A 72,089-nucleotide genomic window follows, 5' to 3' on the forward strand; every position below is an offset into this window, starting at 1 on the left:
TTCACAATCAAAGTGGTCCCAGACGTCCTTCGCGTGTTCAAATTCTTCCTCCTTTATACCAGTCTCCGTCAACGTGCTGTAAAAGTCTCTCTTCCTCGGTAATCTTGTTTCCTTCAGCCGCTCCCAACTATCCGTGTACTCGTAAGGGTACACCCCCTCCGAGTCACGAGCGGCATATCTCCGGTGACAAACTGTTTAGCTGTCTCACGGAAGTTGTCATGTTCGGGTGTAACCAAATTTTCGGCCAGGGACGACAAACTCGACGCCATAAACCTGAACGTGTCGATAAACCGAACAGTGAAGGTACTACTTTTATGTTTCGAAAAAGATATATATTTCTCCTCACTGTTCGGTATAACGTTGATAGTCTGAGTATCATAACCAAGTTCAGTGACTATGAAGTGCGAGTCGTAGTTTGTGAGATTATGAAAAAAGACAGGGACAAATTTAGGTTGTTGCAACTCTAAGTTACACCTAGAGCACAAGGTCTGCCTAAATTTGCCCGTCAAATGATCATGATCCCTAACCTTATCGCCCCCGGCTAAACTACATTTGTATAAGTTACACACAGTACACTCTTGGTGTGTTTTTTCTTCGCCCTCGGTCATAATAATCGTTATATTCGTCTTCATCAGATTTTCAATTTTCTGGGTCACCTCAACTATTGACTCCACAAAATGTCTCGCCACGTCCGTCCTGTTTTCATCACCTCTGTATATTACCGGCCCCGCCGGTATCTCGTACTCTTCCAAAAGTGTTGCCGGTACATTGTCGCTCGCCTTCACCAAAAACCCGTAGCTCATCGCCTCGTGCCTCTGTATAACTCCTTTTTTCTCCTCCGTCTTCACCAGCAATGACTCAAAATCGGCGTATATGACAAACGGGTGCCTAACCGTTTATTTCCACGCCTTGAATTCAACGTTATCACCCTCCTTCGGCATCTCCGGTAAAATTGGTTTGTGTCCCCCGCATATCAGCTTGTGCTGCTCTAACGCTTCCTACCCACTCAACTTGAACTAACAATTTTGTTTGTCAAAACTCGTGAAACACCTTTTGCAGAAAACAACGCGTCCATCATGTCCGGTTTTCTGTGCACGAACGAGCCGTGAAAAATTAGAAATATATGTGTAGTGCGAGTTATCACCGTCCGTCACCATCAACAAGTCGAAATGATTGGATTTTTCTTCGTCAACAACACGTAGCGGGTACACCTCGTACGTGGGGAATTTCTTGGGTGGATGAAATTTTTTATTGATACCGTACACGTTAATAGAAACGTTTGTGTTATTTTTTTCAAATTTGGATATATCGGACAGAGGTGTCGGGAATAAAATACCTTCAAAATTATACTTGTCCTCTTGCTTTTTATAATTTTCACCAATACGAAATGCTCCCATCACATGCCTCGCTAAAATCGCCCACTTGAAGCATTCCTGATCCGTATTCTGTGGGTTGATGGTACCCCGCTTCCTATCGATGAACGCCGGCAACTCAATATACGACGATCCATCCATCGGTATATATTTATATATAGCAACCAATAACCCGTCTATCGACTCTAATGTAAATCCACTTCCTCTTCCCATATATTCGTCCTTCTCTTTCATCAACTTGATATACGCCCTCTCTGCAATCGTTCTGATGTCACTATCTGGGAAAATTTCTACCGCCACTGTTTTAAACGCCCTGTTCTCCGATGAGTTTGGCATGTTGGGTCGGTTGTATGTTGTCTCGAGTTTCAAATTGAATTTAATTGCATGTTTCTGTATGTATGTTTTCAGCAAATTTACTAGCTCAGGCATAAGTGGACGGAAAAAATCTGAATAAATTTTTATATTGGTGATATTTTTGGCATAGTACCAGACGATTTTGCGGTTCGCGGACGATAAAATTTCAACAAACCCGGGGGACTGAACCATATTCAACCTAACCTTTTTAGCGTTCGCAGCTGAGGTGGTGTTAACAGACGAAACACGCTTACCGTTAATGGAAACGATGTAAGAATCTTTAAAAATAAAAAAACCTAATATTAATATCTAATAAAATAAATTTAATAGCGAATCTATTAGAAATCTAATTAACGACTAATTTCAGCTATTTAACATGTATTTAACATGTATCGAATAATAAATCTAATTTAACGGTATGTATTTTAAAAAATTTAATTAACTTGTGGTCAATAAATATTTCACATCAGCATATCTTTAAAAATTCAACTTCTTCGTATAAACAATTCAAGACGTTTAAAATCAACGGGTCTTTTAAAAATCTAATTGATTCCGAAAAATAAAATAAAACTAACCTGTATTCTCAAATTCGTCCATGGCTTGCATACACATAACGTCGTCATCGGACACCGTATTTGAACCACCAGCCGGAACATCAGGGACAAATATTTGCGGTGCTATCTGGATTTGTGGAGTGGTAGGAGGCGCGAACTGTATCACGCTTGGTCGTGCTGGTTGAACGGGATTAGCGATCGGTGCAGCAGGCATTGGTCTCAAATGGAGTGGAATGTTGACGATACCTTAGGAAAATAATATAAATTAATATTGTATAAGATAGAAATAAAACTTTATATTATTAGTACATACCATGAGCGTTCTTAAGATGCTTGTTGAGGCTGGTCTTGTATGAGAATGTTGATTGGCTAACACATGCACGGGAAACGTACACCTGTGTGAGTTTTTTGGTGTACAGTCAAATTGTGTTTCGCGGAGAAAACCGACGGACACTGTACGCATTTAAACATGTTTAAAATTCTTGAAATGAAAACTAGTGAAACGAATAGTGTTTAAAAAAAAACATAGACAAATAAACTCACTGATAAAAATTAAACACTTTTTGGTTTGGAAAAGATTTTATATCTCGATCGTCTTGTACGGTTTTTAATGAATGTCGTCATCTCATCCAAATTTTTAGCTGGCGACTCCATCTGTGTACATTTTTCGCGTAGATATGTCACAAACTCCTCGGACTGGTAATGAATTAATGGTACGGTGTATACTTCTTTTGGTATAATACTTTCTATAATGCTCCGCTCCAGATATTGTAGTCGAATAAGGTCCTCCCGGTTCAATAACACTCTGCAACCGATTTGAGTTTTATCTTCAATCACCAACACATTTTCACCGGTATATACCATGGATGATAGTTTCATTATTTCATCTTCGAAAAATATAACGCGACTATGTTTCTGCGGTGTATCCAGTATAAAGGACAGTATATGTCCCATATAAGAATATATTTTTTTTAAAAAGTCTGTAGTAATCTGAACGTATCGCGATGAAGTTAATATATTTACAACGACCTGGTAGTTTTCATCTGATAGAATACCAACTTGTACAAATTTTCGGACCGCAAAGTCGAGTGTGTAGCTTGTGGATTCAATGAGGTCGGCTGGTGGCGATGGCGGCTCATAAGTAAAGGCCTTCTTCTTGTATAACGCTGCGTTTTCTTCAATTGAACCAGCCATGTTTTTTAAAATCGTTTTAAAATAATAAACACTTGAAAATTTAAAATCGTTTTAAAATCATAAACACTTAGAAAATTTTTAAATACTGTTGAGTAAGGACTGTGAATACATGGAGAGAACGAAATGCATTTCAGTTAAAGGTATGGGTGTCTGAAACAGACTGACTCTGTCTTGGCGGACAACGGAGCGAGTGTCCAGAAATCTCAGCATTTTCGGGGTCGCAAAATATTAATTGGGTATCTCTAATGTGACTTGTTATAGAATGTCTTGATGCATATAGAACACTTAAAACATACACCCGCGTGCCTCTTCTGGTGAACGGTCAAATTACGTTTCACGGTGAAGACTGATGAACATTCATTGCATTTAAACATAATGATATAGTTTAAGGAATAATTGATAACAAATATAATATGTTAAAAAAAGTAAACACAGAAAAACACGTAGTGATAATTGTAAAATAGTAGACAATTTATTGTAAACGGTAAAATAATTGCGTGGAGACTTCGAAAACACGTAGCGAACAACGCATGCGTACAATTATAGATGTCTAGAACAGACTGATTCTATATCATTGACCGTTCAATTATGTTTTAGGATTTTTTAAAGGTATGATAGTATTTCGTGGGAAAGTACAAATATCTTTATGTATATCAGTAATTAATATGTTAATCAAAAATATTAATTTTATCTTATTGTTATTAACTAATAGGTATGATAGTATTTTGTGGGAAGATTCTGATATCATTGTAAGTTATTCAATAATAGGTATATATTAATTTGTTGTTGTACCTATAGCTATTAATGTATACAATAATATGATAATGATAACTTGATAACTGATCAGATGTAAACACGTAGTGGTTAAATATATAGATCGGGGAGAGGGTAAATGTATATCGCATACATACGCGACCGGTGGCGGACCAGTAGGGTTTTGGTGAGGTGATGAAGGGTAAATATACGTCACACACGTAGTGGATCAGGCGGCGCGCGGCGGGGTCAGCAATGTTCAATGGCTCAATAATGTTCAATGGCTCAGCAATGTTCGAATCGGTGGAGGCTGGGTGAGTAAGACTCATGAGGTGGGGAGGGGTAAAATATACGTCACACACGTACGCGATCGGGCGGCGGGTTCAGCAATGTTCAATGGCTCAAGGGCTCATACTTCTGAACTGTCTATTTTATACTACTGGTTGGTTTTGGATTAAGCAGTCATTTTTAAAAGCTGATTTGACCGAGAAATAGTACTTTTGTACTAACCTAACTTGACTTTTTTTTATAAGAACCGATATCTAACTCGTTTTTGTCAATTTTGGCAAAAGTACGTTTTGGATTTCCACCCCTCAATTATGATTAGTAATGTGTCTTTATTACGCTTCTCTACCGGTACGAGAAAAAAACTACCCGTTTCACGTTCAACTCTACTAAATACCCACTGACCTTCAACTCGATAGTCGATGTCCTCTGTGGTATTTTCGCCTTCCTAATTTGGATTCGTCAATTTCAACAATTAATCCCGTTCCACCTAAATACGAAGTATTTTTTAAGAATAATGCACTAAAAATTGTCTAATATTGTGAAAATAAAATTTTAAATTTTTGCGTGTGGTATGGGCAGTTTCTATTCGTGTGTTGCGGCACTCGTCGCTACGCTCCTCGGCGCCGTCGGATGGTGTTCTAAAAACAATTCAATATCCGTAGGTATTATAATGTTTTTAAATTTTTTGAAACTCGATTTGATAGCTGCAGAACTCCCTGTTTCATTTCCATAACCGAATATTGGGTTTATTAAACCTAACCACAGAGGTACTAGTTACATACATTTCATAATGTATAGTATTAGTTCAGGTAAATATAACGGGGTAATATTATTTCCGGTTTGTAAAAACGATTTATTTTTATTAAAAATTCTTTCAACCCATTTTTGAAATGAAATATTTAAGTCGCCCAAAGCTTCATTCAAACTTTCCCGGGACTCTGCTAAAATAATGTTTTCATCTATTTCGGAACTCCATATATTTTCCAATATTGTTTCGTTGTCCATTAAACCAGTTGAACTTATATGGATAATTCTTAGTTTGTATTTTTCACACGGGGTTTGTCCTCCACTCAACACTTTAGTTCCATCTGTTTCATTTGTTAGTACAATAAATCTATAGGCGATCGCCATACCACATTCATATTGGCTTTGAAATAAGTAATGCATTCAACATTAGCTAGATTCTAAAGACTGACAATTAAAAATATTTGATTAAATGGCTTATAATTTTATAATTTTTTTGTGGAGCGGGGTAAAAATATAAAAACGACTTTTCAAAATTAAATACGCATAAAGTTTGTAGTCTATTGAGATACTTTATGAAACTTTAAATCAGTAATTTAATAAACATTTTTTACATAAACCAAACATTATTTTTTAAAGTATATATTTGTTTTAATAGTAGTATGTATTTGTATTCCCCTTAAGCCATTTTTCCCCTGTAATACGAAAAAAAACTGTTTTTCAAAAACCATAATGTATATTCTGAGCACTTTTGAGCAGGGAGATTTTAAAAGTTTAAGGGGAAATTTCCTGCTTAACACCTATTTTTTCCCCAGTATATCATACATGTTGGTTACACTGTATTTTTAAAAAAAATTTATAAGTTGTTTATTTAATCCACTTTAGTTCAGTTAGTAATAAACCTTTGTTTGATCAAATTCTGTTATTTTTTTTACAAAATTTTTTTAGTAAGTAAATATTTTCAGTTTAAAAAATGAATTTTCAAAAATTTAGCAACAACTTTTGCTCACTAAAATATTAAATCTGTATATCTGTAAATAAGAAAAGGTTAATATTGCTTAATGTATTAAATAGATAAAAAAATAAACCTGGTATTGAAGAATGTAATAACGAGGGTGTGGTCGTATAATGAACTTCAAACTACTTGAAACCGGGAGAGAACACGGATATAAGGAAGCCTTTGGATATAGCATTTTCAGCCTACTTCAACGAGTCTACAGCGAGTTCATGTTTTTATACAAATAGTTTTCTATTTTTATTAAATTGAAATACTTTTCAAAAAAAATAAAATAATGTCGGTCGATTCATTTAGAGTGATAATGAAGAATCCTTTGCTGTAAGCGATGTAATATAAAAAAATATATCTATATATTTTTATATTGTAATAGAATCAAATATTAAGTCATAGTTGGTAAAGATAAATATAACGTTAGTATTACTATTTTAAATGTTAAAATTATTAAACATTTAATTAAAACTGTTTATTAACTAAAAAACATTAACTAATCGCTTATTATGGTTATAGGTGGATATGATAGAAACGCAAGACAGAAAAACAGGAATAAAACCGGGTAGTCAAAAGAGGGCCTACGAGAAGAAAACCAATGTAAAAAAATCAAAAAAAGTGAGTGATTTTACATAATCCATCAGGTGAACAAAACTATAATTAAATTATTCTTTTAAAGAATGTTTCTTATCGAGAATAAATTAGAAAAAATGATGAAAGATCAGAAAATTGGAATGGAAATTACAAATTAAAACTTTGATTACAATATATTATGTCTTGTTTTTTTTATTTAAATAAATATCAAATAATACATTTATAGGTTAAAATAAAAAAATAATATAAAAATTATTATTAACAGTTAATATATAACTATATAAGCAGTATTAATAAATAATGATATATTTTTTTCGATAGCAAAATATTTCGAAAAATTCATAATTCATTTATATTTTTATATTCATATTTTTTTTTTATTACAATATTTTTAAATCTTATTTTTAAAATGAAATTGTAATAGCTCGTACATGAATGAAATATAATCACTTTGTATATTGCTATAGCTGAAATCATAATTTTGAATATATTGGTTTGTAAACTCGTTTCGTTGACAAGACAATGGTAACTCGTTTACGTCGACAGCCTTGTTTAACGCGTTAGCTGTATCGAATGTTTTTTGGTATGATTCCAATTTTTTCTGTTTTTCAACTATATACAAGTCTATACAATGTTGTAATTGTTTTAAACGATGAAGATCACCATGAGATAATGTTATGTGATGTAGTTATCATTAGAATATAAAATAATAGTTGATTGGTTTACGTTAACAGAGTAGAAAAAGTTGTCTGCAATTCTAACGCGTTTACATTGAGTACCTATGTAAATTATTAATAATTGTATTAAAATTGTTTTTACACATTAATGTGCTCCACTGTTATAGATCTAGCGTTACAACTTTTTTAGTTAATTTACATTCTAATAATATAATAATTGAAATCTGTTTATCAACTAGGAGTCCAACCGTCACACTTTTCTTGCTAGAAGGACGGATATCGAACACTGATTTTGATACAACGAGTGATGGATTCATATTATATAACGATGAGTTCTACCAATGATAAACATTTTTTAAACAACAGTAATTTTCTTTAATATTAAAAAAAAAAAATTTAGTAAACAGCTATCGTTTTGAAGTATGAACATGATCAGTAGGAAGCTTAGCTTAAACTAGTAATTTTTATTTACTTCTACATATTGTATACTAAACCTGTGGGGGGGGATAGGAAGCCTGGTATGGTATGGCTTCGACTTCCTCGGTGATTTTCTGTTTAAGGTCTTCTACGGTATGTGAGTGATATCTGAAAACCTTATCCTTAAAAAAAATTATTAAAAAAATAATAAAATCATAAGCCATTTAATCAAATATTTTTAATTTTCAGTTTTTAGAATCTAGCTAATGTTGAATGCAATACTTATTTCAAAGCCAATATGGATAGCGGTATGGCGATCGCCTATAGATTTGATTTTATACGTCATATAGCAGTAACAAAAAATGGTTTACTTACCTACGACCTACGTTTTATACTTAAAACAATACCCTAATGTACATTTATAAATGGAATTTTTTTTTTTTTTTGGTTCACTATTTTTCCATAAAAAAATCTCTAAACATAAAACACTTAAAACAAATTGTATGCTATATGACATTTTAATATATTATTATATTGATATTAAGATTCATTGTATATTAAGTTGATTTTTTTTTTTTTTGTTATTCAACTTAACCTGCCGATACAAATTGAATTATACAATTTTTAGGAAATTAAATCTAGAATTTAAAATATTTCCAATTTTCTGTTTTAAGTCACTACAATTCAATACAAGCTTAATTACAAGCAATAACAAAATTGGCAAGGGGTGGGGTGGGGGTACCGCTTTGCTGTACATTAGGTATTGAATGGGCCTCTATGGGACGTGTTAAATTTGAATTCAATTTTAAATTAATGTCTGTTAGCTTATATATCATAACTACATTTCATGATTTTTTAATATTTTTATTTAAGTAATTAATTTTCCTTTTAGTGTTACGAACTTACGGTAGATTGATTTAATTTTTTACGAAATCATTGCATTGATTATATTATTACTGTAGAGCGTGGATTTTTATGCACTAAAAAGTATCAATATATGCCATATAATATGCAGTTAAAATCGTAAAAGTATGCAACAAATATGTAAATCGCGAAAAATATGCAATAAATATGCAAAACAATTGTAATTATTTGTATGACAATTTTTACAATATTAATAGAAATATTAATATTGGTACTTATTTTTAAATAATTTAAAAATGTGTTATAAATTAAAAATAAATATATATTTGCTTATATACTATTTATTATTAAAATTAATAAACATATTATGCGTTTCTAATTTTTCTTCAATGAAGCTGTGACGTTTTCTGTTAATATATTTTTAAATATAGATGTCGAACCCAAGTGGTTGGGGCATATTTGAAGCAACTATATGTAGTTGAATAGTAATAAACAATAATATTAGCTTACATTTTTTCTTTTATTTCATCAATTATTTAAATATTGTATGTAATGTAATATTTTAAATTTCTTTATAGGTAATTACTTTATTGCTATCACTAAAAATTAATAACTATAATTACTTCTAAGAATAAATACAAGAATACATTTAATTTAGTTATAAAAATATTATTATGAGCATTATATTATTAGGTCCCAGAAAAAACAAGCATTTTCCTTCCTATTTTTACAAACTGTCTATATATATAACTGAACATTTATTTAAATCGTTCTTTGTCTAGTTATTTATATAGATAATAAGTTAATAATTGGATTGAAACTTATAAAATACAGATTTAAAAAATTGTTAGCAATTAATTTTTCCTAATATATTTCCTATCATTTTTTACTTTATGAAATTCTTAAGAAGTTTCTTCTTCTTTCCTATGGACTTCTCATTTTAATATTAATTAATTTGAATAGTTTTAAAACGTGTATAAATTGAAATATATTTGGATAAGCACAGTAAAACATGGATAATTGAAGTGTGAATGAAACTGGACTCACATGCATTTGTAGTTCTTATTGTACTAGACTTAAATTCAGACTATAATTTTGGAGGATACTTTATGTCAGGATAAATATATTTCTTAATAAATATTCCGTGAGCATTTGTAATTGTTCGTTGGTTAAATACTTAATAAATCGTTTCATGCATATATAGTTTGTCATTATTGCCAAAATGGCAGCGCCGAAAAGTCCCAATAATTTAAATTAATAATTTTTTGGGAGATTTAAATTATTAGATCTCAAAGTTGTTAAAAAAGAATTTAAACAGATTATTTAAATTCAACACATATTGAAGGTAAAATAAAAAATTGTGAAAATACTAAACTGAATGTAAAAAGTATCTCTATATGTATTAAACACTCTCAATCTGAAACGTCCACGATGTAATGCTCAATTATAAAGACTACTTATAACCAAACTAAAATTTAAAACCATACATCTATTTGATCGTTTGTAGAAAATATGAGGTTAAATTTAGAAATTATGAATTGAAAAGATCATAAAGAAAAATTGGTCAGTCACTTAAAAAAGCAAAAATTATTTAAAATAATCATGTCTTTACTCAAATGAGGGAAAGAGAATTAAGTATTGAAAACGTTTTAAAAGCGATAGGGATAATATTATGTGATGCTTAAAATATTAAATTAATAATATTGAAATTGTTTCATTTAAAAACGAAATAAATTAAAAATCTTTTGAATAATATGTATGATTTTTTTAATATTGAGTTTATATTTAATATTTGAGTTAAAACATTTTATTAATATTGTGTATTATATATCATAATAATACGTAGCCCGACGTAGGCAGATTTTTCGTTTTGGATAATATTTAATATTCCTTTTAATTTTTGGTTAATATTTTCTTGTATATTACAGATTTATATATTTGTGTTATAGATACTCAAAAATTTCACGTTTGATAAAATATTCACCATGTATATTTTTTATAATAAAAAATAAATAAACACAATACGTTTTAATGGTTTTTTGTATATAGGTATATATAATATTTTTAACTTGCAATAATTTTATATCTCCCCGTGAAAATGTACACAAAACACAAAGTTATTAAATAATCTTACAATAATAAAACAAAAACTTATTTTATAAACACAAGGTATGAATAATAATAATAATAATAATAATAATAATAATAAATTGTTATTGTACAAGATAATTTTGTATGTACGTAATTGAGCGATATATATGACATACTCGGGAAAACGAGCGTTGAATAATATATAGGTACACAAATCTTTTGTAAATTGTAATCATATTGTACTTCAAACGACGAGAAACGAAACCCGAAAACCTCGACCGCAAGAGCGGTTAATCAATAAAATTATTTATATATTATATTTTTTAACAATAATAAAATCATTATATCATAATGTTTACGTTTGGAGCGCATGTTTGTTGTCCCCCGGCTCATCAAATATATAGGGTAACCTACTAATTTTTCTTTATGAAAGTGTAAATATCATGTTTGCACTTCTTAAGTTGATTATGGTGAAGACAAACTGCACAACGTTTACGATAATAAATTATAGAATATTTTAAAACCAAATAAAATTATAAGTTCCTCCGGATAATAACTATAATAATATTAACTATATACACGAGTCAACGAACGAAAAAAAACACATAAAATAATAATAGCCAATGACAAAAAAATAAAAATAATAATAATAATATGAGCATTTTTCCACAAAAACAAAAATAATAATCATAATATTCTATTATATATTAATAATAAAAACGTTAATTTTTTGACAACAAATTGTCGTTCTATGTACAAGAAGACAGTATTACACGTCACATATTTCTCGTATAGATACGTCCGGATAATTACATAATAATAATAATAATAATAATAATAATAATAGAGATAATTATTATCATTGTCGAAGTCGAAATATGTCGACGCGGAGAAGAAATAACCCGTTGGCACAAACAACCATCATCGCATTTTTATACAATATTTAATATACGCGATTTTGATCGTTTTCGTCACTCAACTTGTCGACCACGTGCACTCGCGTATTTTACAGTTGTAGTAGTCGGTTGACAGAGAGAGAGAGAGAGAGAGTTCAGTATTTATATAATATATATAATAATAATAATAATAATAATATAAAATTAATAATAATAATGACAGACAGATCGAGTCACCGCCAGTCATATCCATTATATATCATCATTGATGTATGTACATTGCGATAGATCTCGTATTATCTAGAGCGGCATTGGTAGCAGAATGACTACATGGGCGTCACCCAAGCGATGGGTTTTCGGTTTTCTCGTCCGGTGGTCGTCCGTGCAGCGCCGTCCCCGTTGTCTCCCGAACTACTGGAGTTATTCGTCGTCGGCAACGTAACCGGCGTTGGCCTTGGCGGCGGTCCCGTTACCGTTGGACAACACTGTGGTGCTCATGGGCGCGGGTGGGATTGTCTTCTTCGGTTTCTTCTTTTCGTCCTGGCTGTAGTGCGCTGTACCTTCGAGGGACATGGTCTCTTGACGGTGCGAGTTGCGCACCAGACACCCGAGTGCCAACAGCAGTAGCACGGCTCCCGAGGCGAACAACGCGTACTGCAGTGCAGCCTTAGCCACTGGCGGCGTTTGCGTGGCCAGCTTGAGCAGTTGGATCACGTTGTCGGGCAGTTCGTCGATGCCCTGAATTGAAAATAGACAAACACATATTATTATATCTGACAGGCAAGGAACTAAATAAAAACAGTTAATATATATTTAATATAGTATCTCGTCAATATTGTTATTATTAACTATAAAAAAAATCACACACAAATGCGAGTGTTTTTGATTAACCTATTCAGTACTCATAATAATTAATCAGTAGCGATTTTAAAGGAGGTCAAAGAGACTCTCTTCAATATTTTAGCGCCTGTATGAGGGTTTTAGAGTGAATGTAAGTTCTTTTATGAAGCATACTAGGTAAAAATTACTAATACGTGTGTCAAGTTTCTTCGCAAAAAAAAATACACTATGAAAATATCTACACAAAAAAGAAATCTAAAATATGTGAGTTTTTACACAAATAAATAATACAATAAAAGATAAAAACTTAAGATATGTTTCAAAAATATTTAGCATATTATAGCCACGAGATCATTATAATTTTAATATTATAATATCGAAAATACATATGTTTGCTGGATTTAATATTTATTTTGAGTAAAATAACGTATGTCTTCTTAATTATTTATTCCCAATTATACATTTTGTATTTGATTGATAGGAATAATATAGAATACAATATATATATTTTTTGGTGGAATGTGTGTATTATATTATGTAAAAGTCAAGTTTATCTAGTTTATTTTTTTTTTTTATTATAATGAAATTTAGTTTTATGAAAAATGTTTCCATGTAAAAACTCATAAAACATACTTAAGTTTATTTTCTCAGGTCTGATTCATTTCTTTCAACTTTATTGGGTACCGAAGTGTCATATACTCATATTTTTTTGTGTAAAAATCGTTTAAAAAATCTTTCAAGCAACAGTTATAGTTAAGAAACTAAATTTCTGCACTATACAAAAGACAATATTTATTCTTACGTAATATTTTCACTTTTTTAATATTGTTAATTATAACAAAAATAGTTATTACTTGATTTTTCAAACCTAAATAACTTTATTTTGTCTTAATTATAAATAATAATAAAAACGCTAGCACACAGAAAATATTGTGTTTTGTATCATAAAAAATTTGATTTCTTAACTTATTATAACTTTGAGTATAGCCCGAGTGGTTCTTTTTCACGAGAAGCTGTTTGTTATGTATCTTATCTTATAATTACGCAACAACTAAGTATGTAGGTACTGCTGACAATTGATTACTTTTAACGTATAAGATATTTACTTTTAGTTACTGAATAAGTATTAACATACACTTAATATTTTGATTTATTCTAATATATTATCATTGCCTATATCAAAATACTGTGAGTTGACAAATTTTTGGGATGACTGTACTGATGTAATATTGTATGGACATTTTAATACTTTGGCAAAAATAGTGACCGATACTCTAAATACTCTATACATGTATCTTAATCCACAACACATACCTCTTCGAACCACATAATCGGGAACACGATGTCGGGAAATGTGGCAACTTGTTTGATGTCTACTACTTGGCTCACGGCCAGATTAATTTGCACACGGGCTCTGGCACGCATAGCCACTCCCATTTCCTGTACAAACGAATATTGCAAATTATTACTGTTGGTGGCTTAAATCATACGAGTATCATAATATAATATAATGGACTTACAGGTTGTACATCTATGTAAAACTCGTGGCGTTCAGCGTCTGGCTCGTCCATACCAAGGACGGCTTCTCTGAGTCGTGGATCACCCATGTAAAAGTGAGGGAAAGACAGCAACACCGGAGAGTCTGCAAACAAATATAGCGTTTATATGAGCGCGGTTAACTTATAGAGATTTGCATGCGCATGCGTAGATAGAGTGACTCACCGTATTGACACAGGCTTACGTTGAACGTGCCGTGAGGTGCGCACTGTGGAAAATTCATTTTTGTCGACACCGTGGGCATTGCTGTGGTTGTACTACTGGTACCAGAAGTACTGTTGCCACTGGGACTGTTCAGTGAAGGGCAGTAGCAACTATTCTCCGGCTCGTGGTCTGGGTCAGCGAACGCTCGGTGGTCGGGACCGAATCGGTACGCTTTCACTCCTCCCTTAGCTTCAACTTGCTTTTTGAACCTGTACGCAAGAAAAATCAAGATGTTTCATTAACATCTTACCTACCCTAATATACTAAAGTTGTATTAATTAACACCGGTACGCGCTTTAAGTGACCACCTAATTTGGAGAAAAAGCTAATATTTCTTAATATGTGTAGAAACATTGTGATTACTATGAGTTTCATAAATCACTAATACGTGATAATTATTATCTTAGTTTGAATCATCCGAAGTTGGCATGACTGATAGAATTACAATAATATATATTATATTAGTGGTATGGCACTCACACTAGGGGCAGTTTCCGGCACATGTCCTTATCGAAGACGTGTAGAACTGTGTCTGGTTGAATCCTGGGAGGGAAAAGGGAACCGTCGCTTCCACCGGACATACGGTTGCACGAATCGGTGGTCCAGTGTGGCAGATGTGTGCGTCCGTTGAACTTGTCTAAGGCGGCAAAGAGCCGGATATCCGTGGCCCCAGTGAACACAGTCATATTATCACGTGAAGTTCCGTTTTTCTGTTTTCAGAGAGAGGTAACAGTGAAAGTCAAACAGGAGAACCCAGCATGACATGCAAAGAAAAATAACACGTTTTGATTAGTTCAATGTAAGGGTATAGCACACAAACAAATTGTATTATGAATAACAATGCAGTGATGGCAGTGAGTGCGTACAATATATATATTTCAAAACGACAAACAAAAACAGACAAATGGTGAATAGTGCGCAGCGGTTGCAAAAAAGAAAAATGTAAAACCAACAGTGCAGTGTGGACTGCAATGAGTCTTTGTCGGCTGGCGGGTGGGCGGCGTAAAACCAACGGTGGACTGAAAACGACAAAAGGTCACGCGTGTCTGCAGGTTGGTGGTCAAACTGCCAGCACGTGACACGGCTGCGGTGCACGTGGTTTTGATAAAATGTTTTGGTCCTGACCGGCCGTCCCATTAGTGACATCCTAGTAATCTTGGTTGGATGCACCGCCTGGTACCCGCGCTCTGGCTGTAGGTTGAAGTCCTTAGAAATCGGAACCCTCTGGATGGCGGTTGACCACTTGCTCCCACCAAGTATAATGCTGGTACCGGCTGACAGGATTCCGTCTAGCAGTGGACCGTCTGCGGATAGCAGTCGGTCCAGGCGCAGATATCCCAACAGTTCGGGCAATGTCCTCACGTCATATTGGTCAACGATGTACTGGAGCTATGTGGTATACACACGACGTAGTGTAATGTACATTTTTATCAACAATACGAATTCCAAGGGCGGAGAAGTGATAACGGGAAAATATGTGCTCGAGTAAAATACATTTCAGTAATGGGAGCACTCGGAATCAAAAAATTATAATAATATCATGTTAATTGGTACAATGAAATAAAACATATAAACTTGCTGTTACATTTCTAAAAAAAGGAATTGGGTTACTTATGTCAAATTTATTTTAATCTACTTTACAATACTACACAACACTGTATGTATATCGCATATATTATTAAAATAATCAAATAAAGTAAAAATTGCGCTTGCTATAATTTCGAATTATTCTTTTCTGTAGTCCCGTTACAAACATAGTATTTTTTTTTAACAAAGAACAATAGTTTTTTTTTTCAGTTTCATAAAATATTTTACTCAACGAGTACACGTATTTAAACCGTATATGCTAGGTAGGGGGGGAGAGTAATGACTAATTAATACATAATTTTAAATCATATAACTCTATATAATAATTTCCAAGAAAAAATTTACAGGTATAATATTTTAATATTTGATAACTCGATTGGAACCGTAAATATTTCACGGGGATATATTTAGGCAATTTGAATACATTATTTTAAATGCATCTTAACCAATGATGTGCTTTTAACAACATTTGGAACACCCATCTCACTTTAATACTGCTTTTTTGATTTTTGTATACTGTTATATGTTGAACAATCGTAACTTACTAAGATTACGGTTTAAATCAATAGAATAAATTTAAAATGGTTACGGGGAGGAAAATTTATATTTTAAAATCAAATTATTGTAGATACTGACCCCATACAGTAGACCAAACTCTTCGTACGGCAACTTCTGTTCCTTGGGCACCACATCCTTGGCCAGTTTCAACAGCGGGTCTTCGTAACCCCACAGCAGTTGACCGACGCTCACCTCGACGAACGGTTTTACCTTCAAGATATCCATAATACTGGCCATGGCCAGTCTCAAGAATCGGGCAGCGTGTTTACTCTGTGACGTGGCTGACTGTAATAATAATATACCGTTTATAATATTTCTAACTCATTTTACGAATCAAGTCTTTAAGGAATCAGTAAAACTGTGCAAATATATAATTTAGGTATATAACTCACCAACATCGGAATATTCGGTACTACAACTACATCGTCTTCGGAACCTACGCTCTGTTCGGGGTCAAACCTGTAAACCTTTTGCTGGTTGTACGTGAGCGTGCCGTTGTCATGGAATGTCAGGTTAACTTTTTCCCATGTTTCCCTGCAAGGGTAGATATCAGTTAAAGGTTAGTTGTTAGTATGAAATGAAACAAAAATATTGAACGAATATACAACCATACTACAAAGACTATGTCCGCACAGTATAATATATATTATTTTTTATGATATTATACTATTTATACTTACACGTAGACGAATGGACCCAATTCATCCAAGACCGGCTTCTCCCGTACCTCACCTGGTGCGACCACATTCAAAAACTCGTCAGCATTAGTGACATTGTATATGTACACTTTTAACAAAGGTCGTACAGGCGGTTTACGCCACATCTCGAACGTCTGAGAACCGGGCCGCAGGGTGATTTGCTATAAACGACACGTGTTCGATATGAGTCATAAAAGTTATATTTTTCAAAGAATTATGTAGTAAAAAGTTATTTATAGTGACGTGTCTCTTCTTAAAAATTATAATGTATACACCTTAAGTACTTTATGACTCGTACGAATTAGATAACTTTATAGTATTGGAGGTATAAAAATTCTAGGTTTTAGCTGTAGTTCATACAAATACGATTTTTTTAATAAATAGGATATTTTATATAGAGTTACCTATCAATTTCAATTCATCTAAAATTGTGATATTAATTGTTAATTAAGTTTATGGCTGGTAAGAGTACTAAAATTTAAATATACCTAACCTCAATGCCCTATAATTCAAATAGTTTATGATTTAAACCGATAGTTCCAATTTTCGGACTCTTATTACATTTTCAAATAATCTAAATTAGTATGGTTGCACATTTTATAAAATAATAACCTAATCAACGGTTATCTATGTAAACAATATGCAACATTTATTAATCTTAAGTGTATTTGTTGGGTTGCACACAACACTTAATAGATTACTAAAATTTAATTTATCAACTATTATGGGCCATTTAAATCATATTCAAGTAACCATTAGATTACTATTTATTCATTAAATGTTTAGTGATTATTTATGCAACTCGGCAATAGAATATTGAATATATATTTATTAAATATATTAAAACCTAATTAATAATCTATACTCTATATGCTACACATCTTACACATCTTAAATTGACGGAGATTATATTTTTGGTGCAATATGTATTAATAATTACTAAGATACTCACGTCATCGATAACCAGTTCCACTGCTGCCGTGAAAAACGCCACCACTAGTAAGCCGCCGACTAATAGGGCTACGGCTATGGCAAGTACGACCCCTAAAAATATAAACAATTATTAATTTATAAAATAACATTGGTTTTCTAAGGGAGTTTATATATATATATATATATATTATCTACAAAAGTTAGGAAAGTATAAAACACGGTATATACAAATTAAAGAGGCGCTGCAAAATTTGTTTTGGTTTTATTGATAGCTATTACACAAAAATAATAATATTCCTTTCGTGAACCAGTCCACACACACACACATATGTATATTATAGGTATGTATAAGTAAGCTTAACAACATGCGCCGGGAACGCGGAACGAAAGTGGATTCTAACCGTTAAGGTAGTTTATATAAGTTGTAATGAAGAAACCAGCCACGGAGTCCTTGCCGTGGCACGTAGATGTCACGAGCGCGGAAGCGGAAGTGTCGGCGGCCAGGTTACTTGTCTGCCAACCATTCATATACGAATTGAGGGATTGTACAATAACGCAAGAAGACATAGGTATATTGTTTGTTATTATACATACGCAAAGCGTGTGCTTTTTTACAGTGCTCAGCATTGAATCACCGTCGACGGAAATATGGATTTCAGATGATTTCCTATGATGACCTTTCCCACAATAATCGGCCGAGCTGAGTCATTTCCGCCGTCCCCGAATTATCACTATCACGCGGTATAACTACGTAGTCATCCTCATCCGAGTGCTGACAGTTCTGGTTTGGCGGGAAAATATGACGCGAAACCCGAAATTATTATAGTTAACATATAACGAATTATTATTATAATTAGTTTATAGCGTATTATTATCCACATTTTATAAACATCGGCGGTGATGCTTAAATTATAATAATATATTATATTCAACGACCGCATATTCGTACCTATGGTGCTATATGATTATAATGATTTTTTTTTTCAGAAAAACATTATTACCATCACGATAACGGCCTTATAATAATAACAATTTTTTTTCATCACGATAACACAATAAAATTCTGCGTATCTACCGTAAGTCGATTGAAAATGAAAGTTACTTTTTTATTAATTCCAAATGTAATGATTTTTCTAGTATTAATATTATGATGAACAGATAGAACAGACACAGACGAATATCAAAAAAAATATAACAATTATAGGTAATATATGTACCTTAGTATGAATCCGTACATTTACGCTCACAATTCGTTTATTAGGTTTACTTTAAAATAAAAAATAAGGTTCAACAATTGCCGAGAACATGCATACTTTGTACATTGATAATGTACAAAAAGTTTATTTTTTACTAGAATTTCCTTACTATTGTACCCTCATAACAAGTTAACTGCCTTGAATATCATATTTTAATCTTGGGTTTGATGTAACATGATGATAAGTATTATTTTTGATACACAAGGTTAATTTTAAATGTTAATTTAAATAATAGTAAGGCAGTCAACTTGTTTGTAATTCTATAGTTTCTGATCGATGTGAGCTCTAAGGTTAAATTGTATAGATCTTAAAACCGCAGAGTACACATAAATGTTACAAATTTTTTTAATCAAATTTAATAATCAAAAACTATTTATAAATATTATTGTGAACATCGCAATTGCATCTTGAGTGGCTAAAGGGACGGATAAATAAGTTTATTAAGTTGTCATAAGTATAAGCCGAAAAAGCAATTAAATCTAGCTGTCAAAACATGTTTCCGTCGATGGTGACTTATAATAGAATAGTAATTTATTTTATTTTTATAGAGGTAATCTTAATTTATGTTTTGCTAGAAGCTTTTTATCACATATAAAAATATGTACATATTGTTTTAATTTGTAATTAAAAATGGTGATAATTTTATTTAAAACATAAACTAAAAGAACATAAACAGAATAACTTGCAAACAAAAACAACCTTAGCCGAAACAAAAATAACAGATTAAATTCTATTCTTTCCGACAAATTAAACAATTTTAATCAGATAATCTATTTTAATAAAATAAACTACCACCGTGTAGATTTCTTTGAAAAATGACGTATCAACATGTACAATAACAATATTATAGGTACTCGTATTTCAGTGTACTTCGAAATTGCCTATGTGAAATCCCTTAAAAATCGTTGCACTGTTTCGTCCGTAATAGATCCACTTTAATGTTGTTCGCGGTCGGTTTTGCGAGCCATGCAAGGACGATGCGCCGAGTTTTATTTTGGCGTATAAAATTAGGGAAATTAGCAGTTCGTTAAAAATTGAACTCGATTTGGACATGACGTGTTGTAGTACTACACGCATAATATAATAAATGTGTATGACAAATATTATTTCATATTATAAGTATACTTTCTGATTATAACGGGCGTGAAGCAAACCAGTTGTAATATATTAAAACTGTACTGCCGATAATGATATATCTACGTACTATATTATGGAAATAGAAAAGTGTCTATCACAACGTTAGCCAAGTCGTCTATATACATAGAGGTATAAACGCCATTCGTATTCAACGTTTGTATAGGTACAAACCACGCGTACCTATAACCAAACCGTACAGACAAATTACTCGCAGGTCCGTACACGCGCGAATAAGGAGTTATCTAGCTACTCGCTAACCACGTGAGCGAGGGGGTCCTCCCTGCGATTCGTCGAGTTCAATCCGAATACTGTTTGCGCTAACGAGCATGATATGTGACATAACGCATTCGAGTTGAAAAAATATATGCACTTCACCATTACGACCATCTCGCGATGAATAATAAATACGTCCACTTAATATTATAATATTAATATGCTACGTATTTTGGACGTGCAGTACTCGTCCTCGGACCTGATTGTATTACCCGACTATATATGCACACACACAGTCGGGGCAGTCGTCGTGCGTTTATACGGTCGTAAATAGTCGTGTAAACCGCACCGACCTGTCGTGTAATTATTGATATTAATTTATGATGATGATGATAATATAATATGCGATATCTGCCGAGGACATCGCGGACGTCTGCGGTCGCCGCGCATACCTATAATACCTGCAGTATATGTTATACCATTCGTTCGCCTGACGTCCTTCTCCGCGAAAACTAGTATATCAGTGCCTAGTTATATTATTGTTATTATATTATTGCGAGTGCCAGAACGACGGCGATGACATTCCGGTTTTCTTTTTTTCCCCGTACCGCGTAATATGTATCATTATTCATTTTTTATATAATGTCATTATATTATTATTATAATGTACATAAGCGGTAGAAATACGCTTTCCAATATGGTCATAATTTTTTTCACTTGTTCGGTGAGCAGTGTTCACCTCCAAAAAATAAAAAAAAATATAACTCTGCCGAAAAACAAACAAACAAAACGACGATTTTCCACCGGTTTTTTTCACACTTCCGTCGCTTTACCGGCGTAAAAGGCCATCACATAACACCGTCGCGTGACAGTCAGAGGTCGACAGCGTTTTTATTATCGTCGAAATTTTTTTCCACCCGCCACGTTTCGTTCCGCCGAAGAAGGAGTGTGCAGTAATGAAAACAAAATCGGAAATACGACAAAAAATTGTCGCCCAACCTTCCGCTTTGCATACGGAATATTATACGAAATACCGGCAATGTTATTATTATTATAAACGAACAATGACTGTATACGCTACATACTTGCAAGTTGCAGCAATACAACAATTATACGCGATTATTATATTATATTATTATGTTCTACTGTGTATTGTACACACGCGCGCTATAAGTCGACATTTCCGATCACGCACCGTATCGTCGTAATACATTTATCATTACGTACGGCGATGAGATCGGATTATGGTTTTGGTGTCATCAGCGCGCGGCGTCCGTGACCGATATGAAACGGCGCGGGCTAGTTGTCATGATGAAAACCAAAAAAAAAATATGCAATAGCGAAAATATGCCGCTGAGGCTCGACATAATATGATGTAATGATTGTGTTATATTATGATTACAACGCGAACGGGGGCCAACCGCGACTTAAGTAAAAATATATATTGTTTTCGCTATCCACCGAGGCGGCGCTGACCGTCATTTTGCTATGGAACATTTATAGAAGTGGTCTCCAAGAATTAAAAAATGTTGTATAGTGATTTTTCAGAAAGGCATTTTAGCATAATCATTATTCAAACATTTAGTTGAAAAAATGACAATATCTACTAATTAATTTGAAAAGCAATCTTTATCAAATCAATTACGACGTAGAACCTTTTTAAAACAAAATGTATGATTGATGAATATTTCAAATATTTGCTTGTTACTTATAAATTTATAAATAATTAGTATATTATCCTTAAATTCAATTAAAACTTAATAGAATTATAGTTTATGTTTATGTAGGAGTAATGACTTTCTAAGTAATTTTTTTCAAGTATCTAATCAAATGTTGTGATAAATCAAAGAAATAGGTACAAGTATTATACATTTTGAACGTTATGCGTTTCCTAAACAAACATATAGAGCCTTTTCTTTGGTCATGTGTATGTATAGCGACTGACATAGCTGATAAGTACGTGATAAAATAATAATGAATTCAATCGAAAATATTAGAAAATTGTTGCCATTGTTGTGTGTAATTAATAACTATACTAATTAACTGCTTATATTATACGCAGTTAATAAAAGTTATCTATAATAATAAGCTTAAAAGTTAAGACTTATTAATGATTTACTAATCTTTTTCCATGCTAAAAAAATATCAAAATACATTGCGTAGGTTGTATAACAGATAATTAAAATGCATCGTCTTAGGTGTTCTACTTAAATTAAACGTAATGAATTGTATTGGCCGTGATGTTTGTATATATTCGTTAGAAAATCATTATATTATTATCGGACCTTTTGTATGAAACACTTACAATTTGATTATATTTTGTCTTGATTTTTTTTTTGCTTTTAATAAGAACATATTTTGAAATCAATATTTTAAGCGCCACTGATTATTTATTTACAATATTATTATATACGTCACGAATACCGTTGAATGTGTGAACGGAACAGCGTTTTACTCTACACGATATTGCAGTGACGCGCGCGTGGGAAATCCACATGGACGGGGCCAATAACCGGTCGACTTCCGCGATGTGAAAAAATGTTATCGCACAACGTAATATACGTAAAAATATCTACGTAGATAAGTACGCCGGTGGCTGTATTAACGTCACATACTAACTGGTTAAGATATATTTTACGTATATCATATATGCTGTGCGTCCCACGTGGCGTGGTTTGTCCTCGTCAATAATTTTTTTTCTAATGCTCTTTTCCCGAGGTGCTAAAAACCGAAAACATTTTTTTGATTTTTTAAAAATATTAGAGCTCAAATTTCGGATTTCAATATTCGGATAGTATTGGAAAGCCGGAAAGGTATGTATTTCAAGTTTAGAGTAGTGTCAACGCCCACATAATAATGCTGAGTGCTAAGTATACGGCGAACGGGTAAATAATATGACGGTAGACGGTATATTTGTACGAGCACCGGTGACGTTGTTGAGACACCCTGTGCATACAATATTTATTGTCATTTTAACCTACATTATCATACACGGGGACGACATATCGTACACGTAGTAAGTATACAATAATAGTTATTTGAGATACCTATATACAGGTGATTCCTACGTACCTTTACCTATATACCGTTCGTCGACTATCATATATATATATGTAATATACGCAATGCGTGTGCGGTTTGACCCGGCCCGACCGAAGACCGTGCGAATAGTCCTCGCGCCACAATCTTAAGAATACTATAAAATGTCTATATATTATTCAGTTCGCGTACCTACACCACAATATAAATACATATTATATGCTACTACTCGCATGTATGTATATATGTATATTATATGTATATGCGCACTTGTATATACTGTGGCACGATGCGTAGGAACGGCTGGAGATTATATTATTATTGTTATTACTGAGATACGGTGGGTCGGTCATACATTATAGTGAGTGTACGTATAATACACGAGTACCGTTACGCCGCCGACAATATTCATAGGTATACATAGGTGCAATCGAACCGCGAGCGCCGCGTTGCGTTCCTTAATCGTCGACTTCGCGGTGTACACCACGGGTACACCTATAATAGCGGTGTTTCAATGATCGCGAGGGTTTGAGATGAAAATCTCGTGTACACGTTAACGCGTATCGCATATAATTATTTTGATTATATATATATATATATATTGAAGATGGCGTGATAGTGTCGACGAGTGTTTTGCTATTTTTTTTTTTTTTTTTTGTTATTGTTGTTACTCGGAGTATAGACACGCAACGCTAATATTTTGTTCCGCAGTCGTACGTCGACCCGTAGAAGATTATGGCTACCTAATGTTTATTTAATTTTTTCGCGTTCTCTCGAGTGGGTATTTATTATCAATTTTTTTCCTTCTTCGTGAAAGCTTTCGTCGAAATCGGTCAAGACGCATTTTTTCGCTTTGCCGAGACAGAACTCTGTAATCGAGAGAATATAATAACAATAATAATATATTATAAACCGATACTGTTGGTCGGGCTTACACGCAGCCGCCACCGCGGTCTTTGCATAACTTCGACTGATAGAGGTGACGGAGGCCAAGCGACACGGTTCGTCGTCCTGGCTGCGACCGACCAATAGCAACTGCATTAAAGCATCGTTGTACGCGTTTCTGCGGTAGGTGTAGTAACGCTATATATATACATATAGAATACTCAAATGATTAATGCTCGAAATGTAATTAAGACCGGCGTCACCTCGGCTCATTAAATTATTTTGATCTCGAAACGGTCCGATTACTGCGCGCAATATATATTATGTGTGCGTCAGGGCGAGACTAGACGTCTCGATTGTCTCGGACTAACCGGCATAATAATTGACGGTCCCGAAAAAAAGAAATTGAAAAATAAAGCGTATAGGTACACACAGTATTCAAAAATCGGACTAAGCAATGAGTATATAATAATAATAAGTCTTTAATTGTATTCATCTGGACCTTATACGACGTCTTTACACAACACTATCAGTCACAAACGATAATCTTTTTTTTCTGTACGATAACCTTAATGCTTGGCCGGCACTTAGTTTAAACTGGGAAAGATAAGACATCTATATAATTGTATTAAGCCCAGTTACGTCTAAGAAATCGCACGTATCGAACAATATTGTTAAAATAAATTCACCCATTATGGTAATGTAACTGTTGTGTTGACGTGCCGTTTAAATATTATAATACATTACACAATTGCACAGAAGACAGAACGTACATTGCACGGGTACCCAATGTCAAATTTGACTTATTCGCGTTCACAAAAATCACATAATATTCTGACCTTATTCTTATTCTATACCACGCCATCACTAGCCAGATTTGATTAAGGTGTATCACGAGATACACCTTTATTACCAGAGCCACCGCTTATTATGCTTATAAATATATACATACAGAAATAGTGATACCATATTTAAACAGAGTATATTCACGAGTACGTGCCGTGCCACAGTTACACATATTATTATATTAACCGCGATCGTGTATCCGATGCGAACTGTTACAATTCATTCATCGGTGTATCGAACTTGAACGATTTCAATTTCTCTGTTAATTCAATTATAAATAGGTACTTTCAAATACCATAAAATAAAAATAAAACGTTAACATCCGTGACACGGTTGTTTTCCCCGCTCGGCCTATACGAAATATTACGAGTATAATGACATTATTATACATACATATGTATACGTGCCCCCGTAGCCTCGTCGCCCATCGGTGTACGATTAATGTGAATCAAACAATTTTTTTCTTTCGATCAGCGGAAAAAAAAAACAAAAACAAATTGGTCACTCGTCGGTCTACTCGGATGTGTACAACATAATATTGTATTATATACCTATAGACGCGAACGCAAGTCGGAGAAAACATAACAATATTTCATGCCACGCGAACGATGGGAAAATAAATATTGTCGTCTTAAGAAGACGTTATATCCGCATGTGTTGTCTCTGTCTTACTAATGTAGATCATGGCAAATTTTCGTTCAGCAGAACACATTTTGTGAAGAGTTAGCTTTAATATCAGAGTAAATTTACCCGTTATCAAGTATAAAGGTAAAAATATTATCTAAAAAATGTCGTATCCTTTAATTGATATTATCATTTTAAAGTGAGTTACGAATAATTTAAAAATGTAATATTTGTGCATAGCTATAACTCACTTTAAAATGATAATATCAATAAAACGATGTGACATTTTCTAGATAATGTTCTTACCTTTAAATTTGATAACGGGTACATTCACTCTAGTATTAAAGCTAACCAGCAGAATCAATTTTATGCTGTTTAGCTTTTTAGTATACTAGAGTCAATTTATTATACCCACCTATATACAAACTCGAAGGCATAATAATATTATCTGTATGGTATCGCATATGCTTTTATTGATATTTTAATTTTCGAGCGAGTTATTGCCGTGTAAAAATGTATAAAAACTTTAAAATACTCGTAACTCGCTTTGAATTTCCAATATCAATAAAAGCCCGCGAGAGATGCCTTAGATGACGCTTTAGTTTGATAATACGGGAAAATCGACTGTGATGTAAAGCATAAAATCGATTTAAATTCGCCGCGTTTTACGTATGTTTTAGAGTATGACACTGTTAAGCTTAAAATATTATGTGTTGTTGCGTCTAACGCCTGGCCGCGGTCGGCGCGAGTCAAACAAACGTCGTTGTTATAATGTAAGTTGGTACACGGCATTCGAATACGATACTATAACAGTATAATATGTACAGTGATAACGCGTGTGTAGGCGCGTGTGCGCGCACGTACGGTGAAATTTAAATATCTTATTATTATCGGAGAAAATCGAAACGAAACCGAACACTGTGAGACGGTGGCACGCGCCCCAAGGACGCCGCCGCCGCCGCCCGATCGACCGTGTCGCGCGCTACACGCCAATTAACCCGCCGCCGCCGCCGCCGCCGCCGCGATACATTTTCATAACGGTTCGGTGTCGTGCTACAGCACAGTTGTCGTTTGTTGCGCGCGGAAAGTCGCGGCGAGGGGTGGCGGGTGGCGGGTTGCGCGGTGCCCACCACTGTACGATATTGTAATATTAATGTCGTTACATCGGCGATCGCGGGCGCGTGACGGCTCGCGTGGAAAATCGGTTTCGTAACGATGCGACGGCCGACAGTCGGCCGTCGCCGGTCGCGGGTGTGATATTATTTATAATAATAACAATGCGGCAAGAGCGGAATAGAATAATGCGCATAATATTTCGTACGCGCGCGCGCGCGCAATATTTTTATTGTGATCGGATTCGGAGGCGGATCGATTTCCCGGAACCCCCCGCGACGCGTTATCGCGATAATAAGTTATGATCGATCGTACGTGAGGCGTATTTCGTAATCGACACGTCATAAGCGCGATCGGGGGGGGGGGGGTTATTTATTTTTTATTTTTTTTTAGCCTTTACGGCAACGCACGTATACCGATGTATATCGGTGTGCCGACCGCGTGGTGTTTTTCCCGGACCTTTAAAACGAAAGTACACGCGTACATTTTGGTAACGAGACCGTAACCGTCGAGATTCCCGTTCGTGAACGATTTTCACCTATTCGCCGGTAACGATTACGCTGTACGAGGGCGCAAGTGCGTCGGCCGTTGTATAATATTATTCTTATAGAAATTGAAATATCGAGTTCAATTCGAATTTCATCGTTATCCCTCAAGAGCACGTTGCACACCCACATGCGGCGTGTTTTCTTCGTTTCATACATAACATAGACGATTTTCGTTCGATAGAAGCACAGAATCGTTTTTACGTCGTTAGCTTTAGTGCAGTATTAGAGCGAATCGGCCTATTATCAAACTTGAAAACATTTTTTGCTATCAGTGCTACCTGCCCACCTCTCTCGTCGGTGTTGTACGATATTTTGGTTGTTAAGCGTTTTATGAACATTTTTATATTTTAGTATTTGTAGTGATCACCGTGCAGAACGCTGCGATCTTCACCGGGTTAATGATTTAACGACGTCAAACGTTCCTAGTTAGCTAGAAGAGGTGGTTGTGAGAAGGGTAGGCAATAATTAGTAGAACAGTTACGTTTAAAACGTAAATAGTTGTGATGATTTATTATTTGTGAAACAATAAAACAAATTAATACAGATTACTGCTATTACAAAAGTTTACCAAGACTATGGGAGTCGTGAGACTATCGCGTGGCTGTGACAAACGTCTCGGTCGAGCAATAGTCTTATGTATGTATAGTGCTTGGTGCTTCGCTCGTATTCATACGACGAACTGCTGTATGGTGGGGTGGCGTGATATTAATAATAATATGCCTATTATGGAAATCTACGTGGTGTCCCGCGGTAAATTACAATACTCGGCGTAAGACGGAAAAAACGTGTTATTCCAATGTTACCCTTTAACCTCCTTATTTTTTGGAATGTATATCCCACTTGCATGTACACCGTATGCCAATGACATATATGTTTTGATTTACCGGAACAATGTACTATACTACGTATATTTCACGTAGGTACTCGTAACTCGGTTAAAAATTAAAAAAAACTGTTGAAAAACCGACGAGAAAAAACAAACCAAGTTCTTATGCCTTTACGTTTCATCGTACGGTCAATCCTGTCTAATATTAACGGTAACAACGCAAAAACGGTTTTATACTGGAAGCTAACACGTCGCAGTGTAACGTAACAGCGTGCGGGTGTACTCCGATCAGCATTTTTAAAAAAATACTCTCTCCGGCAATCTCTTCCGGTACCCATACCCAAAGTATACGATTCATGCGTGTTGCTTACTGGGATCGCGTTGGGCCTCCGCAAACGAAATCCGTGAACGGCCCACGACGGTGACCGCCGCTCTCCCGAGTATGAACAACAGGTTTTTCTTGCGGGACCGCACGCCACGGCGGTTCGACGGCGGCGACGCCGACGACGTCCAGCGCGACCGCCGACGGACAGCGTCGCCCCCCGTCCACCGGTGCGCCGAAGTCGTCGCGTCGCGTTCCCGGCGCCGGCGCATCTTCTGCTCGGCACGGGCGGGCGGCGGCCAAGGCGAACAGTAATCGGAGCGCACCGCGGAGGAGCCGGTGGACGAGGTGTCGCCGTCGCTGTCACTTTTCGCGCCCAGCTCCGGGCCGCCCGTCGCGGTCGTCGACATCGCGCGCGAAACGAAAAACACGACCACACCGCGGTAACGGTGTAACGATAAAAACGTGGTGCGTATCGCGTGCGACCGTCTCGCCGTTGCGCCGTCACTGCACGACTGAGCCTTTGCGGGCGCGCGCGCCGCGCCGCGCGACTGCGGACGGGACGTGCGCTAGTACACGTACGCGTCCGGGTTTTCCCGGGACCGTCACGTCGCGGTATATTCAGGCTCAGGCGGCATTACGACGAATTCATATGCCGAGACACATATTCGTCTAATGTCACGATGTTAATGTATTCATGTGATTCCGTCGGAACGACAACAGCGGTCGTAACAATGTATAATACGACACGTAGTATATGTAATTTTCGCGGGTCACCCACCCCGCGGCGGTACGTGTGCGCGCTCACGACATTAATCCTCCGCGGTGTGTACAGATTTACGAATATGTAGGTGGTTTTCGAAGAAGAAAATAAGATGACAAGACACGCTCGTTTTTTACCGATCCGTTTTTTGTGATGTCGTCGCTAACCGTGTGCATATATAGTACAGTACAATATACAGTAGTAGGTATACGCATTGCATTTGTTTTTGGTTTCCGATGATACCGACATTGCTTGTGAAATCGAAATCCGCCGCAGTATTTATCCACATGATAATTATTGTAAGAGAGCATACAGCTCAATAACATATCATTATAATTTATTACACAAACCAGGTGATCGATGGACGTTTTTATTCTTATTATTTTTTTTCGTTTTCGTTTTGAGAGAACGTGCAACGATTTATTTATATTGGACTGATAAATGATTTCAAACGAATTCCGAAAATTGGCGAGGGAGACACTTTACTACGTACGTTAAGATCTATATACATGAATGATTTACAATAACCCATGTTCTAGAAAATAAAACTGTTGATGTGTGCTCGCGTCTCTCGTTTGTGGAAATTGCCGTTCATTGACGTAATTTCAGTGACTATAAATCGTCGTTCGAGGCAACGGGATGCTGCGAGTTTTCGGGGAGATAATTGAAAGCCGATTTCTCGACTCGCAATTAGGGAATCCGAGTATTCGCGCACAGACGTCCTAATCGTTAAATGTTTAAAAACTAAAAGATTGTATACCTACGTCTGCGTTGATGGATATGATATGTGTGGCGTTCAAACATTTCACGCGAGTACCGAAATGGAACGGTTTTTCGAAAACGTACCTAACATAAATGATATCGAACACCCTGTATCCATCATTATATGTCCGCAATAACGCCGTATACAATGTCACACGTGCATCGGCGCAGTGGTAATACTAGGTATGCGCGACGGCCGTAAAACAATACCGGTCGACATTTTTACAATAACGGTAGGTACGTACATTTATTATTATTATACATATTGCATTGACGCGGAGATATGCAGACGACGTTATCGTGTCGACGGAGTGTACCTGTATAACATTTCACGGCGATCGCGCGCTCGGCACTGCAGCACAGCGTGCGCTCGCCTTAAAACGTTAACCGTACGCGTTTTCGCGGTCGAAAAAAAACAAAAAAAATCACCGAGTATAATCTCCATAATATATACCATATTATAGTGTTATGTATACACACACACGCACACCAGATCATGCGCCGATACACTCATATTTTTAAATTATAATAATACACGGCCGTGCGAGTGCGGCACGTCAAAAGGCGTAATGATAATATATGATAATCTCTCGATTAACGGCGACGGTTGCGACGGGCGAAGATTCGACTGGTGACCGTGGCCGTGGCACCGCTGAGACATTGTTCGCGGGACACCGACGTTAATAATAATATAATGTCGCTTATTATAATTATGTGTAATATATATATAGTACGTGTATTATAATATTATAACTATATAAATTATATTGTACGTGTATAGGCAGATTTAAATATATTATTGTGTTTAAACAGTGTTTTACGGGTACCCGCGGCGAGGGTTGTGCGCGGTGACTAATTGTTGTGTTACAGCGGCACCGTCAATATAATAATGTGTAATCACGATCATTAACGCGTCGAGTTTGCCTCTATGCATATATTATAATATATATAGTTTACATAAGTATATTATTATTATATATATATATATATTACATTTTTATTACGATTTAAAGTCGGAACGACGAGAGAGGCACGCGCTATTGCGCGACCCACCCGTGACACGTGGCTGACCGAGTTCGATAATTTTTGTTTTTAATATTATTTTAAACGTTCGACTAGCGATTCCGACTAGACTCCAAACACGTGATACGTTTGATATTGTAACGGCGACAATAATACTTGTAAGCTTTGCCGATTTTGCCGTTATTTTGCGAGTTTAAAGATACACGTCGTCGTTTCTACGAGGAACGCACGTTATCACCCTTCGTTTACATAGGCCACGATAATAGTATTGTACGATACGGAATATTATCCTTTGCATTGACATACACGCGAGAGGAAATCGCTGTATCTATATTATGTTCACGACTGTGCAGCATTGGTATACTTATACACACTTATATAATTTATCTAATATTGTCTTATTTTCCGTTTATCTATTGTCATCCGTGATATCGAAAATTTTGTTTCGTTCAGTGGGTTTTTTTTTCTAGTCATTTGATTGTTCGTAGTGGTTTTTGTTATAACTAATAAAGAATTCCCAAAATTGTCGTTCTGAAGAAAATGTGATATTTCGCAAATTAACTACTGATAAGAAATACTGTTTACATGTTTACTGTTTAGTCATTTAGCATACTAATGTGTATGCGATGTTAATGGTATTTATTATTTAATCTTTTGGTTGGTACGTTTTATTTTCTTAATTATTACTGTACCTTTATACCTGCAGCTAAACTACTTTATACCGATTTCGCGTCGGATTAAATAAATACATTTTTATTCCACACTGCTTAGTAATTTACACTCGTAAACATTCTGAATCGAAATTGCGTGCGAGAAATAACTCAACAAAAACCTGTAACTACGTAAGTGGTACCAAATAGAAAGTATCGAACTAGTTGCGCGTGCATGAGGATATAACAATTTATACATATAGGTACTATGAAATACGACGTAATAAGTCGGATATATTGTAGGTAGGTACTGTAATTAGTATAATTGCGAATAGTTAAACTCTTTGTTAAATTGAAAATAGGCGTTTATTGCAGGTATATAGTGTGACTTGGAATGTAACATCATGTCGATTCAGTGGAAACCGCATATCAGCACACCATTTCTATGTGTAAGCAATAACTAATAAATATTATGTATTTTTGTAAATTTGTAACACCGTGTTCTATGGGTTTGTTAGATATTATAAATTAAAAAGTGATGAACACAAATTATATTTAAGTCATTGGGTTATGAAAATTCAAAACACACAACATATATATATATAATAAACTTTTTGCTTTTAATATGATTATATTGTTAAAAAAAAAAAAAAAAACTATAAAACAATCTGCATCAGTATGTGCAGATTATATATGACAACTTTAAAACGTACACTAAATTTTAGCGTTTACAGTAAGTCAGCAGATAACTGTATTCGATATTATGATGAATATCACTACATCATTATAGAGACTATAGCTAGTGCATTAGATGATGGTGTTGATAAATTGTCAGAATTAGTTTCTATCTATTTTGTTAGATGGTATGAAATCGTCATGTACAATGTTCAAGTGTTTAACCAAGTCGTCATAGCTATATGATCTAGTTTTACTTAGTATACATAAGGGTATAGTATAATGTAATTTTAATGGTCGAAAAATTCATTGATTTTTTATTGTATAGTATAATATTGGTACTTGAGAAAACGGAGCTTTAGATCGAGTACTTTGTATGTCATGTCAATCCCTTTGCACCCTTGCGCATGTACATTTGCGAGCGTTAAAGTCATTGATCGTCACATCATGATATCGAAATCATAGAAATCGTATGTGACCCGTCCCGTATGGAACAATAATGCACGAAACCGAAAACTTCTATGCACATAACCTTATGCATATATGTATATAAATACGTTCAAATGTCGTAGTACGTCTAAATATCTATAGTCGTTTATTGTCGCTAAAAAACTTCTACGACAACGGCAGTGGTGCAGTTTTTGAGCAAATAAGGGTTGTGCTCTCTCTCGGGCGATATGATGTTACTGCAAGTCATTATATTAAACAGAGATCGATAAATGATAGAAAATAATATAAGGTAATAACCGAACAAAAATTACCGATTGTAGTTTTATCAATAGTAAATTTAAATTTGCGTAGACACTATTGACAATATATATAAATACAAAAATGCAGTGGTATTGTTTTAATATGAAAGTATTAAGTGAAATATCAAGACGTGAGTACCTACCTACCATAGATATCTTCTCTCGTCATCGTACAATTTACTACTGACGACCGTTCAAAAGCGCGTTTAAAAATTGGTCACCGTATAGGTACATCACGAATTATCAGTCGGGATTATTGGAGATATGTATATATATATATACATATATATAATATTATGGTCGTGACGACAATATTAATTAAAGGCGAACGTAGGAAGAAGTGAAGGAATCGAAAATAATATCCTAATGTGTTAACACGATAACAGCCCATTAGCGCACGGTGGTTCACCCAAACTATTACGCACTCGCCCAGTTATAAATATTATGTTTTTACGGCGAAACCGTATATAATAACACATAATAATATTATAATGACATTATCTATCGTCTGGTCAACGCGCATTATAAATTCCTCGTTTATTGCGGCAGAGTGTTTATACGATTTCGTCCAACGAGCTCGTTAACGGACGTCAAAAAAAAAAAAAAAATATCAACGCGTCTCGCTCACGTTTTTAGTCCGCGACAAGACATGTTTTTTTGATTTCGAACACGACAAGGTCAGCGTGGATGTCGATGTTCCTCCGACATAATATAATATTATAACTTGACACTATCGTCCAGACGCGTAGGTACGATGTGCACGTATTATATACACACATCACACACGCGCGTGTTAAATAGACAAACTGTAAATTCCTTTGATTTCCGGCTTGGACTTGTCTATACATAACGTACCCTCTTGTGAAGGTAGAATGTAGATTGTTATAGTATAATATATTAATATCAATAATTAATAACTATGATATGTGTACCCCGTTTGCCGTTTGGTTACGGGCTTATATTTCTTTATCAAGGGACGGTCGAGGATCTCCGTTCAAAATTCATAACATTTTATTTGAAATCTAGTAAGCTGATGTCGGCGGACACGAAGCGAGCGAGTATAGTTCTATATAACGTCCCGGCTAACGCGGATCTTAGCTACACGCCTCACGAATCCGAGACGGTCGACTTTTATTTTCACGGTGCAACGTATATTATGATAGAATGTCGGTGGTACCTATGACAAATATTTACGGCAGCGCGATGCGTCACACGATCATTGTATATTATAATATGTGTGTAGTGCACGAGCGTGCCGTTTTTCATAAACAATTTACTAGAAATAAAAAAATTTAACCGTCGTCACTCGTCGACTCATTACTAATGACACAACTAACTAGGTGTGTTGATATTATATAGATTATATATTATTACTTTACTACGTATGTTGTGTTTTTGATTCCATTTTACAAATACAATATAATAATAAATCCAACAGACCTACAGTCCATTAAATCATACAAAAACCCAATCGTACGTTCGTGATTTATTGCACTAAACTGCTGAACTGATGACGACCGCTGTTAGAGTCTAATACAACTTTTGATAGATATTTTTTCTTTTGCTACAATAAATAAATAGTATTACTCAAGATATTTTATTATTCTTTCGTGTTTATTTATATGTCATATAAAGACACATATTTTGGGAAGACATTTAATTTATTAGAAAAAAAAAAAAAAATGCCACGCCAACATACCTCGTACAAGTCGATCTTTTAATAATACGCTCATCGATGATGTCTCTCACCGACCTTTTCCAAAACAAAAGCAGCGCGTTCACAATTAATGATACTAAAGGCTACATTTTCTTATACTCGATCTTTGTTTTGTTAATGTTATCTGTAGTGTAGATTCTATACGATCGTTATCTGTATTTATGGCTGGTGACCGTTGTACGCATATGCATATATATATATATATCATATGGGTGCAAAGGTGCGACCGTTTCACTTGTTTCGTGCACAGAATTCGCGGGATTGCTGTTTTTTCGCTTACGGCGTTAAATCGTCGTCGACTCGCGGTGCGGATAACGTCGAACGCCGCGGCGGCTGCAGATAAGGCACGCGCGCTGCGGGAAGTGCTCGGCGATACTGCGCGGCGGCGGAAGTGCGTCGTTTCTACCGTGACGAAACCGCGGGACGCGATGTGACGTCGACGGGACGATAAAATATATATTTTACGCGGTTACGTTGATAGCAATAAGAAAAAAGATTTTATAAAAACCTATGGCGAGCGGACGTGAAAACCGAAAACGAGAACGTTTGTACGGTCGTTTCATAGTCGTAGTGCGACGACGACGACGTTGTTATTGTTATTGCAAACGTTTCGGACGGATTTCGATTTTCGCGCACGAACTGCAAATGGAAAACATCATTACGACGACGGCGTCGAGGTCGTATCCGCCGCCGCCGCCGCCGCCGCGTCTACAACACGGGTGTATTCGCCGGCCGGGAGAAAAGTAAATAATATTACGTTATTTACACGTTGTTGCGTCCCGGCGGCGGCGGCGACGACTTACATTAAATAATATAATATTATTATGTTATAACGAACGATATTATTGTGCTCTTCGGCGACGCAATATTTATGACATACCGCGGACACGTCTCGACAACAATCCGATAACAATAATAAAAACAACGACGGCGGCGGCGGCGGCGGCGATGACAATGCCCATATACGCGTCTCGTTAAAACGACAGTATAATATTTGATATTGTGTCGTGTGTACAACGGCGGCGGCCGACCTAACCGTACGGCGTGTACAACGTCATGATACGGCGCGCAGTACGGACACGCGACACGACGATACACAATATTGTCGCAGTCGTGTACGTGGCGTTTTCGTCACACACGTGTGCGGCTGCCGCGCACACGAATCGGACGGCGGAGACGTTACGACACGGCGCACCGAGTCTTGTGACACGACGGCCGCGGACCGCCGCCGGTCGGACGGACACGCGAGAGACGACGAGCGGACCGCGCCGCGAGAGAAAGTGCGGCCGCGAAAGGCATCGGAGAGAGAGAGAGAGAGAGAGAGAGAGTGCCGGCGGTAAAAAACAGTCGTCGTCGCGAAGGTCGATGAGTATAAAAAAAAAAAAAAAAATATCTCAAGTGCTCACAGTTATAATAATATTATTATTATTGTATTATGTAAATTTCACCTCCGTATGGTCGAAATACCGGTAGTACTGGTATAACGCGGGCGGTTCTTGGATATTTTTATGTTATGATGTAGGTGCCTGTAATGTACGTGACGTCGCGTATACGCGAGTCGGTAATAATGTGTATAACATGCATATTTAATACTACTTAATATTATTATATTATATTATTTTATATTATACATGTATTACGATGGCGGTCGTCCTCGGCGCGTTCGTCGAGCGACGGGCGTTATGTAACTTTACTTTTTCGTGTGCGCGACGAAGAGACTGCAGCGAGTAGCCGTAGGCCGGCGATCTGTGGGGAGGGGGGGAGAGAGTGTCTCGGTGGAGCAGAGAAAATCGGATCCGATCGTTGTGTAGCTCGTTGTTACGTATTATTTTATCTTTTATTACGGTTTGCTAATCAATACCGTTGTTGTTCGGCCGTCGCCGTTGTGGTTTAAAAAAATTGATCAATCGTTTAATAAGTATATTACGCAGGTATAACTATTCTCCGTATACGCTCCTCTATATTATATGTTATACGACCGTCTGGATTACGACAGCGAGCTGTGCGGGCGGCGGCGTCTGACGAGGATGTAGGAAAATAATAATTATAAATAATATTATATCGTTATTATTATTGTTTTTTTTTCGTCGGCACACGATGGCGGAAAACCGCGGATGCCTGTTACGACGACGACAACGACGACAAAGGCTATACAATGTGAAATAATATCATAAATCGTGCTTATTCGTCGTCGTCATTGCCGCCGCCTGCACCGAGTGCGGGTCACCGCAGCTGCAGTGATTGCATACCTACCGTGGTATAATACAAACTACATGGACCACTGTTTATATACAAGTGAAGAGGTGCAGAAAATAAGTGACCGAACACTGTGTATACCATAAAGAAATAATCGGCCAAAAGTCCGGCCAGTTGGACGCGACCGCGAAACAGTGATAATACATATTGCTACTGCAGGCGAGTTAGATGGTTCGTCGAAGCGCGACGACTGCAACTTACAGTCCTATCGGTCTGGCGGGCGGGTGGGTGGGTGTGGACCGTAGAGATGAATATTGACGAAACCGGTTATGTTGTGAACCTTCACGAATGTGTGTGTGTGTGTTTGCGTCGATCGGTTAGTCGGGAGAGAGAGATAGATAGGTATGTGGCGATGTCAGTGGTGTCGCAGAGGACGGTCAATGAGACGAACGGATGGAGAGCAAGAAATGTAGATGGACTGACAGTGACTGGGAGAGAGAGAGAGAGAGAGAGAGAGAGAAAGATCGAGAAGAAAAGAAAACTACGAGCGGTGCAGGCTGGTTCTGCTCTTCGACAACGTTCCGGATCGCGTGCACTCGGACCCGCGACGACGGGTTCGTACGTGTATATACTATATATGTGTGTGTGTGCTTTCCGTACGATTTACGTTCGATAAACACACTTAAACATACGTTAAAGCACTCGCCCGCCTATACGCTCAGTAGTAATACAATAACAACTTTAACGCTGCCCGACAGCCGATAACGACACGATAATAACACGCGAACATAATAATATTAATAATAATATTTTATTATTACGGCGAGCAGCGTTAATGCCGGAGTGGCGCGCACGCGTGTGCACCGCTTTAGATTTCTCTTCGCGGGGCCGGTTGACCGTGTCGCCGCGCGCGGCCGGTTCCAGCCCGCGCGGGTATCTGGCGCGTGCGCTATTGTAAAACCGACTAATCCGATCGACTAACTCTGTACGGTTAACTAGGCAGGTAGGTAGGCAAGCCGTCCGCAGAGGAGCGTCATGGGGTGTGTGTGTGTGTGTGTGTGTGCCGAACATCGGGGGGGATAAGGAAACGATAATAGAAAATTTAACGCGATTTAATGAAATATAATACAATCATAATATTTAGGTGAAATAGAATATATTATTCATATTGCAAATCGTACTTACACCACTTGCGCAGGAAACTGCTGGTGAGCTTGGTGCACAGCTTGCCCTTTTTGTTGTGCATCTCGACGGCGGCGGTCGGTCGGTCGGCGTGTACGTGTTCGTGTGTGGACTCGCGGGCTGCTACTGCGGGCTGGCGTGCGTGTCGGTCGACTTATCGACGAGAGTGTTCACCGCGAGAACATCAATCCCACGACGACGAAGAATTACGGTGTATGGGGCGCACCGCGAGGCGGCGGGCTTTCGGCGGACCGCGATTTACGGACGATATTACCGTTGTTGTTATTGTTGTTGTTGTTGTTGTTGTTGTTGTTGTTGTTGTATTGACGGTTGTGCGGCGTGCGATAGGAATAAAACGTTACGCGGCGGTGGCGGCGCCAAAGGAGAGAGAGCTGCTGCTGTTGCGGCGTTGAAAGTGCACGACGAAGAATTTACTATAACGCGATCCGTACGACGAGCGCGCAGGGGAACTGCCGTGTGCAGTAGGCACGTCGCAGTCGACGGTGCTGTGTGTCGCGCGCGAAATGCAAAACGGTTTCGTTTGGCGTTCGTCTGACTGTATCGGCAATAATATTATTATAATTGTGTTTGGTGTGGTCGGTCCGCGCGCTGTTCTGCGCTGCGGTATATGTGGTGGTCGGGCGGCGGGTCGCGATAACAGACTGACTGACTCGACTTGACCGACGGACTACAGCGGCGGCGGCGGCGGCGGATGGCTCTCGCGGCGCGCGCGACCTCACTCCCTCCCTCGCCAATGGCCGACGCGCTCTCACCGCCACGACCGCCGCGACCGCTCTACTCGCGCACCACAAGAATATATAATTTACAAGACGAAGAATAAGAAGAAGAAGAAGAATAAGAAGGTTACGTCGTCGCGGCGGCGATGGTGACACGTCCATAACGTACCAGTTACACACACACACACACATACACACACACACATGCACACAGGTCCGGTCGTCTTCACTCGTTATAGGTCGAACGCAATAAGACAATTATTGAGAAACGTATACTTAAGTGCCCCGGCGTATAGGCATCTATAAAACAATGTACTCTAGTAGAATATTGTATATGTGCACTTTGCCGGTCATCAAGACGGTTAACGACTTTGAATAATTTAATGTAAAATACCTATGAGAACACGATGGTGGACTGTTAGGTATATGATATAGTTCGTCCCAAAAGTCCCGTATTTCGACGACTGTCTTGCTCGGCAAATGATGTGCGACTTTTGCGATAGCGATCCGTAAGAAAATTACAGTTGATAAAAAAAGAAAAAAACTTCACGCAATCTAGTTTTTGAAATGTTCGAAATAGCTATTATTTATCTAAATTTTTTTTTTTTTTTTTTAAAGTAAATTATTATAAAAACCAGAGAATTTACAATATCCGGTCAAGTTTTTGTTTTTTTTTTTCATCAGAATCATAGTTTAATTTAGTTAAAATAAAGAAGTAAGTAGTCTAATAACATAGTCAGTTGATGGTGGAAAATTACACGAAAATTAAGTTTCGTCGAAAGTTACGCTATATTCTAATAAGTAGATTTATTTTTACAGACTATTATCAATACGGAAATCCGGATTACAAATAATACGAATTACGATTGATTGAACACATATAAGTACTATCAGTTAAAATACTTGGCCAACATGACTATATTGTTTTTGTAAAAATCAAAAACTTTACCTGTTCTATTTTGACCGACTTTTCTTTATTTGGATTTTTGATATACCTACATATTTTTTATTATTTACATTTTACGTCATTGAATGTGAATTTTCTTATAGATAGCTGTTTAAATACCTTTTGATATACATGGTTATATGTGTCCGCATGGTTTTATGTAAAATAATGACCTTGTTTTTCCGATGAACCTAACCTTGTGATTGGGGGACATTTAAGGGTAAAAAACTGATAGAAAACTTGATTAAAACCCACGAAATCGAGGAGAGCCGATTAAAGATTCTTCACTTGATCAAATACCAGTGACGGTTGACTGTATTTCTACAGCTGCAGTAAATATTTTCATCCTATAATAATATTCGACCATACCGCCGTAACTTATAACCAGATGGTTGAATCCAAATTGTTCTCGGATTCGTTTTTATTATTGTTATCATCGATGTATATTATGATGATCGCGATCGGTTGAAATACTGACCGTTTTGTTGTGGCGTTATTGTAGCGCGAAGGCGAAATGATCGATAGCAGCAGTGCATGTACGGATTCCAAATAATAAGCTGGCGAAGGCGCCTCGCCTTCAACTAGACCTTGTGTATATTTCGTGTATACGCATGCAAACATAAAGTGTTGACGGAAAATCAAATATACCACTAATCAACTTGACGAAAAATTATTAATATTTTGTAATATTATAATACATTACTTTGCAGTATTCTTACCGCGCGTTTATGCGTTCCATTTACTAACTAGGAAGTCAATTAATTCTGCATGCTTCAGTAACGTGCGTATACACATTTTTAAGTAGCATTAAAAATTTAACTAGATTTGTCAAATTGAAGTAATTCTTGATCTGAGATTAAAAAAATGCATGTAATACACAGTTCAATGCGCATTAATATTTTTTGGCTGGTATTTTAAATTCTGAAGTTCCATATTACAATATGACAATTATGTAATATCATGGAATAAAATATTTAGTTAAACATAAAAAACTTTCACATCGGTAATATTATTTCATAGTTAATTCTAATATGTTTAAATCAAAAGTCTAATTCACATTAACTAACGCGTACAAACTTGGTAAAAAATATGAGTGTATCATTTTGAATAAAACGGATTAAAATTGTTTCGTGTAATCCGCCTCGTGAAAAATAAATCAATCTATATTCGCTATTGGACAGTAAAAGTGAAAATCAATACTAAAGGACATCAATATTTGCACATAATAATCATTAATAACATATTGTAGTAAATGTGCCTGTACCGGGTGTAACTATATAATATACGTTCGTTAAAATACGATTATACGTTGTACATTTTTACGTAGCAGATCTAGTGGAGTACTATTATTAGGTAACGCAATAAAATAGAACTGCAAAATGATACGGTGGAGAACGACAGACGTAAATAAAAAATCAAAAAAAAAGTAAGAAATATTAAAATATTATTATTATTATTCTTGTTATACAACATGGCTGATGTATGCACACGTATTATAATGGTTTGGCGACGGGTGAGAGGACGACCGCGCCGAGGACGTCGTCGTCGGCAGTGGCGAAAGTGATTCGAAACCGCGAATGCATATTATACACGTGCACCAACTACTATAATCATTAATCATTAACAACGGAAATAATAACATTTTTAATATAATAATAATATTACTAAAAAAAATGTAAAACCATACGACCGTCGGACCAAAACAGTGTATTATTATGTAATAATTATATATATATATATATAGGTGGTGTAGTGTATGCAAACGAAAAAAAATCTATTCACCGACAATCAGACGACAACGGTAGAATATGAAAGTAAATTAAAAAAAAAAAAAAATTGTAAATAGTGGTAAAAATATTTATTTATTGTTCTTTTCTATTTTGTCAGTTTTACCTCAGCATTGTTTTTTTTTATACCTGCAATAAGCTAAGAATGGTATTAATTAAATTAAACGGATAGTGACCATTATATACATTTAAATTCGAGGTTTGATGAAATTTATGTTTGATTAAATTCGAAATAAAATAAAATACATGTTTGGTAATTGCAGTTACTCATAACTCATAAGTCATGATATATTATATAGTATTTAGATTTTTTTTTTTTTTGAGATAAACGATTTTTATGAATTTTCAAGGATAGTTAGTATACATAAATATGCATATAAAATGTGATGTGATTAACGTAATGGTAAGGCAAGGTAAAAGTAATTATTGTATAAAATAATACTAAAATATTATTTCAGGTATTAAAATATCAGTACCTCAAGTTACACGTCATTTATTATTAGGCATACGTTCCTAATAAAAAAATCAATAAAAAGAACTTTATCAAAGAGTTACATACACAATCATTTAAAATTTATAATTTTTAAAGTTATTCCTAGGTTTTCATGAGATTTATATTTGTACGAGTAGGTTCCTATAATAAGAATGGTAAGCATAAATGCTATAATTTATACAAGTTCTTAAAAACTGTATTTTAGAAAAAAAAAATTTATAAAATATATGCTTCCAAGGAATAAGAATTGTTTTCTAAAATTGCATAATTAATAAAGTAATGTATACATTTTTATAAATATATAACTTTTTTTTTTTTTTTTTTTTTAAAGTCCAAGAAAATATGATTCACTATAGTTTGAAAGTGAGTAAGTTAGTATAGTTAATAGATATTATGTATTCTATTTTGCAAAGTACTAAAAAATTGTGATAAATATATTATAGGTAGGTACATTCTACATATAGGCAGGTACTTACGCAGAATTCTAATTTATTTTAAATTAATATTATTTGTAATATTTAAATTATTAAATCATTTTCCTTTAAAAGCAAATCATTTTTTAAAATTCTTCTTATTTAAAAGTTTAATCGATAATCATTTTAATCTTAATGATGTTATATTACGTTAATTGTATTAATTAAATTTGTTTGATAAATGTAAAACAATTTATATGAACCCTTTATGGGTTACAATGAAGTTGACATGTTTTAGCATATGAAATTTGAATTAAACAATGTTCACATTACTAATTGGTTAATTATTTTATAATTCGTAGTAAATTCTATGAAGGCGATTATAGGATATAGCCATGTAGGTCATAATAAAAATATTGATAGAAGTGTATTGAATTTTCCGTTTTCGTAATGACCTCAGTGATAAACGAAAAAAATACTAAAAATTAAATAAATTAAGTAAATAAACATACGAATACCATTCCCATCACGTAAAATAAAAAAGTAAAACACACATTGAAAATAATTATAACGACTATAATGCCAAGGAGAAACACATCTTGTTTATAACACAATTGGGTAAACGAATTGATTATAGGTTTATTATAATTTATTATTATAATTATTATGAAATGATAAAACATATATAAATAGTAACAGAACACGAGAAAGTGGTCAGCTCCCCAATTACTATTTACATGGTCCAAGGATGTAAAAACAATTCCATATTTTATTTAATGTAATAATTAAATTATTATTACATATTATAATTCTGTGTTTGTATGCCTACTATTAATATTATTATCATAGTTATTAAAATATGAGATGTTTTTAAATTCAGAGAGCGTGCTCTTGGTATTACAACAGGACGCTATAAGCAATACTATAATATGTCGAAATAGTTATAGATGATAAGTGCCAAAAGGTAAATGCCAGAAATCTCTTACCAGTGCACTATAATAAATCAATAAATAGTTTGCATACACGTCACATGGCTAGAAAGGTATTCACTATACGTTTCTCGTGAGTATTAAAAATAATAATATTATTGAAACCTACTGAAAGAGAATAGTGTTATTTCATTATTTGTATATTTTAAAATATTATTAATTAAACACAAATCAACCAAGGAGTGTATTAAATATTATACAATCCGCTAAAAGAAAATTGCATATAAACAATCGTATTTTATTGCACTGGTTTAATATAGTGTGGTGCCTCACGTATTGCATAAAGGTGACTCGTATTCGTAAATAAAAAAAAAAAATCCACACACACACCAATTAAAAACTGCTTGTGCATAAAACAATTAAATAAAAGTTTAAAAAAATCTTTTGATATACAGGTTTATAATTTACTTCTACTGCACAATATTATTTATTATAATATAGGCACCGCGTGTTTTATTATTACCATTATTACCAATCTGTGTACGAATGCGAGTACCTATCGTGTGTATGCGTACACTGTAATAAAACATATTATAATATTATGGTGGACGAACAGTGTCCATGGCCATTGACGGCTAAATAATAATTACAATAACGAAATAAATAATAACCACTATGTATTGGCTATATCATATATATCTGTTCACTGTGTATATGCAGATAATACGCGTGCGAATGTAAATTAGTAATTATAGGTATACGTATAGGCACTCTCACATGCGGCAATAATGATCAAATGCAATAAAATTCAAATTACTTTTAATGTACGGCGACGATAATTGTTGTAATTAGCGTACTTGTGGCCAATATAATATAATATATATATATTTCTCATCATCGTCGTCATCGTCGTCGTATATACGCATATCATTGCGCCTGTATATTTTATATACATTGTAATTTATAATATTTTATCTATTCCCATATATTATATGTTATATTGGACAATGGACATATTGTAATATTAATAATGCGCGGATGATGCCGGTCCACAGCCGCCGGTTTTTGAAAAAAAATTTTTTTTTGTTGTTGTTTATCATTACGATACTGTTTAGTAAGTCCGAAAATATAAAATCTTAATTTTAAAAACGTTTGAAACGAAGTGCGACGGAGTCGAAACTATATGTATGTTGTGGCGCACCGTTCTAATAAGCGATTAACGCGCGGCCACTATAGCCTTATAATAATACGTATAAATAATAAGGTGTGTGTGTTTGCAGGCAATTAGCAGCGACGCGATTAGCGCGTAAATGTATTTGAATGACTGTGGCAAAAATTTTTTTTTCAAATTAAAATCAAAGAAAACGCGTAAGTGCGTCTATTATTCGTAATTAACACGTTTACAGTATTTGTCGCCATGTCATCGTCGTCGTCAAATAACAGACGCTCGCCCGCGCGTTCGTATATTGTATTGCGTGTATGTGAGCGCGCGAGTGTGTGTGCGGTGTGTGCGTGTGAATGAGCGAGCGCGATGGGATTTTGTTTCTTTTTTCTTTTTTTTTCTTTCCGTTACTGACGAGTGACGACTATACGAATAATTCGATTATCGTTTGTTTGGATAAATCTATATTACATATTATACGCTTTAGTATCAATTCGTTTTACACTTATAGAACTGTATACGTTTTTACTTTGTTGGACGGCCAACATTTTAAAATATCTATACACACAAAAAAAAATGTTTGCCTCGCTTTTCTTGAAAAAAAAACATTGATATTATAGTTTTGTAAAAAATAACATATCAAAAAAGTTGTTTTGGTTTTTACGGATTGATAAATGTTTTTTTCGAGTGTTTGAACTATGAAGACACTTAATTATATTGTAGCATAACATAATATAATTCTCCGTTCTTTGATATCGAGGGCGGTTTATGGTAGTAAAAGGATTTAGCTTATATTTCGGGAAATAAAAAGAAAGATTAAATTAGATAAGTATTATTTTTAAAACCATGAGTTTTTTTTTTTTGATTAATTTTTAAATTTTAGATATATTATCACTTAAGAAAAAAATGCTTCAATTTTCAACTTTGAGTGTATATGCTGATGTAGCTATCAGGATATAGTTATTGCTTTAAGAAGTCAAAAGTAAAATATTTCTAAAATAATCAGAACAAATAAATGAAAAATAAGTTACTAAAATAATAGAAATATTTACTTAACATGAGTTTTTGACAAAATTGATTTTGTTAGATTACTATAATTCCAAAATGAAAAACTATAGACATGAAATTTTAAACAAAAATGTATGTTATATACATATAATGAAATATGATGTATGATCATACATAATGACACATGATGTAATATATAAAATATTTTGGTTCTTGTTAAGATATTTATAGACATTCTAAAATGTCTACTTTTTAGATTATAAGGGATGAATGTATTAACAATAATTTATTTCGGCCAAGGTAATATTTAAAAATTTGTTGACTGATTTTTTATAATAGAAAAATAATTTTGGCGCTGTTCATTATTGAAAAATTCTTCTAATCGGTGATACAGGAAAAATTAATTAGAACTCTTAGCACGTATAATTTTCTCTTAAAATAATAAATTATAGTAGTTATAAAATAATGTATAAAATAAAATTGAAAACAAAATCAATATAAGTGTATAAATTTAATATTAGTTGTAAATACATTAAACTTATAGACTTATCGATAACCACTTATAATACTATATAATTTATAGATATTTTTAAAGTAACGTATATAATCATTTTTCAATAATTTTTTAAGTACATACATTGATTTAATACATAAAATATTGGCATGCTATAATTTTATGAACAAAAGGTATTATTAGATTTTGATCTTGACATGTGTTATAACTATTATGTTTATGTTAAATAATTTTGTTATAAATATTGAATGGATTAACAGAAGTTTCATGTTTAATTATTACTCAAATGGATAGGTTCTTAATTTTTATAATATTTTTATGTGCACTACTATAAATAATTTATTATTTAAGAAGACGTCACACCCGCATCCGTTGTCTCCATCTTACAAATATACATTATGGCGAATTTTCGTTCATAAAAATCCATTTTATATTGTTAGGTTTAATATTAGAGTAAATTTACCTATTATCAAACTTAAAAGTAAGAATACTATCGAGGGAATCTAATAGAATTTTATTTATATTATATAATATTAAAGTGAGTTATTGAAATTTTAAAGCTGTAATATTTTATATACCTTTAATTTGGTTTAAAATGATAATATCTCATAATTATTATTGCTTTATCGTCTGTATATAAGAAAATGTCACTCTGTTTCGGGTAGGTATACGATCTATTTTAATTAAATATATAATTATATTTAAAATTGGTGATTCTATGTATTGTATTTAGAGGGATATTGTTTTACAGCGATATATTTTAATTTTATTTTTTTTGTCATCATTTTTGGATCAGTAAAAATGTTTAGAATTTGAACCTCAATTATCTTTTTTCTAGTTGGTTAAGTGATAGTTAATACAGTTTTTACTTACATGTCCTAGGTAAAATAAAAAATTTCACAATATTTTTTTTATAATTGTGGGAAAAAAGTAAGAAAATGTATTTTATACACAAACCCAATTCTAAAACGATTAAACACAGACGCTAAATATTTATAATTTTAACTTAACAATTATAAATATTATATTCCTTATAAGTATTTTATACTAAACCTATTTAAAAACTATTTTTTTTATAGACATTTTGAAGTTTAAATTTGTACGAAATTAGATTTAAACAAAGAAGAACGATTCTAGTTATTTTGTTGAAACTTGTAATTATAATAGCATGTGATATGCTGACACATTTTAAATTAAATAAATAAAAAAAAAATATATTTTGTTGCAACATACAAATATTTGTGGGGTTTTTAAACTTTTACGTATTATTATATTATTTATATTTTATAAACAAAAAAAAATGTAAATTATTTTATGATATGATATTGTCTATTTTTTAAGTAAGTTAAGCCTCAAAGATAACATAATATTATAGATTTATAGATACAATAGTTTATAATAATTAGTACTATGATACACGATGGTTTTTGGCAAAAATAAGTTCAACATACTTATCTATAATATTGCTAGAATAAAAATAAAGTATTATTAAAGTAGTATTCGAGTAAGTATAAATAAATTATAAAATATCATTAAAAATAGAGGTTGACACATGCAGTGACACATCGTTTCCGCTCAGAATCGTTTTTTATGCAATGACTTATCATTAAATTATATATCTGTATACACTCGAAACCTATTATATATACAGCTGTATGGCTTTCCCGGAATCCTGGTTCAATATCTATGTAATATTCCATAGGCATTTTTAATCATAGTGATCGATAGTAGTTTTCTCAACATATTTTATAAAATGTATTTAAAAAAAAAAAACAATAACAAGTGGTTGCCGTTTACGCAAGCAGTTCATTAAAAACGAAGAGTTGTTTCAGTCAAAATATTTACCAATTTACCAACCTAACGACGTGTTTAATACGATGAAAATATTTAAAATACACAAGAAGTCGTTTCGGGCAACCCTATTGTAACCTCAAGTGTTTGCGTGAGATCATATTATTTGTGCAGTCTTAAATCTTCTTAAAAAATCGTTGATTTTGGCTGTTTTATAATTGATTCTAGTTTACGTACGTGCGCTATACGTAATGTTATTAGCAGTGTTGTTGTAGACTAGTGTGTTTATGTTCTAAAAAAATATTCACAGGAATATATTCTAAGAACTAGCAATAAATGAAACTAGTCGTTAAAAAAAACTATGCATACGTATGTATATAATATATTATAAATGACTAGATGTTGTTGTTTGGGAATATTCTATAAATATTTTATGCTGAAATCGATAATTTTATACGACTAGTCTTAACGTAATATTCACAATAATAATCTAACTAGGGATTCAATGAAATGTTATCATAGAAAAACAATTAATGCGGTTAATTCTTAGTTTAGGATTCTAGTCGGTAATTTATACCTTACACGCCATTATTAGGGTATATTTTCAAGACGTACTGACCGAGGGTGGTAAAAAAGTGGAGTGGTATTGAGTAGGATATATCCACTATAACCGCATGTTTTTCAATTTCATAATATTATAATATATTTTTTTCTTTTTTTATTATTATCTTATTAATTGTCATATAAATATAAATATATGAATTTTTTAAATTGTACAGTTTAATTTTTGTAACACGGTGGAACTAATAGTATTAACCTATAAGTATAATAATACACTAATACAGATACTTAATTAATATTTAAAACTATTAATAATTAATTAGGACATATATATATATATATAATTGACTAATAAAATCACGTAGTAATATTTAGATTTAAGTGAACTTATTGATTGAAGTTATGACATTATTTTAAGCATAGTATGAACACTTTTAGCCGAAGCTTTTATTTCATATATACATTACGGTAAAAGTACGAATACTGGTTAAACCTAAAATTTACTGATAAATCCTAGGTTTCGCCGACTACTGTTGGTAAATGTCCGAATTTCGGACAATTGATTTTGGTAAAAACTAGGATACACAACATCGTTTGGTCAAACCCCGAATGATTTTTGTAGTTCGGACTTTTACAAACGAGATTTGGTAAATCTTAGGATAAACAATCAGTGTTAGTAAAAGTCCAAACATTTTTACCAAAGTTATTAATTACTATTATTATTTAAGTATATTAGGTACGTACTACATCAATAACTAATATATTAATTAGTATATTATTTTATTATAATTATTATTATTAAGTACTAATGCAAAAATTGACATTAAATGTACTAGGTACATTTATTACTAGTATATTATTTTTATTATAATTAAATTAATTGTATTATTAAATTATTTATTTGTGCAGGCTTGACTACTGTGACATTTCGAGTTGTACAATAAATTTTTGGATCGGCATTTACATCTGTTTGTTATACATTTTTTCAAACAATTACACCTTATTAGTCCTTGTCCACCAGTCAAAGACAGTTGCGATACTGCTTGTCGAATATCAATTTTATTATCTGGTAAATGTCCAAAATTCGAACATTTACCAACAGTAGCCGGCGAAACCTAGGATTTACCGGTAAATTCTAGGTTTAACCGGGATTCGTACTTTTACCGTAACATATACATATTTTTAAATTTAGATGTTGTTCTGTGTAACTTTTGATGAACTATGATGCAATGGCATCAATACCAATATATCTTAGTACTTTATTTTTAGAAATTTGAATCTTAATACAATTTAGATGTGATATTAATGTGCTCCTCACTCATCGTATCAACCACTATTGTTTTACTTAAAACTAGAAACTCTTAAAAATCGAAATATACTCAAAATGACCTATAAATAGATTAATACAACTTGTAAATGATTTAAATATGTTTAAATACTTTCCTGTGTTTCACTAAATGATTTTAATTATTACCTAAATAATTTTTTGGCTGTATATAAATATCATGTATTATAATATTTTCAACCAATTAATTTTTTCTTTGTTCTCGTCTAAGTTTCTTTTAATTAGAGTACCTTGTTTACGCTAGCTCAGGTTTATTTAATAAAATAATAAAACTTAATTAGTATTATTTTAACTTTTATTCGCTAGTTCACCTATCGAGCGGCTACTATGCGTACTTACATAGGTACGGTTTTACTCCTACTGAACAACGGCTGATCACTTGTCACCGATGACCGCTGTATTGGACGTATCTTATCTGGCAATAAATTACATTGTACACTTTACAGGTAATCTTTATAACATTTCCCAATTATATAGGTACAAATATCTCGTGTACACAACATACCTGATAGAAGTGCTGAAATTTTTTTGAAATGTTCTATTTCCATTTCAACAATTTGTAATGGAATTTTTTCTCTGACATTTCGAACAAAGTTATACTAATCAATAGGTATAGATATTTCGCAATCCGATAGTTTTTTGGCTTTTTATATTCTTGAATGATCACAGTCACACTCTAAATGAGTATGACCTGGAACAAGAAATTTCTGGTTTATTATTTGTAGATTTGGATGTTTCTGAATTGCCAACATAAATATTATAGCGACATTAATGTTACAAAATATTAAAATATAAACTCTAATATTTACCAATTATTGAATTATTAAATGGTTTATAGCTATCTTCTGGATCAACATAATCGATTAATGATTATGAATTGAGCCTGAAAAAAAGTTTTATAATAATAAATTAAAATTACTTATATTTCTTAATTTTATTCAAACAACGATAGGTTTTTCAGGTCGTTAGGATAAACATTTTCTGAGTAACATATTATTTCTTGTCCAGCCGATTTATTCTGACTACTAACTCTTGACCATTCTTCACGGGTTCCTACAAATATTTGATTTCAGCAGAAGCTGCTAATTCTTCAGTTGACTTTCTAGTCAATTTAGGCCAAAATATATTTTTCCTACTTGAAATAAGAGTCCATCAGACGTTTTAGACAGCTCTTCTGGTTCGAATGAATCGAATTCGATGATGGGTTTAATTGGGGGGGGGCGTAGGGAGTTTATAATTAATAACGTGTACATTACCTATTAATTTAAAAATACAAAATAATATAATAATAAATAATTAGATAAAAATATTTGAAACAACTTTATAAGCAATATACTATTTAAATTTGATGTAAAAGGAACTGACTTCTTTGGTAACATAGTACGGAAGTTATAGCGATTTTAGGCAATCGCTATAACAAATAATAATAGCCTTAATTTTTACAAAACAAAGAATATAATATCATTTTATGTAATTATAGCAATTTAATAGAATTGCCTTCGAATGCATGATTAACATTATAATTTTTGTTTTCATCAGAACATGTAACATTTTGATAAGGTCCTTGTAAAGGTAAATCATCATTTTTAAATACATCAGTATACATTTCTTTTAAATCTATGAGCAAAATCCTAAATATTTATTTTTTTTTAAACAATAGTACCTATACATTTTTTATACTATGGTTATACATAATATTAATTATTCAAACTAAAAATAATAATATAAATAACCAATATAATTATGAACATTAAATATTTTATACTATTTATCATAATTATTTGTGTTATTTTTAGGAACTATATCTGTCTTTTGTACACAACTTAATCCCTAAAACAAATTGTTTCATGTTAATTTAGATTTTAATAGAAACAGGTATCCATAACCTCAAGATAATATTATAAAAAAAGATAGAGGAGCTTCAGCACCTTCAGTTTTTTCATTGAAATTACACCCCTGGTGACGTCACATACGTTAGCAATGGTTATCAAAATTTAATTTTGGATCCAAATAAAAGTAAATACTCATGTAAAATGTGTGAAAAAGTAATAGACATTTTTAAAGTATTAGACCCTATCGCTAAAAGACGTTTATGGAACTTTAATGAAACATATTAGCTATATTTTAAAAGTTGTTAAAATCATGTTTTATTATTTATTAATTTTTTTTTATTATGTTTTCTTGATTGTTAAAGATATTATTATTAAAAAGGACTTTTAAAACTCCTTTGGTAATTTTATGTTTAACCTAACTCTTAACCATATAGAACAATACAATGGTTATACTTTATTTTGTGTGAGGATTTATTTAAATTATCGTTGTCTCGCAGGTCTAAGTTAGGAAAAATCGGGGGGAAGGGTTGGAGTCTGGACCTCCATAGTTAAGGTATTGCCTTCCCTACCAAGAAGACCTGTGCACGCTTATGTTATTTGTACTGTCGTATTATACTCGTATTTAAGATTGATCTGTAATGTAATAACAAAATATTATGTAAATCCTAGACGTATGTCTATAATAATTGTAACTAGGTTCGCCCGTTTAAATAAATAAATTAATTAAAAGTTTAGCTGAGAAATTACCACAAATACCTACAATGAGCGTATTTCATAGTCAAGGTGTTATATTGATTATATAATAACTAGTAATACATATATTTTATAAATTAATTACCTAAATATTTATAAAAAAAATAATATTTTTTTATTTATAATCAGTGAAAACAATTCATATTTTTCGATATCAAAATAAATGTATTTTATTGATAAAAAAAAAACAATTTACTTGATAATTGTATAATGTTTTTTTATTAAGTTGTAATGTTGTATCATAATAATATGAAACCTTTATAAGTCTAAGTATACATCCTCTGTGCGTGGATTAAGTATAATATTAATCGACTGCCGTAACATAATGAATCAGCTTGCCTAGTACTAATAATTGTACTGAAAATTGATACAGTTCTAAAATTTAGAATTCATAATTTACATCAATTGTTGTATAACATTAACATTTTTCACAGTCAAATATTTCATACAAATTTATTTTATCATTTTCATTGTCATTTGTACTATTAAATACCGTCTAAGTGTTGTGTATATTATATATCTAAAAAAGCAATCGCATCACCCTTCTTCCTAAGATAAAAAAATAATTTATCCACCACTAAAATTGACGAATATTTAATATCAATAACGTTGATCTCATCAATATATGCATTGCATTTTTAAACAATGTAATCAGGGACAAGAATGGATAGAAAATAGGAGAAGTTTCCTGAGTAAAAAAAAAAAATGTAAACCTCTGTAGTTCTAAATTCTAAATTTTGCAGAAGATATTATGTTCTATTTATGAAAATTATAATATACCATATAATTATTTAATATGGAATTATATAATTATAGCACTAGATGACACGCAATACTAATATTTAATTTAAAATTGTTACAGACATTCACAATTCACATTAAAACTGATTATTGGGTAATGAGAATCTCAATTATCCTTCATACCATAGAGAGCATATTATTATTCTACTTATAGGTTATAAACTGAAATTATTTCGAAAGTAATCAAAATGTATCAATTTAGTATATGTATTAGTCAATTTACTATTTTATTTTATAATTTACTATTTATTATTAGATTAAAAAAAAAACGCAGCAACTAAAAACAAAATATTATATTCAATAAATAATAATACTTTTTATATATTATATTGTTTTCATATCGGGTTAATTCAGTTTTATATAAATTACTCTCGTATATTTTGACGTGTTAAAATTAAATCAAGTTACACAACTGTTACAACATGGCACACGATATACAAATCCATCTATCAATCGTTTGTTAAAATTATTAATATAATAGTGGTACCTGTACATACCTGACTAAGAATTATTACCAATTACTATATCTTATACAATGTATAAATAATAACAGTATACTTACGAGTATATTTATATTATATAGTTCTGATATAGAACGCATATAAAACTATAATATTATGATGATATAATGATATAAAATTATGAGTAGCCAACTATTAAAAAAACATTATCTCAATCACAGTAATACATACCCTTGACACGTAAGTTAGGTGATAATAACTGTCCCATTTATTTATTCACAGTTCGTACCTCTACTACAATACGTCTATACTTACAATAAACACCCATCTTTCACGTGTTTGCATTTTGATTTTTTAAGTTGAGTTTTAAAAATTCTGAATTTACAGTGTAAAAATAAAGGATGATCATATTATAATAATCATATGAATGTTTTTAATTCGAGTCACCGGAATAACTACGAAATCAAAATAGGAAACAACAAAACAGCGATGACAAAACAATTGAACATACAATTTAAAACATAATATAATGATATTGAATGTTCGAAATTACTAAAATGTTTTATCATATAGAATATTCTAGTTAAAAATACAACTATATTGGATATTTATTAATTATTACAAGAAAAAAAAAATACTAATATTTAAATATTAAGTCTATTAGAATAATCTATAAGTAATGATGATTGACGAACCAATACTCGGATTTAGTGTATATTTTAAATATCAATACTTCTCTTGAGGTACCTAAATCCTATTTTTCTTAATGCCGTTAATTTCATATTAATTATTAAGTAACAACAAATTGTATTATTTACTTGTTTATACATTTCAAGTATTTTTAAATCACCCAAAATTGATTATTCGGTTGAAGAGCATTCGTCATGCCGTTGAAATACTTAATAATTATAATACATTACTGAATAATTCATTTTAAATTAGATACACTCGTAAGTATACTTTGAATAATATATAAACTACGTATTTAAATACTTAAATAATAATATTTTTTATAGCATCGTTAATTACTGCAATATTAATAATAATTTATTTAGATTTTGTAGAAAATAGTTATGGCATTTTTTCCAATTATTCGAGTAATATTTTGATACATAAATTTTTAAAACGTTTAGTATTTATTAGACTAAAACACTTTTCTATTTATGCAAATTTCCAGTATTACATAAATTCTTTGATAATCTGCTTTATAAGCTCGTAATTATTGCATTATTTTTACGAGTGGTTAATTTTTTTGAAAAATAAAATAAATGAGTAGGTAGTCTATATTTTCTATGCTATTTTTGATTAATGTGAATCGAGTGTACCTCCTCGTTGATTGTGATTGAATTCAATGATAAATCATTGTATATTTGTATACGATAACAAATCTGAGCATAAACTCTCTATCGCACTAAAGGAGTGAAGAATTTATGTATATAAGTACTGTTATTATTTAATTAATTAAATTTTAATTATGTGCACTAAATATTAATATACATAGTACCCTGTAGAATCATTTTCTCATGAAGATTATTGTTTTAATTACATTAAAATGACCTTATTTCTCGTTTAAATACCTAAAATCATAATTTAAACTTGAAATCGTCTTGTTAAAAAAAAAAATGTTTTTAGATATGTATTTTTGATATTTTTAAATTATCGTGCAAATCATTTGTGAAGAATCTATTATTGATTTTTCAAAATGTTTAACGTAGCTTAACATTTTTTATAAGCACTTACGAAAAAAAACAATAATTTCAATTGCCTACAAATAGTTAAAAACAAGTTTAAATAATTTGAAAATATCGTGTAATAATTTAAAGAATAATAAAATATTTTAAGTTTCTACGATTAGCATGATATATACGTAGTTTTAGCATTATAAGCAATTATATTATTAAATATTTTTTTAAATACATTTTTTACTTCAAAATAATTTGATAACTTTCGTGATTTTTAATAATTTTTAAAATAAAAAACCGTGCTTTTATATTTTCGATATTAAAATTAACTATTAATTATTAAAAATTTGATACATAGTAAAAACTAATAAATAAATCATTCCAACTAAATATCATACAACTGATAAAATAATATGGAACATGTTTTCATGGTCTTCTAGTTTTTATTTAAACCCATATTAATTATTACGTTCGGTGAATTGACGTCACATTTTTTGACAATTTGCGGTAGAATCGTAGATATTTAAACATTATGTACAATTGATTATACTTGAGAATTATTATTTATTAATAATTATATTAATATACCACATACAATAGCTGACAAAAATATTGGCACTTGAAAGAAATTGCACAGTGCATGTGCGTTGATTGTTTGTCTATAGCTAACAGCCAATAATATTCTATACTCGTTTATATAGTGTATTCTGTCGTGCTATAATGTGGCCCTAGTAAATAAGTCGTGACAAATTATAACTGATAAATCAATGCATGTGTATTCGTAATTAGTTCTCCGCAAAACTGATGGTAATATCTATCTATATGTAATATTATACGTCATTTACTACTTAATATCATAGGTATTTGTGATTTTTAATGCTCATAAAAATAATTGTGAGTAAAAACTTTTGTCATTTATCGAATATAATACAACGCATGGGTGACCTTGTGTATTAACATTTTAGTATTTAATAGTTTAGTACTTAAAACTATGATGTTTATCAGAACATATCAAAAAATGTAATAAGCGTGAAATGAATAAATTTCATAGTAATTCAACCTCAACACACATTATACCCATAGCCCATAGGTTAGTTTATACACATTGAGAATTTTAAAAGTTCTCGGAAAAATCTGTTTAGAAAATGTTAATTAATTTAATCCATTGCAGAAAAATTATTGATGCAGTTTACACTGTACCTAAAAACTAAAGAGTGGTATACATTCTGTAATTAACGACAATACTCGTATGTAGGTATTCTTTTTTATAAATATATATCGCATTGCCCTAACAAAGTTAGTTCATAGTGCACCATATTCATCAAAATGTTGTTTAATTTCGTAAATAATTTATAATATTTTACTATATTGTATAAAAATACAGGGAAATATTTTTTTTACCTAAGGTTTTTAAAGGACATAATTTTAATCTAACTAAACGCACATATTACACACATTACATCACATTATACAATATATATACATATACGTACAAAGTTAACAACTAATCGTTAAAATATACAAACAAATCAAGTTTAACAGGTTGAAGTATCTTAAATCTGAAATCCTAGTCGGATAAAAAGAATTCAGCATACATATCTGCATCTATATTTAATATAATATAGTTGATATACTATCAAATATATTAAATACACATATCAAAAATGTTTCGTGTATTTTTTTGGAGAAAGATTTCCTGAAATAATGTTTACCACTCTACTACAATACCGGTGAAATCTAACCGAATAAATTAATATTTTCTCGAGTTCTTATGAGCATCGTTATGATATTACACATAGGTACACTTAGAATTTTAACTATATTTCCTCCAAACACTATAATTTATTATTGCGGAGAATTCCAAAAACCCAAATACAGTAACTAAAGCCGTATAGGCAAGTTTCACGGTTAGCTACTGTAGTGTATATAGTAGTACGGTAATTGTACTATACCTAGCTATTTTTCTACTGTATGTGTTACCACTTTCCGCGGTATATTACAAACATCATAGTAATCTACATGGGAGATAATATAATTTTTTGAAAATAAACGCTATCTAAAAAAAACACACACACACACACACACACTGTCAATGTCACTGTAAATTCTGCGTACATAATATTATTCGCAGTATTATATATATATATATCTAAAATCGCAATCGCAATCGTCCTCCACACACACACACATGCTCGCGCTTATTACAATACATTTGGAGTTGCGTATTACATAAAATGTATGATAACAATACAACATCGACACACAAACACACATAGGTACGGCGGGTTTATTGGTTTCGGTTGCAAACATAGTCGTCGGGCGATCGCGCGCGTATTGTACACTTCAATATTATGGGCTACCGCGGACGGGCGCATACGCGGAGAATATTATGTGCGCGGCGGCGGCGCAGCCCCTCGGGCGACGGCAATCGCGGCGCGATGATGACACGGCGGCGGCGACGACAATAACATTATAATAGTACGTACGACATAATGTAACGATAATAATAATAATGGTATGATATTATTGTGCTATCATCGCCATCGTCGATTCATCATCGCAATAACATATTATAATATACACTATACCTATCCGCCGTCGTCGCGTGTAATACGCGCGTACCTATACGGCCGGACAAACGGCCTCCGCCAGCGCGACCGTGATCGGAATTCGCGAACGCGCGTTTCTGTATTGTGTGTGTGTGTGTGTGTGTGTGTGTGCATATACGATACGTAATAACAATAATAAATATTACACGCACATACAAACACACGCGCGCGCGCGTCACACGCTGTGCAAACACCACAAGGTTATGTGCGCGAAACTAAACGATTACGTTGCCGTTGCTGCTGTTTTTTTAAAACGACGAAAAAAAAATAATATAATAAAACCATTTTTATGTTATTATTATTGACGCGTGTTATTTTCCCGGTGTTCATAAAAACCACATTATAAACAGACTGATTTATAGCGCACATAATAATATAATATTATAATAGGCGGTATTATAGGCAGTATATTATATATATATATATATATATGTATAGTATTATAATACGCATCATACTTGCAGGTTTTTACGCCATATCCGGTATTATCCGGTGCGGGGTACATGAAATGTTCACCAAATTTTGATATTAGTATTTTTTTGTCGCACGGTATAATTTAAAAAAAAAAAAAGTACATAATACTGTATTGTCGTAATTTTTTCTATGAAATACGACTTATACATTTTGTCTGTGAGTCGTAGTTTAATATACAACCACGGAGTAGATAATAATATAAGAATCATGTTACTTTATGATGTGCCTAAATAATACACTTGAAACAAAACATTTTATAATTTTGAATTTAAATGTTTATATTAGAAAAAAATATTTTTTAAAAATGTTGTTTTTCAACCCTGAATTCTGATTACTATTTTTATTATTATATATTATATTTTAATATATACGATGAAATTTTCAAAATATTTAGATTCATTCTAATCTATTGTCTATTTAAGTTTAAAATCACTGACCCATCATTCACATCGTTCGGCTAAAATCATAGCGACTCAAAACTTAATAGGTAACAATAATATAAATATTAATAAATAATAATAATTAATAATATACTAAATGCGATATTTTAGGAAAATAATTTGTTTAACCTGCCGAATACATATTACTAATAGTAAAATGTAAGTTACTGTATATTCAAATATTAGCGTCTAGCTAATTTCGCACGGTATAGCCCGTGCCAAATAAAATAATGCTAGTAGCTATGCTCTATCTTTTAAACTCCATTAAATAAAAACTACACATCGTTTTAACAGTCATTTTAGTGAGTTTGAACAAATATAAAATACATGTCAAATATTATAAATAATTATTATATTAACCATTACACAGAGTATGTATGCCAAGTTAAAAAAAAATTGACCAAGAAACCAGGTTTCCCAGTTTTACCATTTTTACACCTTTTAACCCCCCCGGAGAATGATTTTGAAAAATTTTTTCTTAGTTGCGGTCTTTACGTTATAAAACGAAACTATTGGCCAAGTTTCATACCATAGCTTTAGCGGTTCCGAGTAAATGATGACGAATCAGTCAGTTAGTCAGGACATGTTGTTTTATATATATATAGATAAATCATATTATAGTTTTCTCAGTAGTTACTAATATACGCAATGACAGGTTGTCTCCGCTCGGAATTGTTTTTGTATGTAATGATTTATCATTGAATTTAAATTTATATATTTACACAATCATTACTGCTGTGACCTACTCAATGACGAGGTACACATCATCACGACATTTACTGTAAAGCTGGCGAGCGGTTATACTTACGTACCTACCAATACTTTTTATATTTGGATTTTATAAAGTTCCATGTGATTCGTTTAATGATCTATTTAACAACCAATTGTTGAGTGTACATCGAATGCTTAATCACTTGACTCTTATTGTACAGTGTAATACAATTTAATTTGTATTAAAATACTAGTTAAATCGCATAATTATTACAATCAACACTTAAATAAACAGGGTTACGTATATAAATATAGCTGCATGTTGATAATAGTGTTGAACTCTTCCCATATATTCTATTATAAAGTCCAATAGTGCATGTATATTATTATAAAATCTACACCGGCTAGGGATTAGGATACAGCACTATTAGTCAAAAGCCACCGTCCTCCGCGATCACTGCCTAGAATTACTTTAGCATGACAAAACAAATAGGTATGTCGGAAACTTCGTGATACGCACAGTATCGCATTTTCTGCTAATTGTAGTTATCCGCGAAGAACTACGAGTAATTACAAAGTTTGTATCAAAAATAGAGGGGATGCACCAACCGGATGAAAACTGAATTTCTGCTGACATATACCTACATATTTATTTGGTCATGTACTTCAGTACTAGTCACAAATTATAGCTTACATCAAATTTATTATTGTAAAACTCGTTAATCGTAACTATATGTAGGTACTTACATTATACATAACAGAAGTAATTATAACGAACGTAAAACGTACCTAACTTAAACCGTACGCCATATACATACAATAAATAATAACTGAATTCAATGTCTATGTCAAACATAATATATTAATAATAATACCTTATATTATTTTATTTTGTATTATAAAATATTATTGATGTATTGGTGTGGATTTAAAAAATAAATGTTGGTAATTTACCAAATTTACGACAAAATTGGTAAATTTTAATTAAAATTCAATTTATAGTGTACCTATTGAATTTTTTCACAATATTATGTAAAGAAGGCAAGACAAATATAAAACGAAACATTAGTGTTTAATCCCTTTATTAAAAATAATAATTAATATTATTTTGTTTAAATAGAAATAATTAATAAAGTATAACAAATAAAAAACATCTTATCGGTCCTTATCATTTTATAAAAATCCTGATTTGTATTATAATTCTAATAGTTTGATTAAAAATACATAAGCATACAAATAAAGTGGTCACTCAACTTTTTAAACGATAAAAAAAATGTAAATCGTAAAATTTTTTTGTAAATTTACCTTACCAGTTACCGGTAAAATTTTACAACGTAAACTTACGAGACTCGCATCACAATAAAATATATGAAAATATGAATGTAAATGAAATAATATTTATAAAATAATAAAACATATACCTATGTAATTAAAATTTAAAATATGTTCTTCAAAATAACATTTACTTATAAATATATTTTCTTGCCTTTTGATTAGCAAAATCATCAATAATTGTATTTACACTATAGCTTTTTTTGTTTACTATCTACTCTCGAATTTACATTTCACATTTCTATACATTTCGGGGCCCCAATTTATTATAAACTGAGGCTCCTAGGACCCTCGGTGGTGCTGACTAAGCACACTTCCCCCCCTCCCTAGTCGTGGCACTGCAGAAAAGCATGTACCTTCGTCATTAAAGAAGTATTGCAGCAACCGAATGGTGACAACATATAGTGGTTACTACAACATATTATACTGCATAATATTATATTATGCGTCTGTATGACTATACCTATCATTATAAACTATCCAGGAAATTATAAAATATACAATATAACTTTTAAAATCAAATTGATACTAAAATGAGTATAATAATAATTAAAATAACACCATTATCCAATTAACAGCTTATTAAAATTAAAACTCTTATTAATTATATATAAATACTATTCATTTTACATATATTATTTCTAGGTAATGGAAAATTACCATGTATATTTATTTAAATATCAAATATTGTCCTTAGAAACATGGTTAAATATGAATTTAATATCTAATATCTATATTTGTATGCATAGTAGTTCAAAATCATTGAAGTACGATCAAAATACAAAAATCAAGTGTTAATTACTTAGTTTAATTTAAATGTTGTATCTTTATTTTACATCTATGAAAAACAATTATATCTATATCATTTTAATTAAACCAAATCCTGAAGGCTGAAAGTCATTTTAATTATACGTTACGGTGTTTTAATATTTAATGTGATAGTAACCACTGTATCAAATTATTGTATTTCAAAAAAATAAAAATAAAATTCACATAAATGTGTACTTGGTTTTTATTATTTTAAAATAATTAAACACGATGAGCAACTTAAATATTGCATAGATATTGTTAACGCTTAACGCTAAGATTTATATAATACAATTGATTAAAATTACAATAAGAATATTACTATTTAATTTCAACTACATCGTAGAACAATCTCATTCCAATACTTTGTGTGAAGAAAAAAATTACTTGCTATTTACTAGAATAGAAACAGATGTCAGATATATCTACAACTTATCGGTCTCACAAGTCAGTAGCCACCACTCTCACTTATGCAATATTATTATTATTTAATTTTTTTCGTGTTATCAAAAACTATCATATTTCAATTTTTAACGTTGCAGCGAAGTAAAATTATTAATGTCAAACATTACGAGTAAAAATTTATAAATTTATAAACCTGTATTAAGAATAATAATTAGAACGAATTTAATTCGGTTGCCATTTTTAGTAGAATCGATGTAAGATAAGTTGGTGGAAAAAGAAATATAAGATACATTTTTTAAACTTAGTCATGCGTAGTATGTTGATGAGACCGGGATAATTTATAAATGATCAAATGATGGAAGTCCGAGATTCAACTCCACAGTTAAGGAAGATTCATGGGCCATGGTTTATCATGAATGACGGTTTTTGGCACATTATATGAATTATACATGTATACAGTTATACCTAATATATTTGATTACACATAATTTCTATATAGAAACACTTGTTTTTCACTATAACTATAGCTTATATAGTAATTAACAGCTATATGTATTAATATTTATTATATTATACTTATACATATATAAATTATAATTTTAGCTACATATTTTTGTATCATGTATATTGTATAGATACTATATATAGAATTTTTACCAAAAATTTACCTTGTGAATGTAAAAATAATTACAAAAAATTACTGCAGTTTAATTCTTACGAATGAAACAACATTATCAAGATAGCTATTTATTTTAAGACAAGTATACACATATTAATTAAATGCACTCATATCGTATATTCGGATTAGGCATATAACGATGTAACGTTTTAAGTTTATTTTAATTAATAAAAAAATAAAAATAAATGTTAAACTGAATATTTTTAATTAAGATTTTTAAAGAATATTAAAATATTAATTTGGTATTTAACTATATTAAGTCATATAATACTACAGCTATCAACCAATAATTATTATTTCAATAATAATTTATAATTCATGGAACTTATGTAATAAATGATAAAATTTATTTTATACATTATTATATAATATCGTTATTGAATCAAATTGAAGACTACTATACGTGTCATTTTTGCTGAAACCAGTCAAACCCGCTACAATTTGTTTACGAGCCGGAAGAGCTGAGATCACAATAATTATTACGGTTTAAATGTTATGACAGTCGAAAGAGTAATCGGAATGGAATTTTAATTTTTGAGGTGGTCAGGCGTCCGTCATACAGTATAGTGCAATATATTCAATACACACAAATGTAATAAACTAATAACTAGCATTAAAACAGTATTTAAAACTATCTAACGATTCTCATTAGCACTTAATTGATTATTATTATTATAAATTAAAATATAACATTAATTTTTACTTAAAATACTTTAAAATATTTGTGATTAGAACATTTTCACATACACTAATCCAGTATCTATATAAAAGTAAAATTGATTTTATACGATGTTTTTAAAGAAACATAATACAAGTACATATAGTACTTATATATGTCTATTATATACATATTTATATAAATCGATGTGTGAAACCACGTGTACATTTATTAAAAATATTGTGAATACCATAAGTTAATTTTTGGTAGAGCTTATTTTATTTGTTGTTGTTTTTTTTTTGTACATTTTTATAGAGTTATTACGAACGCTAAAAATATATATATTTTATTCAATCTCATCAATAGCTTATCGTTTTTATATATATATATATAATTATATGAACAAATTAAATTTCTTTAAAATTTCGTTTTAGAAATCAAACTGAATTCATATGGACGGTTTGGTGGTCTACGGTTTTCTGTGCTATTTTTTCTGATCGTTTCATTGTCGTCCCACCAAGCATGTGCCCATCTGAATAGCAGTTAAAAATAATGGCTAGAATTTTAATGTATCAACAATGGTCTATAAAAGAAAAAAAAACACTAAGCGGCGGCAACAGCTTTAACGGTTGTATATGCTATTCAATAAATTATTATTATTATTATTATTAAACCTTATCGGAGAAACTTTCAACTATTATATTTGGTTTAACAGGAAGACAATCTGTTATTACAGGTTACCGAAGCGGTATAAAATATTATACGCGTTATTATTATTTTCTAATTAAACATATATACTAATATAATATATGATAGCCCTTCACGCGGCGCATTCGCGCATTCGGATAATATATTGTATTGACGCGGCATTCCGCCGCCGCACTCTATATACGGACAAACGCTGTTCCGCGTTACGATACCATCACGATAATGATGATAATAATAATAATAATAATAACAACGTAAAGTCACCGACATTCACTCGTCCCGGCGATACTCGATGAGAAAAGAAACACGAAAATGTCCGCATTTTTTTGACCTCCGTTTAGCGAACAGATAGACAGGTACCGCGGAAATTTGGCAAGTACGACCGCGACGGGTTTCGGTTTCGCGCGCGCAATACATATTTCCGCGTATATATAATATTATAACGACTTTATTATAATAATGCAATACATAACGCATACACGCGGATAGATAAACGGATAGATATCTAACCTACTCGTATGGGTAATACTACCTAAAATCCGGTGCGGAGACGTCGCGCGTTTCCAACCGGTTCGCCGCCGCGACGCCGATCCGGTCGGCGCGACTACGGCGACGGACGGCGAGAGAAAACGTTCACCCTCCTCCGCCCCCCGCCCCCCGTCATCCGACGTACAAACGGGTTGTCGTGGTCGTTGTTGTTTTGGTGGTTGCAGTGATCGCTGCCGTATGGCCGCATGTCTTTGAATATCGCGGTCGGCTCGCACACGCGCACGCGCACGCGCACAAGTTTGGTACCTATACCTCTGAGTGGGTACACGTAAAGGCAAATAATATCGTGCGATAATATGTAATGTACAATGTATAATATTGTAGCGATGGATACACACACATTAGAGGTCGAATTTTAAGGTAATTATACGTATACCGGCTGTATGTCGTATACACGCTACATAATACGGGATTTGCGTGTAGTTTTTTCAGCGCGTACACGATTTTTGCACAACCAATCGAGATGGAAATAATATGATTGAATTCAAGGTTTTCCGATTTTGTATTTTCGTGCGTACATTTTGCATGATATTATTTCAATACCACGGTTTTCCGTGAATATTTGTAGCTACATGCTACTTGCATGTAGAGTAGTAATGTCTTCAAATGCAAAGCAACGATATATTATTATAAACGAAATACCAAAACATAATCAAAACTGGTTCGCATTTAATTTTCACTTTTTTGATTTTCACTGGTCTTTCGAAAGTCATTCAACTGTTTGATATCGAAGTTGTTCAAAAATTATTGAATGATCTCCAAAATGACTTTTCTGCAAGTGAGCTGTGTCAAATTTTCAATATATGTACAAAAGTGTTGTTTTTATTTTTTCTACATTTTCAGAGAAAATTAAATGTGATTATTAAACAGAATTCATTTACCGTGCACCTGTATATCATATTAAATAATTATAATATAATTATTAAACTCGTATGAAAACCAAAATGAATATAATATATACATTTGACCTCTCTATAGCAATAAACTAATAACAATAATTAATACTTGTTCACACGTTGTTGTGTATTATGTTGCGTATGTATATATATATATATACCATACCTATGAAAGCATAATATAAAACGCGAGTGTCGTAATATCCCGAGAACAGGTAAAACAAACACAGTATATTAATATATTATGTATCTACATTCTACAGGTAGGTATATAGTTATATTTGAGACTGCCGTGGCCTGTCGGCGAGAAGAAGCGGAGGATAGGACGTGTTTGCGAGGTGTTTTCATATTATCAACGCCGAAGTTGCGCCGCCGTGAAACTGCGTTATTATATCGGACATACCTGTACATAATTTAATATTATATTATGTACACATATACATGTGTGATATAGCATACGTTGATACGCGAACCATATTCGTGTTATTGTGTCGAATTGTCGACGTCGAGCAATAAAATAATATAATATTATTCATGTTTAAATACCTAATGAGAGAGTAAAAGAGAGTAAACGAGGAAGATGCCCACTCGAAATCATTACGGGTATATACGTAATACTAAGGTATGGGTATACTATCTATAATATTTAGTATTTTATGGGTATAAACATCATTAGGTGCACCATTTTAGGTTGTTAGAATCGCAATCTTGTGATATGTAGAAGTTACCTACCACGAACACGTTGTTTAATCAACATTATTTTGTTCTATTCAAAAAACATCGCCGTACAACAATGTATTCGAAGCGCTGGTCATTTCGATATCATATCTGAAATATGAGCGACGACCGTACTCGTCTTTCACGGGGATTGTCTCTAATCAAAAAAACGCTTACTCGATGATATTGTTATTGTATATGAACAACGCATATATTATGTAGCTCATCACAGGAATTATACTCTTTTTGTTGTTGTATACTATTACGAACTATATTATATTTATTTGCGTGTCATTTATGTCACGAACATCACTATCATAATTATTCTTAGAAAAATATTATTTTATCAAATGGGGTGTAGCTCAATGAGTGAATGTAATTTACATCAAAATTTATATAAAGAAAAACAATGTTCATAATGTCTTATCAAATTTATTGTAATGTAGTTTATTTAATGCATTTTATTATTATACATAATATAATTAATATATCAAACAAATAAATGTTTTTAACAAATTACTATTTTTTTTTTTTTTTGTTACTATATTAATATAAAAAGTATTATTATTTAATTGGTACCGGTTTAGGTGTAATTAATCGGTTGCTTGAAAATTAGATGATTTGGCATTTTTAAATTTGCAATATTGGAGGACTATATATATGTCTGGAAATATTAATATTAATTAATGATTATTTGGATTGTGACAGCGGATAAATCAATGGCTATTAGTGCATCGATTCGATCAACTGCCACTCCTATATACTCATAATAATATAGATTACAAAGATGTTGAGTTATCAATTAAAAAAAACCCGATCACATCATATCAATTGCAAATCATTAATAATTATCGAATTAGAAAAGCGAATAAACTTCTACTGCTGCAGGGTAGGTCATTATGATGGGTGGGACCCGCTCAAGGGGCGGTCGAGTTTCATCATCACGCATATTACTTATACCTACATTTAAAGTGATTATTATAGAGCAATATAGAGTGTTCTAAAAACAAAAATAACATTAATACTCATTATTTTGAAATATATCATAATTTTAAAAAATATTTTTTGTTATAATTTTGAAATTTAAATCAATTTCAAATAATTTAAAAAACGTCGTTTTTATTGATTTAAATTCTGAGTGTAGCAATGAATACATTCATTTTACAATGCTATGGGTTTTTTTCTTGTAAAAAATGTTAAGAAAAGATTTTCTTAAAAATAGGGGGGGAGTTAAGGTGAGAGAAATGAGTACCACTTTGCTATAAATTAGGTATCAAGTGGGTCACTAAAATTATGGATGTGTTAAATTTAAATTCAATTATATGAGTTATCATTGTATAAAAAAAACAACTATTGTGAGTGGTGTTGGTCTGTCCCAAACAGTTTATTATAAACTAAATTTTTATGATGTTTTTTCATATTATATACAAAGTAATTAATGTCATTTATTTTACTTTCAATACTATATGGAAGGTTTTCCCAAGAATATTGCATTTATTATAATTAAAATACTATAAAATAATTAAATACCGTAAAACAGCAAAAAACTATTCATAATATAAATATTTTAAAATAAGTTAAAAAAATCATTGCGCGAAGTAAAATTAATAATAATATACGTAAAAGTTTTAAGTTTTCACGAGTAATGTTTTTAAATTATAATAAAATAATTTACACCTTTATTTATTGTTTAAGTAACTTCATCTAAATTTGAACTTTAAATCTCTATAAAATGTAATTGTCATAAAATAGGTATATTATTTATATTTTACGGTTTCATTATGAAAAACTTATGAAGATTCTTGTATTTCAGTGTCAAATCTAGGATATAAAAAGAAAAGTTTCTATGAACTTCTAAAGTTCTAACTACAGAATAGTTTGTTATTTTTTGACGAATTTCATAAAAATTTTAACTTCAAATACATACAAAAAACATTACGCCTATGGCCTATGTATTTTTAATATTTTTACATAGATATATTGTATCTATTGTTTTAGATTCTGAACGGAGTGATGAACCTAATACAAGGTCATCCATAAGTTTTTTTTTTAAGTGTAAAAAAAATTCTAGCGTCAATATAGAAAAAGTTTTATTAGCGCGTATAAAATTTGATTTTTTACAAAATCGCGTAAAATAACGATTTATTACAATTTAATTATAGGTAAAAATATAATATATCCTACTAATTATCATTGACTGACAAATCATCTCCGTCAGAATCGTTTTTCGTATACAATGATACCTTTCATTGCATTCAAATGTAACACATCCATTATAGTGACCAGTGAACCTACTCTCCATCTCTACTATACAGCTGAGCAATACCCATTTGCCCACTTTTTTTTATTTTAATACAATAAAATATCAAAAATTGTTTGAGAAAAAATATTTTGTTATTTTACGGGTAAATATCGAATGTATAATAAATATTTGAACTCGAAATACTCATAAAATAATAATTTGGCTTTTAAGCATAATTTTTTTTTCATATATAGGTTGAAAAACTAATAAAGAACATTTTTTTAAATTTATATATGTAAAATACGAACACAAAAATTTTTATGAATTTCTAACAACAAAATAATTTACTAATTTACACGATTTTTAAGAATTCTGTCAACATTATAACTTTAAATTCTTATGAAAAAATATTGTGATCATAGATTTTTTATATTTTTCATTTGAGAAACTAATTAAAAGGAGCTCTGTATTAAATTTTCGAGCATTTCTAAGAAGCAAATATTTTTTAATACACACATTAAAAAAAAAATAGAAAATTTCTTATGCCTATAAATAGATTACAAATCGTTGAAATATTTTAGAAATTTTATTGTAAATATATAAAAACGATAATATTTAGTGTAAATTTCAAGTTTCTACGATTATTCGTTTTTGAATTACATTAAAACAAAATCTAAATCGATGTTATCGAAAATTGAAATTGCGTAATACTTCACGTTTTTCTTTAATTTTTCGTTTGTTTTTCTCAATTGTAAAAAGAAGTACTGAGAATTTTTAATTTTATCTCTCTAAAGTACAAACTAGAACTTATAGCCATTGCACCTAATGTACAGTACACTTGTTTATCGTTTTTTAGATTCTGAACGGAGTGATGAATGTATTTTTAATATGTCAATATGTAATTTTATTTTTTTTTATTGATATCAGTCACAGAAAAAACTCGTGTTACATTTGGAACATTGTAGCAGCATTCGCAATATTGTAACAGAATATATGTACCAGGAACGTATGCCGTGGGTGTGACTACGAACGGATAGTCACCGTCGCCTCCAATACGGCCGCACACACGCTCCCCCAATGCGACCCTGGTACCTGGACTCATTTTGTCAGTGACTGCTCGAATTAATATTGAATAATATTAAATAATAATAATAATAATAATAAATATTCGACCGCAACCCGTTAAAATTGGAATTATATACCAAAGTAATATTTTCAAGTCAAGGACGTAATCAAACTATTTATAGATTGGTTTTTATATTGATTAATGCAATTGGAGAGAAACTGCGATGTAAATAAAATAATAAATTAATAAATAAGAATTACTTAAGCTTGGTTTACCACTGAATTACATTTTACTAGGATAGGCGATGGAATTCACACGGGTGACTGTAAGTTGCGTCCTAATGTACCTTTTTGATGCAAATTGCGTTCCGAGTATTTCTTGTGTATATGTAAATTGCGTAAATAAATAAAATGAATATACGTGTATTTAGAAAAATGTTGTTTTTATTTTTTAACCATTTAAAATTATGTAAAAAAAAAAAAAAAATGTTTAAATACGTTAGATAGTTTTTGAACCAACGAATACGTTAAAATAAATGGATTACTAAAGAAATTAAATTTTAACACAAGACACTGTACATAATATTATTCCCATTTATTGTTTTTTTATGCTTATTGCACTATACATAAATTATCAAAATAAAAAAAATTATATACAACTATTAGTTTATTTCACTAAATTATTTGGTTTAAGTTTAATTTTTATTGTTTTTAAATTTAAATCAGTTATTATTGTTATAATTATTATTTATATACGATTATTGTATTGTACAGCCTATTTGACCAGTATGATAATATTAATTGCTACCATCAATACATAATATATTATTAATTATTATTAATATAATTTATACTACTCAGTAAATAATATTTTTTTCTTAAAATATCTATTATAATTTATTTTATTATTTTTTTTATAATATATATTTTTATTATAACTTACATTATTATTTTTTGGTATCAGCTATAGTCAATAATATCAATGTATTGTAGAAAGCACAACTGTGTGAATAGGTTCTTGGTATAATATTTTATAGTAACTCATAAATTATAATTTATAACTATTGGTTAAAATATTTTTTAAATGTGATTTTCTATATAAAATAATATAGTAGTATAGTACCTATACATAATAATATATAATACATAATATAGGTCCTATACATAATTGTGCAAAGTTTCAGTTTTCAATTCTACACTATGATATGTTTTGAATTAATTATGTAGGTAAGTATAACAAAGCATTTCAAATCGTCAGAGAAATCATGTTTCCTAAATGTACCTGATATTGAAAAAATTTTAACTGAAAACGACTATAAGAAAAATTAAGAATTGGTATTTTCAATATTTTTCAATATTAGTAAAAATCCAGTTTCAAGACATCTAGTATTCAGTTATATTAAATCAGCCCTCGACGATAATACATTCTGCTCAGTGTTCATCTTACGCACTAACCAGTAACCAGTCAAATAGATGGCCGAATTGTAGTCTAACTTAATATACATGAGTTCTGCAGTTCTGCTCCACTAGTACTATAGGTTATAACTTATAAACTTATAAATTATAATAAATAGGAAGGTATTTCATATAGGTACTCTATTACTTTATGATATAAATATTATAATAAGTACCTATTCTACATTTCGACTATACGTATAATATTATATTCGAGTAGGAAATACATTTAAATGTTTATATTAACATTTATATTATACAATGAATAATAAATATATTAATGTAATATGTATTACATATTTACATTAACACTTTCTAAATTCTGAATACAAATAATTTAATAAATTGTAATATATTGATCAATACATTCGATATTTTAACAAAGATTAATAATATAAAATCGAGTAACTGATGAAGAC

At 32.0% G+C, this 72,089-nt stretch overlaps 1 protein-coding gene and 2 pseudogenes across 2 annotated transcripts; all 3 read right to left on the bottom strand.

The window, feature by feature from the left end:
- The window catches only part of LOC113559668, a 2,945-nt pseudogene extending 450 nt beyond the window's left edge, over window positions 1–2,495 (bottom strand).
- Window positions 2,496–2,820: 325 nt separating this feature from the next.
- LOC113559667 lies at window positions 2,821–3,475 on the bottom strand (annotated as a pseudogene).
- A 7,383-nt stretch (window positions 3,476–10,858) lies between these two features.
- LOC113559647 (scavenger receptor class B member 1) lies at window positions 10,859–39,383 on the bottom strand. Of its 2 annotated transcripts, none has more exons than XM_026965401.1 (10): window positions 38,712–39,383; window positions 18,202–18,293; window positions 17,232–17,410; window positions 16,944–17,085; window positions 16,630–16,836; window positions 14,887–15,116; window positions 14,368–14,615; window positions 14,166–14,287; window positions 13,960–14,085; window positions 10,859–12,543 (listed from the first exon to the last, which is right to left on the bottom strand). In XM_026965401.1, the coding sequence occupies exons 1-10, from the start codon at window positions 38,770–38,772 to the stop codon at window positions 12,226–12,228; spliced, it is 1,725 nt and encodes a 574-aa protein (XP_026821202.1). In that variant the 5' UTR covers window positions 38,773–39,383; the 3' UTR covers window positions 10,859–12,225. The 2 variants fall into 2 exon arrangements, with proteins under 2 accessions (XP_026821202.1, XP_026821203.1); XM_026965402.1 differs by lacking the exon at window positions 38,712–39,383 and adding an exon at window positions 35,313–35,361.
- Between the last annotated feature and the right edge of the window lie 32,706 nt (window positions 39,384–72,089).

This window comes from Rhopalosiphum maidis, chromosome 3 (genome assembly GCF_003676215.2).
Source record: "Rhopalosiphum maidis isolate BTI-1 chromosome 3, ASM367621v3, whole genome shotgun sequence".
NCBI lineage: Eukaryota > Metazoa > Arthropoda > Insecta > Hemiptera > Aphididae > Rhopalosiphum > Rhopalosiphum maidis.

Bases quoted from the DNA above. Each gene is read 5' to 3' on its own strand.
- LOC113559647 (XM_026965401.1), bottom strand. From the start codon at position 38,772: ATGCACAACAAAAAGGGCAAGCTGTGCACCAAGCTCACCAGCAGTTTC. The intron at 17,411-18,201 runs GTGAGTATCTTA...TGTCGTTTATAG, and splicing joins TGGAACTGGTTATCGATGAC to CAAATCACCCTGCGGCCCGG. The intron at 16,837-16,943 runs GTGAGTTATATA...TTATTATTACAG, and splicing joins TACCGAATATTCCGATGTTG to TCAGCCACGTCACAGAGTAA.